Here is a 72,089-nt window from a genome sequence, read left to right as displayed (position 1 = left end):
ACCATATTTATTAAGCCTAAAAAATAATCATGAAATCACTTTAAGTCTAAATGCAACTCACACGTCCGTACAGTCCAGTTGATTCAAAAAGAGTATCATTTTCTGCATAGAGAAGCCCCTGAAGAGGATAAATACATGGCATCAGGGATCAAAAGCAACTCTAATTAAATTCTCAGTAAAATTAAGCTGAAATTATAACTACAAGTAAAATTTATTTCTAGAATTTAACCTGAGTGTAAGCCTTGGGGTCGTGGGGAAATTCATTGACCACTTTGACTTTGTAAACTTGATATGATGCTTCAGCTTCACTGAACCAGAATACGATAATGCTCAGAAGAATTACCAAGCTTACGACTAGAAACCTTGGATTTAGCAGAGACAACATATTTTTGGAAATGAAGCAGAAGAAGCCGTTAATGGCTTTTTGAGGTTTTAGCGATTAAAAATAGATATTCAGTTGACGTGAATCGTGATGATCGTTGACTGTATGGACTTCTTTCCGCCGTTCGATTGGATCAAATCGCGTTTCACCACCTACCCGGTGGTAGCTCCAGCTTATTTATTGCTTAAACTTAAATTCCACGTGCGTCTCGTTTTGCTAAGAACCGTCAAATGGAATATTTTAATAAAGCGGTGAAAATCATATCTCCTCCAGTAATTTTATAATGTATTTGTTTGCTCTATTATTATTAATATCCCCCATCTTTAATAATCTATTTTGCATCGTGGTATTTTCTTTCTTCTTTTGTTTTTATCTGTGTATTAATTTCGTTTATACTATTGTATACGGTCGAAATTGAGCTCGCATACGACTTGGTAGATTAGGCTTGGAACGTGGCAACCAAGGACTGAAGATCGATCCCGAGTCCCACCGAGCTAGAACCCGAGGTTGGAACGCCTGCCTTCGAGGAACAGTGAGTCCGGTGTCGATCTTAACCTCAAACGGGTTCGGAGAAACATTGTTGAGATAACTAACAGAAAATCGAAATATCTGTAACCGGTCGGATATAGCGGCGGGAATCTCGGTACGTATCAGTAAGGAACCGACAATCAGCGAATCAAGAGATTTTTACCTTTTATGGAAATATACCTAGAGTAGAACTCCTCTACTATAAAAAGGGGGTCTGATAATTCATTTCACACATTGTAACATGCATCCCAAAGCAATATATTATTATTCTCTTTAACTTCTTATTATTCTCTTGTTGTTCTGTTCGGATATCAAGCAAAGCACTTTTGGCTCGAGGGTGGCTAAACGTACAAGGCAAAGACTGTTCAACTTGTGTAGCTAACATTTACTTTTTCATTACTTATTTCAATTGCAATCTGATTTATCGTTTTGTATCAAGTTAGATCACGTATCCTTAAAACCACTTACAAATTCAATTGTTATTCGATTTTAAGGGTAAACAGTTTGGCGCCCATCGTGGGGCTAAGTATAATAGTGGTTGTTTGATACAAATCTCCGTAACACACACAACTTTACGCTTGCTCTTTGAAGTGTCTCTGATTTCAGGTTAAAACACAAAATGTCAAACTATCAATCAGCACCATTACATGTTGACAACGGGTCCAGTTACTACGGTGAAAATAACAACATAGTGGCTGAAAACGAGTTACCGCCCGCTGATCCCATCGAAATTTTGGTCACAGACCCAATTGACGCTAATTCACATGTGGCTATCGACACAAATCTTCCTACCGACCCCAAAAATAATGCCTGTGGTGGAGTCCGATCGGCGGCTTAAAACACGCAAAATGCTGGTGGAGACGGGATCAGTTTAAGGGTGATATTCGACATGTTTCAAGCTCAACAGGCAGCAATAGCACAGTTGCAGAACCAAAGCCGCGCTCTGAGCAGAGTTGAGCCCGATCCGCCCCTGGAAGTTATCCGCAGGGACGAACCAGTCGCAGAAAGATCGAATGGGAATGAATCGGGGACTAACCCCGAGATCATAAAAATGCTCAAGGAACTGACAAAACGAGTGGAATCAGGGGAGAAGAAAATCAAAGCTAATGACAAAAAAGTGAAAACCTACAATTCCAGGGTAGATCAAATCCCGAGAGTACCGCCGATATTGAAAGGCCTGGATTCCAAGAAGTTCGTGCAAAAACCTTTTTCTCCGAGCGCAGCTCTGAAGCTAATCCCTAAGAAATTCCGTATGCCCGAGATACCTAAGTATAACAGAACGACCGACCCAAATGAGCATGTAACCTTTTATACATGTGCCATTAAAAGGGAATGACTTAGAGGACGATGAGATTGAGTCTGTCCTGCGGAAGAAGTTCGGAGAGACCCTGCCAGAGGGAGCTATGATATGGTATCACAATTTACCTCCTAATTCTATTGATTCATTTGCTATGCTTGCGGATTCTTTTGTGAAAGCACACGCCGAGGTCATCAAGGTCGAAACCAGGAAATTGGACCTTTTAAAAGTAAAACAGAAGGATAACGAGATGCTCAGAGAGTTCGTGTCCCAGTTTCAAATGGAACGAATGAACCTGCCACCTGTCGCTGATGATTGGGTCGTTCAGACTTTCACCCAAGGGCTCAATGTTTGAAGCTCGGTGGCTTCACAGCAGTTGAAACAAACCTAATAGAATATCCAGTCGATACTTGGGCCGGCATGCATAGAAGATTAGAGTGGAAGATGATCAGCTCGGGGTCCCTTCGGGGTCTGTCTATCCCGTCAGAAACATCGACAGAATCAAGAGAGACGTCGATCGTGAATCGAGATCAAACATGGATCGGTACCAGCCGTATAATAAAGACCGAAGAAGTAGTGGGTCCGGGCGGAACTCTATGAGAAATGAAAGAAAAAGTGACCGAGGTCAGAGCAATCGGGGACTCATGAGCAAAAACAGTTTCGATAGGCCCATCAGGCCCAAAGAAGCACCAAAGTTATCGGAATACAACTTTAATGTCGATGCTGCCACCATTGTATCAGCTATCGGACGTATCAAAGATACCAAATGGCCTCGACCTCTACAATCTGATCCAACCCAAAGGGATCCTAACAAGATATGTAAGTATCACGACACTCACGACCACAGAACGAAGGATTGCCGACAGTTGAGAGAGGAAGTATCCCGATTATTCAACAGCGGACATCTTCGAGAATTCCTAAGTGACCGAACCAAGAATCATTTCTGGAATAGGGATTCTAACAAACAGACCGAACAAGAAGAACATCAACACGTCATTAACATGATCATTGGTAGGGTCGATATCCCTTAGGGGCCGATGTTGAAACACACCAAAGTATCTATCACGAGGGAGAAATGAACTCGAGATTACATACCAGAAGGAACCTTGTCCTTCAACGATGAGGACGCGGAAGGGATCGTGCAGCCCTACAATGATGCACTGGTAATATCTGTACTCGTAAATAAAATTCGAGTTAAACGTGTGTTAATTGATCCAGGTAGCTCAGCCAACATCATCTGATCGAGGGTCGTGGAGCAGTTCGGTCATCAAATCGTGCCTGCAGTCCAAGTTCTAAACGGATTCAACATGGCATGTGAAACCACTAAGGGTAAGATAACATTACCGGTGAACACTGCCGGGACCATCCAGGAAGCTAAGTTTTATGTAATCGAAGAAGACATGAGATACAACGCTTTGTTCGGAAGGCCATGGATCCACAACATGAGGGTAGTACCTTCAACTCTACACCAAATGTTAAAATTCCCAACACCATGCGGAATTAAAACAATCTACGGAGAACACCCAGCCACGAAGGAGATATTTGCGGTCGAAGAGGCGATTCTGGTATCTGCACTTGTAACGACAAAGGGGCCAAGTTCGGTCACAAAGCCAGAAACTAAATAGCAAATACCGACACCAGCTCCGACCCAACCGGAGATACAGGGGACTGATAAGGATGATGATTATGACTACAGGGTACCCAGGTCCTTTATAGCCCCGATGATTCCGATGCCACTAAATAGACGGTCAAGGAGCTGGAACATATCATATTGGTCGAGAACCTACCCGATCGAAAGGTATACCTGGGCACGGGGTTAAATCCTGAGCTCAGGAAAAAACTCATTTAGTTTCTTATAGCTAACATAGATTGTTTCGCTTGGTCCTACCTTGACATGACAAGGATCCCGCCGGATATAACCACTCATAAGCTAAGCTTGGACCCAAAATCCCATCCGGTGAAGCAGAAGAGGAGACCCCAATCCGAGATCAAATATGATTTCATCAAGGACGAGGTATCTAAACTCCTTAAACTAGGTTCCATTCGGGAGGTTAAATTCCCGGATTGGTTAGCGAACGTAGTGGTAGTCCCTAAAAAAGGGAATAAATTAAGAATGTGTGTAGACTATAAGGATGTGAATAAGGCATGTCCCAAGGACTCTTCCCCTTTGCCCAACATCAATCGCATGATCGATGCCACGGCCGACCACGAGATCCTCAGTTTTCTTGATGCCTATTCCGGGTACAACCAAATACGGATGGACCCGGATGACCAGGAAAAAACCTCCTTCATCACTAAATACAATACCTACTGCTATAAAGTGATGCCATTCGGGTTAAAAAATTTTGGTGCCACTTACTAAATGCCTAGTAAATCGGATGTTCGAGGAACAAATAGGGAAATCAATGGAGGTTTATATTAACGATATGTTGGTCAAGTCTCTGCGAGCAGAGGACCATTTAAAACATTTACAGGAAACCTTCAGCATATTGAAGAAATATAATATGAAGCTGAACCCGGAGAAATGTGCGTTTGGAGTTGGGTCAGGTAAATTCCTCGGATTCATGGTGTACAACCGGGGAATCCAGATCAACCCCGACAAGATCAAAGCCATCGAAGATATCACGGTTATGGACAACGTAAAGCCGTGCAAAGATTAACAGGGCGGATAGCCACCCTTGGGTGATTCATCTCGAGGTCCTCCAACAAGAGCCACTGGTTCTTCACACTATTGAAGAAGAAGAATAACTTCTCATGGACCTCGAAGTGCCAGCGGGCCTTGGAGGAACTCAAGCGGTATCTATCGAGCCCACCGCTACTCCATACGCCGAGGATAGAAGAACAACTATACTTATACTTGGAAGTATCGGAGATAGCGGTAAGTGGAGTCCTGGTCCGGGAAAAGCAAGGTACGCAATTTCCAATTTACTATGTTAGCGGGATCCTAGGTGAGGCCGAAACTAGGTATCTTCACCTAGAAAAGCTAGCGCTCGCTTTGCTAAGCGCCTCTAGAAAGCTAAAACCATACTTCTAGTATCACCCTATTTGTGTCGTGACTACTTACCCATCGAGAAATGTTATGCATAAGCCCGAGCTCTCAGGCCGGTTGGCCAAATGGGCCGTAGAAATCAGTGGGTACGATATTGAATATCGAACCCGAACTGCCATTAAGTCTCAAATTTTGGCAGACTTTATAGCCGACTTTACGCCGGCCCTAATACCCAAGGTTGAAAGAGAGTTATTAATCAACTTAGGGACCTCCTCGGGGATCTGGACCCTCTTTACGGGCGGTGCCTCGAATGCAAAAGGGTCCGGACTCGGCATCGTATTGAAGCCACCAACATGCAATGTAGTTAGACAATCTATTAGGACTGTGTAATTGACTAACAATGAGGCCGAATATGAGGCCATAATTGCAGGTCTCGAACTAGCCAAAAGCTTGGGGCCAGAGGTAATTGAATCTAAGTGCGACTCCCTCCTTGTAGTAAACTAAGTTAATGGTACGTTCGAGGTCAGAGAAGAACGAATGCAAAGGTACCTGGATAAATTGCAGGTAACATACATCGATTCAAAGAATGGACTTTGCAACACGCACCTTGTGATCAAAACTGTCACGACCTAAATTTTCCTCCGTAGGATGTCGTGATGGCACCTAGTCTTAGGGACTAGGTAAGCCTAACACTTACTGAATTAGTAGCAACTCAACCAAAAATTATTAAATATAAAATAGAAATTTCCTACCATCCCAAAAACGGTAGTACAAGTCACAAGCTCTACAACATTTACTAGAAAATCTCTAAATATAACTGTTCTAGAATAGAATCAAACAGTGCAAGAAAATATCAGAAGGTGACTCTGAGGCCTGCGAACGCGACAACAGGTATACCTTAAGTCTCCACAGCAATGTCCAATCATTTAGCAAGATTATCAACAACACTGAGGTACCTGGATCTGCACAAAAAGATGTGCAGAAACGTAGCATGAGTACACCACACCTGTACCCAGTAAATATCAAGTCTAACCTCAATAGAGTAGTGATGAGGAAAAAATATCAATGTAAGGCCAATAACAGTAGAATTTCCAATTCAAATCAACAATGAGAACAATGAGAACACGGATGGCAACGAGAAAACAATTAAGTAATTAAGCAGCAACATAATCAGAGTACAAATGACATATGAATGGGTTCAAGTAAGGAATCATATAACAAATCAATCAATTAAATTATTTATAATGCATGTATTTCAACATAAATTACGCGAGGTATCACTCCTCAAAATCTCAATTCATGATTCACAACTTCCAATTCTTACACATGTGGCATCTTGTGCCCACATCTTTTCGAATCACTTTTGCACGGCAAAATCATCGTGCTACCATGTATATAGTTTCCGTATCATTATCAACCAAGATGACCGATGAATAATTTAAATATAATTAAATATAATTCTTAAATTAAATACAGTGAAGCATCAAATAAGTCATTAAACCAATTCATGACTTAAATAAGGTAAAATAGTGGAGAGGTTGTGCAAATAGAATATCAATTGAGTTTAGTTTAGAAGTATATGAGATTCGATAAATATAGTATTTATACAAAATAAGATATTCAATCAAGTTTTAACGAGATAAATATGAGATTTATTAAAGTAAAATGAAATAACAATTTTTCACGCAAATTACATGACAATAAGACATTGAGAAGGTTGAGATATCAATTAGAGTAAAAATATAATCACCATTTAATTTAGTAAATCCCTGAATAAGATATGAGTTTTAGTTTTGAAAGATACACAAGTGGAACAGCTTAAAAATCCTTTCATTTACCTCTGCTCAATTCTCAACAACTTAACATATCACATAGGATGCATGACTCATACAAGAAGTCCATATTGTTCTATTTTTTTAATATATTGATGGTTAATTAATTATGTTCAAAATATAATGAAGTGATTTAAGGAACCACAATAAACGTCCTAACATGAAATGCATCATGAGAATCATAATCGGAATTAACCTTAATATCACAATAATTTCATATTTGTTGCAGCGTGCAACCCGATCCCAAGCCATAACAATCATATCTGTTGCGGCGTACAACTCGATCCCATACAATATCGATCATATTTGTTGCGGCGTACAACCCGATCCCATAAAATAATAATCATTTCTGTTGCGGCATGCAACCCGATTCCATACAATATCAATCATATCTGTTGCGGCGTGCAACCCGATCCTATAAAATAATAATCATTTTTGTTGCGGCGTGCAACCCGATCCCATACAATATCAATCATTCATCAAATTCGTTGCGGCGTACAACCCGCTCCTCAAATTAAACATTAAATACATCTGTTACGGCGTGCAACCCGCTCCTCAAATTAAATATTAAACACATCTGTTTCGGTGTGCAACCCGCTCCTCAAGCAACACAAATTAAATAACCAATTTATAACCAACTACGATGTATCACAAAATCAAAAGGAATAACGAGGCTACACAAAGAAGTCACGACTAATGAAAAGGATACACAATAGCTCACGAAATCAAATAGCAAGAAAAAGACAATCCATAAACCAAGGCACAATTTATGAGCATCAATTAACCATTAAGGCATGTAGCAGATAAAGCAGGAATTCATCAAGTGATTACAATCAACAATTAGCATATAAGGGTGGACTTTGACAACAAGGATGGAACATATACTAACAATTTCAAGTAAAGCACGTACAAATAATTCTAACAACAAAAGATATAATCATGTAACAATATTTACAATCAATTGTATAAAAGGAGCGTAACGGTCCAAACCGGTCAAATACCACATATAGGTCGTGTACCCACTCGTCACCTCGCGTACACGACCTTCACATAACACGAATGACACAATCATCTCAAATCCTAAGGGATAGTTTCCCCCACACGAAGTTAGACAAGACACTTACCTCCATGAAACTAAACCAATACTTTAAATGATCTTCGCGAGTGAAGCCATCTCCGGACGGCTCAAATCCCAATGATTCCCTTGAAAATCCCTCGAAAATAAGATCGCCACAAATCGAGCTTCCTTAATTCAGCTCTTTAGTGATATTAAAACCTTCCACTACTCTTACAACTTCAATCTACATCAACATAATTCAATTGGACCAATATTAGTAAACGAATTTCCAGATTTTTGGTCATTTAGGCATTTTATCAAATACTTAGATTACATAGTATTTTACTACCTCTAGTAATGGTGTTTCTTCATCCAAAAATCCCTCCTTCCCACCAACAAGAATACTAAACCATCCTTTGTCTACAAACAACTTTTTTAGCACCATTAAAATCATCAATGAACTCACATCCACCCAATTGTTGCTAATTAATTTATTAAAAAATCTCTACAACACCAATAATCTAGTTTAAGTATTTATGGATTCCAAGCACTAGCCAATGAGTGTTAATACTTATTTTCTGCTCACATACTCATAATAAATCCATGCATATATGTCTAAGGGCGTAGGATTACCTTTTGGAAGAAATCTTGCCAAAACTCTCTTTTGAGTTCTTGAAGGAATTTCTTGGTGATCTAAGGATTTCATTGTGGATTGAGTTAATTTTAGAGGGGAAATGATAGATTGAAATACCAAATTAGTAGGGATTACTCACCTTGGAGATGGGGGGAGTTGGAGGTCTTGATAGAGTCAAGGAAACCCCCAAGATTCGGCCAAGAGGAATGGGGGAAAATGAACCCCGAAATAAGTATATAACATTTTGAGCGCCACAGGTGGCGTGGGGCGCTACTTGTGGTCCAATTTCCAGAACCTCAAAAATCTCAGCGCCAGGGCTAGCCACCCATGCTACCCTGGGCACTGGCGAAGGAAATTCTTTTCTATTTCGCCCGAAAATGGGCATAACTCTCTCATACGATATTCGAATTCGACGATTCTTTTTGCTATGGCTCCATAATTTTAATACGGATCTAATAATTCAATCAAAACTAATTTTGGAGCTAATTTACTTAATGTGATACCACTTGTGCTTGAAGAAACGACGTTGAAATATTCTAGAAATATCCAAATTCTATAGTTTGCATCGAAACGTATCAAGTCAATCCGGAATGACTTCAAATTTTGCATACAAGTCATAAATGACATAATGGAGTTGTTCCAATTTCCGGAATTTAATTTCGACCCGAACATCATTAAAGTCAACTCCCGGTCAAATTTTCTATAAATCTTCCATTTTTCAATTTTTGCCAAAATGCGTCGAATTGACCTACGAACTTCCAAATCCAATTCCAGACATACGCCTAGGTCCGTAATCACCATACAAAGCTATTGACATCATCAAAGTTTCATTCCGGAGTCGTTTTCTCAAAAGTCAACTCGCCGGTCAACTCTTTCCTTTTAAGCTTCTTAAATAAGAATTGTTCTTTCAATTTGATCCCGAATCGTCTGAAAACCAAATTCGTCCGCACATGCAAGTCATAATATGCATTATGAAGCTGCTCGAGATCTTAAACCGCTAAATGGGATGTTAATTCTCAAAATGACAAGTCGGGTCGTTACATCCTCCACCTTTTAAATAAACGTTCATCCTCAAACTTGCTCAGAATTATTCTGAGGTTGTCAAATTTCTGATTTTACTCTTACACACAAATTTGCGGGTGATTCCACGTCACTGCAACCGGACATAGGTTCGACAACACCATCTCAATGGAGGTTAATTTTCCTATCCACACTTATAAACCTTAAAACCAATTTTTTTCTTACACTCTAGTCATTTTCAAAAGGGTCCAGTTGTCACATCAATACACAGTATTAGTCTCAGCCGGCTGTAGCAGCTTGTGCTTATGCACACATTATACATATTCCCATAACCACATCTATGGTCTTAATAGTTGTTCATAATCAATTACAGAATCGTCAATTAATTTCATGTTAACAAAAATCTCGTTTCAAACCTTCACAATACTACAACGAGATGCGAGGCATGAAGACCTCATAATTATTTACCCGAATTAACGAGTCACATTTAACGTCACCTGGGCACTCACCTCGTAGGCTAAAACTCAATAATTACAACACGAATATGGCTAATTACACACAGAGAAATATATATAAGAATTATCAAATAAGCCTATCATGCATGACTCCCTATTAGTACTATAGTACAAATTTAATTTCACAAGGGAGAATTTAAACACATAATTTTCATCACAAGGATCTCATCCTGATATAAATTCCACCGTGGCATGTAGCCTATTTTAAACATATCAAATCATATTAAAATGCAAGGATTCCGTCCTCAACTCTGAATCACAAGTAATATGCACATCGTGCCAATTGAAATCTTTCATTTTCTTCTTTAAAATAATTTTCGTTAAACAAAATCACAACATATAATGAACCCCATACCGGTAGGGCATATAATTCATAAAATTGTAATCAACTATTTCGAAATTACATCAAAACTCACTGTAGTGAGTAACAGAAAGTCACTTTTGGACTCATAGCCCTTAATAGTATACAAATCAAAAATGATAGACACGGGCTAACACCAGCAAATCTCGCTACAGGGATAAATACGGGAGTAGAGTACAAATTTACAAACTCACTATATAAGGAGCATGAAAGGAGATCTTACCTCGATATTCGGAATCGAATCAAAATAAGAATAGTTCTCCTCTATTATGAATTAAATCATACATGTAACAACACCATCTGGTGTAACGGCCTCAGCCAATTCATAGCAATTATATCAACGGGTCGGGCTGGGCATCCACCTCTAGGACGCCCTCTATCCGCATGTCCTCCACCCTTAACTGAATATGTAGGTAGAGTAGTAACTGAAATGGAGCATGTAGCTTGAGTGCTATAATGAAATATGTCTCTCCCAAGTCTGGGACGATCTCTCATGATGTGCCTAGTATCACAACACTCACAACAACCCCTCTGCGGGTTCGGCTGCTCATACTGAGTCTGGACTGGATAACTGGACTAACCATTATAGGAATCTCGTGTCGGTGGTGCATTAAAAGAACTTGCTGGTGCACCCCGAGTAATCTGATGTGTGGATGGAGCTGACCGACTGCTCGAGTCTCTGCCATAATGAGTTATAGCTGCAGAGTGGAATCCATTGAATCCTACAGAACCTCGAGACCCCTTGGTCTCCTTAGTTTCTTTTTTTTTACTCACTCTGAATACGTTCTAACATCTTGGCAACTTCCACTACTTGCTGAAATGAAGTATCAGCTTGTAGCTCCCGAGTCATATAAAATTTTACGATCATAATTGAGTCCTTTAATGAATCTGTGGACTCACTCTCTGGCTGTAGGAACCTGATGGCATATTCTGACACCGTTATGGTGTCCTGACGTAGCCGTTCAAACTCTGTGCGCCACGCATTCCGTAGAGTCTAGGGAACAAACTCCCTAAAAAATAATATCTCTGAAAATTGGGCCCAAGTAGGTGGCGTTGCATCGGCGGGTTTACTCTTTTCGTAAACTTGCCACAAACATCGGTGGAATATTAACTTTCATAAGGCCAATTTCTTCCTTTGCTATGCTGACCCGACACCGCCGAGCTGACCCATTTCTTCACATACTCCTCGATTCTTCCTTGGGTAACACTCCCCTATTTGTACCCAACGATCCTAAAAGTAAAGCTACATACAGACAAATCTTGGCACGAACCATGTAGACCATAAGCTCATCAACCACCGTACTTCATCTGAAGCACCCCATAATGCCGCAACTGAGACGCTCACGCTGAATAGACCTTCTATAAATTTGGAGTTGTTTCTCTAACTCCTTTGATTATGAAGTATATGATTATTAAGGACGCAGTCATACCGCAAGTTCCAACATTATCACCTACAAAATCTCAAGCCTTAAACCCGTGCAAATTTTGGAGAACCTTTCAGTACCACATATGTACATCTAAGGCCAGAACTGATATAACACATGACCCTGCAATATGTTTGTCTATAATGGACTCCCCCGCTTGGCGTGAAGTCATAGGATACAACATCCAATGTTCCACAATACTAACCTTGACAGCTTGTACTCATCAACCAGATGCCAGAATCTGTTGCACCCCCATCTAAATCACTGAGTAATACTTCAATACATCTGCATCTTCAGTCGGGACCATATGTTGAGATGATATTTGAGCATCCCTGGCTCCCTCGTAGTCTATCCACGACATCACCAACCGTCGGTGCACAGATGATACCGAGTGTGCAATGTCATACACGAGTGGATGCAAAGGAATGTGAGATATATGTTTCAAACTGAATCAATGTTGTACGATAAGGAATGAAAGAAGTGTAATTTCCTAATAGTTTCCGTAGCCTCTCGAAGATAAGTACAGACGTCTCCGTACCGATCCGCAAGACTCTACTAAACTTGCTTATGACTTGTAGCACCCATGAACCTAGAGCTCTGATACCACCTTGTCACGATCTAAATTTCCCTCCGTAGGATGCCGTGATGGCACCTAGTCTTAGAGACTAGGTAAGCCTAACACTTATTGAATTAGTAGCAACTCAACCAAAAATTATTAAATATGAAATAGAAATTTTCTACCGTCCCAAAATCGGTAGTACAAGTCACAAGCTCTACAGCATTTACTAGAAAATCTCTAAATATAACTGTTCTAGAATAGAATCAAACAGTGCAAGAAAATATCAGAAGGTGACTCTGAGGCCTGCGAACGCGACAACAGGTATACCTTAAGTCTCCACAGCAATGTCCAATCATTTAGCAAGATTATCAATAACACTGAGGTACCTGGATCTGCACAAAAAGATGTGCAGAAGCGTAGCATGAGTACACCACAGCTGTACCCAGTAAGTATCAAGTCTAACCTCAATAGAGTAGTGACGAGTCCAGGCCAAGACACCTACCGCACATATAAACCTGTACAAAATGTTACATAAGGCTAACAAGGAAAGAATATCAATGTAAGGCCAATAACAGTAGAATTTCCAATTCAAATCAATAATGAGAACAATGAGAACACGGATGACAACGAGAAAACAATCAAGTAATTAAGCAGCAACATAGTCAGAGTACAAATGACATATGAATAGGTTCAAGTCAGGAATCATATAACAAATCAATCAATTAAATTATTTATAATGCATGTATTTCAACATAAATTACGCGAGGTATCACTCCTCAAAATCTCAATTCATGATTCACAACTTCCAATTCTTACACATGTGGCATCTTGTGCCCACATCTTTTCGAATCACTTTTGCACGGCAAAATCATCGTGCTACCATGTGTATAGTTTCCGTATCATTATCAACCAAGATGACCGATGAATAATTTAAACATAATTAAATATAATTCTCAAATTAAATACAGTGAAGCATCAAATAAGTCATTAAACCAATTCATGATTTAAATAAGGTAAAATAGTGGAGAGGTTGTGCAAATAGAATATCAATTGAGTTTAGTTTAGAAGTATATGAGATTCGATAAATATAGTATTTATACAAAATAAGATATTCAATCAAGTTTTAATGAGATAAATATGAGATTTATTAAAGTGAAACGAAATAACAATTTTTCACGCAAATTACATGACAATAAGACATTGAGAAGGTTGAGATATCAATTAGAGTAAAAATATAATCACCATTTAATTTAGTAAATCCCTGAATAAGATATGAGTTTTATTTTTGAAAGACACACAAGTGTAACAGCTTAAAAATTCTTTCATTTACCTCTGCTCAATTCTCAGCAACTTAACATATCACATAGGATGCATGACTCACACAAGAAGTCCATATTGTTCTATTTTTAATATATTGACGGTTAATTAATTATGTTCAAAATATAATGAAGTGATTTAAGGAATCACAATAACCGTCCTAACATGGAATGCATCATGAGAATCATAATCGGAATTAACCTTAATATCACAATAATTTCATATTTGTTACGGCGTGTAACCCGATCCTAAGCCATAACAATCATATCTGTTGCGGCGTGCAACCCGATCCCATAAAATATCGATCATATCTATTGCGGCGTGCAAACCGATCCCATACAATATCAATCATATCTGTTGCGGCGTGCACCCTAATCCCATAAAATAATAATCATTTCTGTTGCGGCGTGCAACTCGATCCCATACAATATCAATCATTCAACAAATCCGTTGCGGCATGCAACCCACTCCTCAAATTAAATATTAAACACATCTGTTGCAGCGTGCAACCCGCTCCTCAAGCAACACAAATTAAACAACCAATTTACAACCAACTACGGTGTATCACAAAATCAAAAGGAATAACGAGGCTACGCAAAGAAGTCACGACTAATGAAAAGGATACACAATAGCTCACGAAACCAAATAGCAAGGAAAAGACAATCCATAAACCAAAGCACAATTTGTGAGCATCAATTAACCATTAAGGCATGTAGCAGATAAAGCAGGAATTCATCAAGTGATTATAATCAACAATTAGCATATAAGGGTGGACTTTCGCAACAAGGATGGAACATATACTAACAATTTCAAGTAAAGCACGTACAAATAATTCTAACAACAAAAGATATAATCATGTAACAATATTTACAATCAATTGTATAAAAGGAGCCTAACGGTCCAAACCGGTCAAATACCATATATAGGTCGTGTACCCACTCGTCACCTCGCGTACACGACCTTCACATAACACGAATGACACAATCATCTCAAATCCTAAGGGATCCCACACGAAGTTAGACAAGACACTTACCTCGACGAAACTAAACCAATACTTTAAATGATCTTCGCGAGTGAAGCCACCTCCAGACGGCTCAAATCCCGATGATTCCCTTGAAAATCCCTCGAAAATAAGATCGCCACAAATCGAGCTTCCTTAATTCAGCTCTTTAGTGATATTAAAACCTCCCACTACTCTTACAACTTAAATCTACATCAACATAATTCAATTGGACCAATATTAGTAAACGAATTTCCAGTTTTTTGGTCATTTAGGCATTTTATCAAACACCTAGAGTACATAGCATTTTACTACCTCTAGTAATGGTGTTTCTTCATCCAAAAATCCCTCCTTCCCACCAACAAGAAATACTAAACCATCCTTTGTCTACAAACAACCTTCTTTAGTACCATTAAAATCATCAATGAACTCACATCCACCCAATTGTTGCTAATTAATTCATTAAAAAATCTCTACTGCACCCAATAATCTAGTTTAAGTATTTATGGATTCCAAGCACTATCCAATAAGTGTTAATATTTATTTCTTGCTCACATACTCATAATAAATCCATGCATATATGTCTAATGGAGTAGGATTACCTTTTGGAAGAAATCTTGCCAAAACTCTCTTTTGAGTTCTTGAAGAAATTTTCTGAAGATCTAAGGATTTCATGGTGGATTGAGTTAATTTTAGAGGGGAAATGATATATTGAAATACCAAATTAGTATGGATTACTCACCTTGGAGATGGGGGGAGTTGGAGGTCTTGAGAGAGTCAAGGAAATCCCCAAGATTCGGCCAAGAGGAATGGGGGAAAATGAACCCCGAAATGAGTATATAATATTTTGAGCGCCACAGGTGGCGTGGGGCGCTACCTGTGGCCCAATTTCCAGAACCTCAAAAATCTCAACGCCAGGGCTAGCACCCCACTCTACCCTGGGCGCTGGCGATGGGAATTCTTTTCTATTTCGCCGGAAAATGGGCATAACTCTCTCATACGATGTCCGAATTCAATGATTCATTTTGCTATGGCTCCATAATTTCAATACGGATCTAATACTACAATCAAAACTGAATTTGGAGCTAATTTATTTAATATGATACCACTTATGCTTGAAGAAACAACGTCGAAACATTCTAGAAATATCCAAATTCTATAGTTTGCGCCGAAACATATCAAGTCAATCCGGAATGACTTCAAATTTTGCACACAATTCATAAATGACATAATGGAGTTGTTCCAATTTCCAAAATCGAATTTTGACCCCAACATCATTAAAGTCAACTCCCGGTCAAATTTTCTATAAATATTCCATTTTCCAATTTTTGCCAAAATGCGTCGAATTGACCTACGAACTTCCAAATCAAATTTCGGACATACGCCTAGGTCCAAAATCACCATACGAAACTATTAACATCATCAAAATTTTATTCTAGAGTCGTTTGCTCAAAAGTCAACTCTCCGGTCAACTCTTTCCTTTTAAGCTTCTTAAATAAGAATTGTTCTTCCAATTTGATCCTGAATCATCTGAAAACCAAACACGTCCGCACACGCAAGTCATAATACGCATTACGAAGCTGCTCGAGATCTTAAACCCGCTGAACGGGATGTTAATTCTCAAAATGACTAGTCAGGTCATTACAAAAACAGTGAGGCTGATGCCCTCGCTAACCTAGGGTCATCGGTCGAGGATGACGAGTTCAACTCGGGGGCAGTCATACAACTTATGAGATCGATAGTAGAAGAAGGTCATACTGAGATTAACTCAACGAGCCTAACTTGGGACTGGAGGAATAAATATATAGAATACCTGAAGACCGGAAAACGGTCGTCGGATCCAAAGAAATAGAGGGCCCCACGTACAAAGGTAGCTGATAAGTGGGGATTTTTGACTACTTATTAGTGCCTTTTATCTGTTGTTTTAGTCTAAAAGCATTGAATTGTGTTCCCAAAACTGATAAAATGTGCTAAATTGCAGGAAGGTTAGAAGATGGACTCCTGAGATGGACTCAAGGCAATAAAAGGCACAGAAGCTTCAAAGTGCAGACCGCAGAATTTCATCTGCAGTCGTAGATGATAAAGGAAAGCTCAACAGACTTTTGTGCAAAGCTGGGCTAGGAACAAAGTTTAGAGAATGTGCAAATTCCCAAGTTCCAAGTCCCTCAGAATTGCGGACCGCACAGGAATTATGCGGCCACAAAAGAAGTGCCTTGCGGCCGCAATAGTAAATTAGTGGACTGCAGAAGACCAAGTTGCGACCGCAATTTTAAATCTGCGGACCGCAGATAGATTGCCTCGCTGCCGCAGTTTAGAATTGTGCAGCCGCAGACCTCCAGTTCCCGACAAGTTGAAGAAACATGCGGACCACACATGGAATTGTGCGGCTGCAGAACCTCTCGAGGGGCATTTTTGTTCGAAATTGTCAGCTTTGTATAAATAGAAGAGTTTCACAAAATTAGGTCAACTTTTGACATCAACAACTATAATAGTCGTTTCCCTTTGCTTCTTTTAGTAGTTTTTCATATTTTGGGATATTTTAATATAGATTTTATCATTTTGATTTTACAATATGAGTTTAATTAGCATTTATTCTTCTATTTCTTCAATTTCAAGCATGCTAGATTTTTATTAGGGTTGCGACCCAACCCTAGTGTGTAAATCTTATGACTGTTTAATTTAATGCTTGTTTATGGTTGGGTATTTATTATTTAGCCTGGTTCATGCTTTAATTTATGGAATTAATGATTGCAAACATTAGTTCATGCATATTTGACTTAGTCTCTACTTGAGAAAGAGAAACTTAGTCTAGAAAAACTTGACTAACAAGAAATTAGGTCAATCAAGAGATTGATAATCCCAATAAAAGGGTTCATCCTAGAAATAGTAATAACCTGACTTGAGCTTTTATCAACCGTTTTGTGCAATACCCATTTGGACTTAAAATTTGGCAAAATCACTCTCTGACCGAGAGGTATTGAGTGGGTAATTGAGGGTTGATAGCTACAATACACCCCGATCAACAAAACAAGCATTAGGGTCTATATCCCATTAGGCAAACAGCTAGGTAATGGTCATAGCCCTAGGTTTTTTTTATTAAACTTGAAAAACAACAAAAATAATTTCTTAGTTTCATTTCTTAACTTTGCAATCTTAGTTTAAAATAAACATAGAAACAACCCCAATTTGTGGAAGTGTAAATTGAGGTAGTTCAAACTCACGTACTATAATATATACTCCTAACTACCATATATAGCTCCCTATGAAAATCGACCCCGACTCTTGTTGGGTACTATTAATGCAATCGACCATTTCATAACCTTGATTTGAGGTGTGAAATTGGACGAGATCAATATTTGGTGCCATTATCGGGGAGTTAAAAATGGTGTTAACTATATATTTAGGTGTGTTTTTGAAATATCTTCTTTTTCTTCCTTGTTACTAACGTGTTGAGAAATTGTAGGTGCAATCATGGCAAACAATGAGCTCGAAAACACAACTTTGGGGGATGTGGATGTTGAGGATGATCAAATGGATGAGGTCCCTCTAGAACCTCAATCCAATAGACGAGGCCGAGTGCCTCATGACAATGTGCCCGCTCCACCCCCACCTTCACCACGAGCGGCTCCACATCGGGTGTTGCCGAATGAAGGGTATGCAAGTGCTATAGTCTCTCCCCGTATTAGGGCGGCCAACTTTCAAATAACCAACGTGATGCTCATTTTGCTCGAGCAACGAGGGTTCTTCACCGGTGCACCGGGTCAAAATGCATACAAACACTTGAAGGGGTTTGTAGATACGTGTTGGGGAACAAACAAATGTCTCCGAGGATGCTTTGAGGCTAAGGCTTTTTCCCTTCTCTCTATGGGGGAAAGCTTTAGATTGGTTGGAACGTTTGCCAAATCATTCCATTCATACTTGGGATGACATGGCGGAGAAATTTATTTCTAATGACTTTTTTCCCGGGCACATGGCTATACTTCGGGATGAAATTCTAGCATTTAATCAAGAGCCCAATGAACCACTACACGAGATATGTGAACGATATAGAACAATGGTTAAAGAGTGTCCCAACAATGATATGACGAAAAACATGATTCAACAAACTTTCTATTGGGGGATCAATACAACCAACCAATGTGTAGTGAATCAACTTGCCGGTGGGAACTTCATGACTACGCCTTATGCGGAGGCGTGTGATATTTTGGATGAGATGGCGGATACTTCATCGGCGTGGCAATCCCGGGCTAATGTTCCACAAGGTGATCCTATTATGATTCACCTTCACAAAGAATTGCATTACTATGGGCAAGCCATAGCCGAATTGAACACCGCCATGAACCAATTGGCAAAGGATCAACTTCAACAAGTGAAAAAACTGATGCAAGTCAATACAATGGAGGGAGTAAACATGATCGTGAACAAACAGAGAACAAAAGGTCCGCAAGTGCAACAAAGAGTAGAAAATTTTGTGCAAGCAAATAGTGGGTTTGAGCAAGATGATTCCTACAATGACCAAGAAGAAGAGGTCCAATATGTGAACAACATTAAAGGGCAAAGAAACAAGGCCTAATCCAACAACAATGGAGACCTCAAAACAATCAAGGAAATTGGAATTCTCACAACCAAAGTAATTGGAGTGGTGGAAATAATCAAAGCAATTGGAATAACAACAACAATCAAGGAAGTTGGAGTGGAGGCAATAATCAAGGGAATTGGCATAACAACAATAACCAAGGCAATTGGGGAGGCAACAATCAAGGTGGTTGGAGTAACAATCAAGGAAATCAGGGATCGGGTTTTCAGAGGCCCTCGATGTATCAACAACCGGGCAAACTACCTCCTTATTCTTCCGATGGTCCTAGTTCTTTTAACAATGAAATGGGTCGTATTGAGTACATGTTTAAGCAAATGATGGAGAAGAATGCTGATTCCGATGCCCAACTTGCTTCACACAACACATCGATCCGCAACTTAGAAGTGCAAATATGGCAAATCTCTCAAGCTTTAAATTCTCGTCCTAAGGGGGCACTACCAAGTGATACGGTGGTGAACCCAAAGGGTGGGAACAACATGGGGTATGCCATGGCCATTACTATAAGAAGTGGAAGAGGTGGGAATGCACCCACCTCAAGTCAAAGGCAACTTGTGGATGATGAGCAAGTGGTAAAAGAAGAAGAGATCCCAAACAATATGGTGCAAGCAAATGATGAAGTGCGGATTGATATTGATGACAATGTGGGAGAGACTCAAGAGGAAGTGAACCCGTCTAGGGATCATGCTATTGATATACCGAAACCGATAGTGCAAAAGGCTAAGGCACCATTACCTAAGCCTCCTCCTCCATATCCTCAAAGGCTCGCCAAGAAACATGGCGAGAATTAATTCAAAAAGTTCATTGACATGATGAAGAGTCTCTCAATAAATGTTCCATTAGTTTAAGCCTTGGAGCAAATGCTCGATTATGCAGAGTTTATGAAGGATTTTGTGACAAAGAAGCGGTCGATGAATTTTGAAACTATCAAAGTCACGCATCAAGTTAGTGCAATTGTACATTCGATGGCTCCTAAATTAGTAGATACCGGTGCTTTCACAATCCCTTGTACCATTGGAAGTGCCGAGTTTACTAAAGCTCTTTGTGATCTTGGGGAGAGTATCAATCTGATGCCCTATTCGATTTTTAAGACTTTGAGAATTTGGCAACCAAGACCTACATCTATGAGATTACAAATGGCCTATCGTACCATGAAGAGACTGTTGGGAGTGATTGAAGATGTATTGGTTCGTGTTGATAAGTTCATTCTTCCGGCGGATTTTGTTATTCTTGATTGTGAAGTGGATTATGAGGTACCGATTATTCTTAGAAGACCTTTCCTTTCTATGGGGAAGGCTCTTGTTGATGTGGAAGCCGGAAAACTCACTTTCCGGGTGGGTGATGAAAAGTTGGTGTTCCACGTGTGCAAATCTATGCGGCAACCAAACAATAATGGAGTATGTTCTTTCGTGGATTTGGTGACCGGCGTGATTATTGATGATACAAGTGCCACAATTAATGTGGGTGATATGTTGTAGGCTGTCTTGCTCAGCTTTGATGACAACGAGATGGATGACTTCATGAAATGTGTGAATTTCTTGCAAGGAATGGGGTCGTACAACTATGCACCCCGAAAACTTTCCTTGGATCTTGAAAATAGGAAAAGTCCTCCTACAAAGCCTTTAATTGAAGAGCCTCCTACCTTGGAGTTGAAGCCATTGCCTCCACATCTTCGGTATGAATTTCTTGGTCCTTGTTCTACTTTACCAGTTATTCTTTCCTCTTGTTTGACTAACATGCAAGTTGACTCTATATTGGCGATGCTCTACAAAAGGAAGAAGGCTATTGGGTGGACTTTGGCGGATATTCGGGGAATAAGCCCCACATTTTGCATGCACAAGATTAACTTGGAGGAGGATTCCAAACCATCTATTGAACACCAAAGGAGACTCAATGAAGTTATGCAAGACGTGGTCAAAAAGGAGATTATCAAGTGGTTTGATGTCGGGGTTGTCTACCCCATTTCCAATAGTTCATGGACTTCTCCGGTGCAATGTGTCCCAAATAAGGGAGGTGAGACGGTGGTTACCAATGACAACAATGAGTTGATTCCTATAAGAACGGTGACCGGTTGGAGAGTGTGTATGGACTATCGCAAGCTAAACAAAGTCACGAGGAAGGATCATTTTTCACTTCCCTTCCTTGACCAAATGCTTGATAGGTTGGTCGGCCATGCTTTCTATTACTTTCTAGATGGATATTCGGGCTATAACCAAATCCTTATTACTCCGAAAGATCAAGAGAAAACAACTTTCACATGTCCCTATGGTAGTTTCGCTTTCAAGCGGATGTCATTTGGCTTATGTAATGCACCTGCGACTTTTCAAAGGTGTATGATGGCGATCTTCATGGATATGGTCGAGGACTACCTTGATGTCTTCATGGATGACTTCTCGGTAGTCGGGTATTCCTTTGATGATTGCTTGGCAAATTTGGATAAAGTATTGGCAAGGTGTGAAGAAACAAACTTGGTGCTAAATTGGGAGAAATGTCATTTCATGGTCGAGGAAGGCATTGTAATTGGCCACAAAATTTCAACGAATGGCATAGAGGTCGACAAGGCAAAGATTGAGGTGATTTATAAACTTCCACCTCCAACTTCGGTGAAAGGCGTGCAAAGTTTCTTAGGTCATGCGGGGTTCTACCGGAGTTTCATCAAGGATTTTTCTAAAGTGGTGAACCCGCTGTGCAAGCTCTTAGATAAAGATGCTAAGTTTCACTTTAATGATGATTGCATGAGAGCCTTTGAATTGCTAAAGTTCAAGTTGACAACCACTCACATTATCACCGCTCCTAATTGGAGTATCCCTTTTGAGCTCATGTGCAATGCTAGTGATGTAGCGGTTGGAGCAGTTTTGGGGCAATGCATCAACAGGATTTTTCATCCGGTCTACTATGTTAGTAAGATCATGAATGATGCCTAAGCCAACTATACCGTTAAGGAGAAAGAGCTCCTTGCCATTGTGTTTGCAATTGAGAAGTGTTACACCATGTGCGTCCCAAGGTGACGTAATGAATATGAAAATTGTTAATCATGATTTAAATAATTTTAAAGTCATAATATGGCTATATATGATGTTTGGATAGAAAATATGAAGTTTGGGAAAAGTCGAATTAAAGTTGCGGAAAAACCGACTAAGGATTTGTCCTGTAACAGAGCTTTTTGACAAATATATTTCGGATGCTATATGAGGTCTTTTTGGGACATATTATATACCAAATTGAAGGTCTTGGAATATAGTTTCCAACGCACTTAACCGTTTATTCATACAACATCCGGATAAAAAGTTATAAGCATCGGAAGATGGGCAAATGAGAGGGTGCCAAGCTTTTGTGTGTGTGTGTGTGTGTGTGTGTGTCTATATATATATATATATATATATATATATATATATATATATATATATATATATATATATTTATATATATATATATATATATATATATTCATTTATACATAGAACCTTACCAGAGAATACCATAAAACCTGTCCTTGAGCTCTCTAATAGTGCTTCAAATAATACTAACATCCCGGGTACGAAATCGAGAAGCGATAACATCAGAACGATCCCTACGACGTAAGTATCGCTATATCGCTTCTCTTTTTCTTTGTAGTTTGAGTTTTGGAATGTATTTAATATTTAATAAAATTCCTAATTTCTGTATTTAAGTACTTAAATATCAAGGAATGTTGATAAATTTGTTTTCTAATAGTTAGAACTCACGGGACGATGATTAGAAGTCGTGAGTTCGAGTTATTTGACCTGTAGTGGACTGTTTTGTGGGCTGTTTCGTGTTGCCTTTGGGCTGTCTATTTTTCTACTGTTTAATGGATTTTTGGAGGACAAATGGTTTGGAGAAACACCACATAATGACGGAATGGTGGGCTGATCGTTCGTCGTTACATTTTTTTAGGTTGTTTGACTCTACTTTGGTTGTCGTTTTATGTATGAAGTGATTAGGGTGTGTGGGCTATTTTGTGGTATATTGTGATGGAGATAAGGTTGAAAAATGATGCTTACATGTTGTTATTGTTGTGTTCTTATTGTTGTTGGTATATGGTATTGGAGGAGGGCCTAGTTACATGGGAGATACTGCCCAAATTTACGTAAACGAGCTACTAGTTTAAGTTGCGGACTTAGCCTTTACTCAACACTGATTTTAAATCTCCTTATGCTATGGTAGATTGAGTTGATTTGTTTGAAGAATTTCTTGGAAGGTATTAAGGACTCAATGGAGTTAAGGTATGTTAAGGCTATCCCTTCTTTCTTTTTGGCATGATCCAAATGATACAAACAAAACGAGCAAAATACGCAACTTTCATAAATGACTCTATTCATAAAAATACTAGGGGTGTCTATATTCTTGATTCTCCATGTGAATTATTATTATATTCTCTGTTCATGGATCTCAGAAAAATACGTATTTGATAAAGTTTGTCCGAAAGGCATATTAATTTTATGATATTCGAGATATCTTATTAACGTATTTCTTATGCATTTCATGCATTTATACATGTACATTGACCCATGACCAGAAGGCGTTATATACGCGTATATTATATGTATATGGGATATGGGAAAAGGTTACGGCGTTATATACGCACCACCTGATCAGCTGGTATACGTTGATGATTTGCCCACAGTGGCCGAGATGATATGATGGGATGCCCTCAGAGGCTTGATGATGTTATGAACACATATACCTAAGTATGGTATGATATTTATACACATATTCATGATATTGTAAATATTAATGATTCACAGAGTTGTTCAGATTTACATGTTGAGTCTTTTACTCCATGTTTCTCTCATGTCTATTATTTACTAATTTTTATTCCTTACATACTCGGTACATTATTTGTGCTCACGTCCCTTTTACCTGGGGACACTGCGTTTCATGCCCGCAGGTCCCGATAGACAGGTCGAGAGTCCTCCAAGTAGGCTATCAGCTCAGCGGAAGATGTTGGTGCGCTCCATTTGCTCCGGAGTTGCTTATTTGGTCAGTATGATTCGGACGTGTATTGTTTAGTATGACGAGGCCCTGCCCCGACCTTTATGATATTTATCTACTCTTAGAGGCTTGTAGACATATGCCATGTACGTAAATGATTGTATGGACTTGTCGGCCTATGTTTAGTGTACGAGTGATCATTTTGGTCTTATAGGCCCAAGTTAGTATTACATGTTTTATTCTAGTTATCCTACGACAGCCTTTCCATCTCATTTACCCATGACAGCATGATACAAAAAGATATGTTACGTTGGTACTCGATTGTGTAAGGTATCGGGTGCCCGTCGCGGCCCATCGTTTTAGGTCATGACAGAAGTGGTATCAGAGCAGTTCCGTCCTAAGGAGTCTACAAGCCGTGTCTAGTAGAGCCTTGTTTATGGGTGTGTTGTGCACCACACTTATAAGCAGGAGGATACAGGGCATTTAGGACTGTCACTCTTTCTTCTTACTCTATATCGTGTGTAAAGCTTAGTTGTAAGAAATTCAAATTCCTAAATTCTATTTTATTCGTTATACAATGACATCTACATCCAAAAAAGACAATTGTTAAGAGATTGAATGTGGCTATGGAAGAGTTGTGTTAGAGAAACTCGATTTTGTGGCATGCTTATGATGAGTAAATTTAAGGCCTTCAGTAGATATGTGTGTACTACGACATGTGAGCCTCTTGATAAGGAACCCTAAGGCATGAATATCTATCTACCCCTATGGTAAAAATCAACGAGAGAATCAGAAGGTAGATACAAGTTTCAACAAGTAAAAGAAGCTAGGTGAAGAAGGATACGAGGTACCCAGTTAGTGAAGATTATCTGTATTTACAATTCAGGCAGAGAAATATAAGCCTTTTGAGTTACTTTCAACAATAACAAAGATATATTCACTTGACAACGCCCATTTCAGTTATGCCCTGTGGGAGCTAAAAAATATACTTAAAAAGAATGATGGGATATCAGCATCCAACTGGGGTTAGAGTAACCCAAAATTATTGATGGATTGTTATCATTAGCTCACATTTACCAAGGATATTGCAAACGTGGTAATAGTTCTCCTTGTGAGACACCCAAATGATGCACTCTAGAATAGTACAATCGGATATGAATACTAGAATGTTCAGAAATTTCAGAAGATTGGCATTGGAATCCTAGAAGGATAAATATTTACCTTTATATGGCTCTCGTCCCTAGTAAAGAGAGAGTGTTAGGCGACCCGAAGAGCCAGTGAGTTGAATCAAGGGGGGCTAAAAGTGAAAGAATGTTTTGAAGAAGTTTTCATAATAAGGTGGTAGACAGAAATATTAGCAGGAGAATAAGAAGAAAGTAAATGAAGCATTATGAGTAAGATGTGATAAATGGATGATAACGGTAAATCAAAATATGATAGGACTATAGATTCTGTAGTCAAGTGAAGAAAAAGACAAGAAGTTACATGCCTTGAGACAATAAAAGAGTATAAGCCATAAAGTCATGTCCCCATTTCAAGAAATGAGTTGGTGACTCATACGTGATTACCACAAGGAAAAGTTAGACCTCCAGAGTAATAGAAATTAGTATGGGCTAGTGAATAAGATAAACTGAACATGAATTCGGGACCGAAGGATTTGATAATAGTTGACATCGTGAGAATTTCAGAGATCGCGTTCCGGGCGATAATTGAATGGACAACAGAAGAATAACTTTTAAAGGTCATTCAGGAAGACGTTTCCCTAAAACAAGCATTGTGAGCAGAGTTAAGCTTAAGGGACTAAGTGTGCCAGTTACACTAGGTGTCACCTTTGTGTGTAAGAAATTAAATTATCCCTGGTACAGAAGGATTACTGCAAAGCAAGTAAGAGTCCGTGAAGATATGAAAAGACACCAAATATAAAGAGGTGAAACATTTATAGGTAAATCCTCATAGCAATAAATGTTAGTACTCCCCTAAAGGGGGAAGATGGTGTGATATGGTATTAAGTCGGAGTTATGTGGTGCAGGTAACTATGGAATAGTAAGGGAAGAATGTGGTAGAAAGGTGAAAGGAATGACATTGCATTTATTTAGATCATACGGATATGATACGACTCCAGAACATTATGTAAGCATGACGACGGGGAGAGGCAGTAAGGGTTCCATCACTAGATGTTATTGATAAATAAGTGCAAATGAACACTGGATACATAAGGAGCCAGTATGCGGGATAAGTTAAGACAAAGGATATAACCCAAGAGAGATTACGCAGAATATAGATATGAGAATGGACTAACGTGTAGTTAGTAGTTGATTCAGGAAGAGCCTAGCCATGGCTAAACAAGAGGATACCAACAAATCAGCAGGTTGTGCAAGATAAACATAGTGAAACCCAACATAGGAAATTCAGTCTCGCAAATATGATGACATCGTAATCCTTGAGAAATATTCATATATGAGTTGGGGTTGTTAAAGGTACCGTATAAGTGTTACGAAAAATAAAAATGGTGCCACTAAGAAGACAGTCAAAAAATTCAATTCAGAATTAACCTAGCAGCTTTACAGGAGTCAAAAATTCTTTCGGGTATACAATATAATAAGCTCGCAGCTTTACAGGAGTCAAAAGGTCTCTCTTAAGTACTACAAAGAAAGACTAGCTGAGGGAATAAGTAAGAAGGCTTCAACTTAAGCATAGTGACATAAGAAAGAAATGGTCTTGTAACAACAGTCTTACAACAACATTGTATGCACTCCATAAGAAAGTGGCACCTATCGTGGCTAATGAACGGGAAGAAAAAAAAATCAAAAGATGATATTTGAGATCATATGAGTTATAGGAAATTCCAGTATTTGTGGGCAATGAGATAAGCCGTGTATTCATGCAACAAGTGGCAGAACGACCATGAAAAGTAATTGCTTATGTTTAGAGACAACTAAGAAAGAACGAGAAGAATTATCCGACCTACAATTTAGAGTTAGCCGCGGTGATTCATGCACTAAAAATGTGGAGGACTATTTGTATGGCATTCATGTTGATATCTATACGGACCATAAGAGCCTTCAGTATATATTCAAGAAAAAGGAATTGAATTTACGCCAGAGGTGATGGTTGGAGCTACTAAAAGACTATGATGTTGATATTTTATACCATCCAAGAAAGGCGAATGTAGTACCCGATGCCCTCAGCCGTAGATCTATGGGTAGCTTATCATATTTATAGCCAGAGAAGTGTGGGATAGCCCATGAGATTCATCAGCTAGCTAGTCTTGGAGTTCGATTACTGGACTCAAGTGATACCGGAGTTACTATTCAGGACACGACAACACCCTCTTTAGTAACTTAAGTGAAGGAACGCCAGTATGAGGATCATGTGCTAGCTCATTACAGAGATACATCCCCTCAAAAGGAGAATACACCATTCGAGATTACAGGAGATGGAGTCCTCAGATATCGAGGTCTATTATATGTTCTAATGTGGTAGGGTTGCGCCAGTAGGTTATGGGAGAAGCTCACTATTCTCGTTATTCTATTTATCCAGGAGCGACGAAGATGTATCATGATATTAGGGGAACATACTGGTGTGATGAAATAAAGAAGGATATAGCAGAGTTTGTTGCTCAGTGCCCTAATTGTCAACAGGTTAAGATTGAGCATCAGAAACCCTGTGGATTGTTATAGCTATAGAGATTCCGAAATGGAAATGGGAAGTGATTAATATATATTTCATCATAGGCTTACCTCGTACCCAGCGTAAGTTCGATTCTATATGGGTTATTATTGATAGACTTACAAAATCAGCCCATTTTCTGCATGTCAAGACTACGTATTCAGCAGAGGATTATGCAAGGATTTACATTAAGGAGATAGTACAACTTCATGGTGTCCCTATATCTATTATATCAGATAGAGGTGCTCAGTTTACAACTAATTTCTGGAGATCCTTCCAAAAAGGATTGGGGACTCAGGTAAGTTTTAGTATAACATTTCATCCCCAGACAGATGGTCAGGCTGAACGTACTATTCAGACACTGGAGGATATGCTACGGGCTTGTGTGATAGACTTCAGGGTTAACTGGGATGATCATCTTGCACTTATTGAGTTCGCATATAATAATAGTTATCATTCCAGCATTAAGATGGCTCCATAAGAAGCTCTTTACGGATGAAAGTGTAGGTCACCTATCAAATGGTTCGAGCTTGGGGAAACTAAGTTAGTAGGACCAGAGTTAGTACAACAGGCAGTTGAGAAGATTAAGCTTATACGGGAAAGGCTATTAGCATCTCAGAGTCATCAGTAGTCCTATGCAGATAATCGACGACGAGACTTGGAGTTTCAGGTAGATGACTAGGTATTCCTAAAGGTATCACCGATGAAAGGTGCTATGAGATTCGGCAAGAAAGGAAAGCTTAGCCCTCGGTGCATTGGACCTTATAAGATTATACGCAGAGTAGGCCAAGTAGCATATGAGTTAGACTTGCCTTCCAACTTGGAGTCAGTACATCCAGTTTTTCACGTGTCTATGCTCCACAAGTGTTGGATATCCTTCTAGAGTCGTTCCAGTTGACGATGTTCAGGTCACAGAGCAGCTATCATATGAGGAAGCTCCCATTGCTATACTAGATAAACAGGTTCGTAGATTGAGAACTAAAGACGTATCTTCGGTTAAAGTACTTTGGAGGAATAATAATGTGGAGGAGATGACTTGGGAAGCTGAAGAAGATATGAAGTCTAGGTATCCTCACTTGTTTCCGCTTCCGGAGAAGGATCGGACTGAGGCCATTGGTGTTATTGATGATTGTGGCCCTGTGTGGCTTTGTATTGTTAGGTTTGCTGTGTGACAGATTGGTAGTAGTACCATTATAGAGGAGATTCTGCCAAAATTTCTATAGATTTCTGGGAGTTTAACATTCGAGGATGAATGTTTCTAAGAGGGGAAGATTGTTACACTCTGTGCGTCCCAAGGTGACGTAATGCATATGAGACTTTTTAATCATGATTTTAAATTCATAATATGGCTATATATGATGTTTGGATAGAAAATATGAAGCTTGGGAAAAATCGGATTAAAGTTGTGGAACATATTATATACCAAATTGAAGGTCTTGGAATATAGTTTCCAATGCACTTAACCGTTTGTTCATACAACATCCGGATAAAAGGATATAAGCGTCGGAAGATGGGTGAACGAGAGGGTGCCAAGCTAGCACCTTTTGACTTTTCAAAAGTTGATATATATATGTCTTAACTCGTCTCTCTCTTCATTTATACATAGAACCTGACCAGAGAACACCATAAAACCTGTCCTTGAGCTCTCTAATAGTGCTTCAAATAATACTAACATCCCGGGTACGAAATTGAGAAGCGATAACATCAGAATGATCCCTATGACGTAAGTATCGCTATATCGCCTCTCTTTTTCTTTGTAGTTTGAGTTTTGGAATGTATTTCATAGTTAATAAAATTCCTAATTTCTTTATTTAAGTACTTAAATATCAAGTAAAGTTGATAAATTCATTTTCTAATTGTTAGAACTCACGGGACGGTGATCGGAAGTCGTGAGTTCGAGTTATTTGACTTGTAGTGGACTGTTTTGTGGGCTGTTTCGTGTTGCCTTTGGGCTGTCTATTTTTATACTGTTTAATGGAGTTTTGGATGACAAATGGTGTGGAGAAACACCACACAATGACAGAATGGTGGGTTGGTCATTCGTCGTTACATATTTTAGGTTGTTTGACACTACTTTGGTTGTCGTTTTATGTATGAAGTGATTAGGGTGTGTGGGCTATTTTGTGGTATATTGTGATGGAGATAAGGTTGGAAAATAATTCTTAGATGTTGTTATTGTTGTTTTCTTGTTGTTGTTGCTACATGGTATTGGAGGAGGGCCTAGTTACAGGGGAGATGCTGCCCAAATTTATTTAAACGGGCTACTAGTTTAAGTTGCGGACTTAGGCTTTACTCAACACTGATTTTAAATCTCCTTATGCTATGGTAGATTGAGTTGAGATGTTTGAAGAATTGCTTGTAAGGTATTAAGTACTCAATGTAGTTAAGGTATGTTAAGGCTATCCCTTCTTTCTTTTTGGTATGATCCAGATGATACAAACGAAACGAGCAAAATACGCAACTTTCATAAATGACTCTATTCATAGAAATACTAGAGGTGCCTATATTCTTGATTTTCCTTGTGAATTATTATTATATCCTCTGTTCATGGATCTCAGAAAAATACGTATTTGATAAAGTTTGTCCGAAAGACATATTGATTTTATAATATTCGAGAAATCTTATTAACGTATTTCTTATGCATTTCATACATTTATACATGTACATTGACCCATGACCAGAAAGCGTTATATACGCGTATATTATATGTATATGGGATATGGAAAAAGGTTACGACGTTATATACGCACCGCCACCTGATCAGCTAGTATACGTTGATGATTTGCCCACAGTGGCCGAGATAATATGAAGGGATGCCCTCAGAGGCTTGATGATGTTATGAATACATATACATAAGCATGGTATGATATTTATACGCATATGCATGACGTTGTAAATATTAATGATTCACAGAGTTTTTCAGATTTACATGTTGAGTCTTTTACTCCATGTTTCTCTCATGTCTATTATTTACTGATTTTCATTCCTTACATACTTGGTACATTATTTGTGCTGACGTCTCTTTTACCTGGGAACGCTGTGTTTCATGCCCGCAGGTCCCGATAGACAGGTCGAGAGTCCTCCAAGTAGGCTATCAGCTCAGCGAAAGATGTTGGTGCGCTCCATTTGCTCCGAAGTTGCTTATTTGGTCAGTATGATTCGGACGTGTATTGTTTAGTATGGCGGGGCCCTGTCCCGACCTTTATGATATTTATCTACTCTTAGAGGCGTGTAGACATGTGCCATGTACGTAAAAAATTATATGGCCTTGTCGGCCTATGTTTAGTGTACGAGTAATCATTTTGGTCTTATAGGCCAAGTTAGTATTACATGTTTTATTCTAGTTATCCTACGACAGCCTTTCCATCTCATTTACCCATGACAGCATGATACAAAAAGATATTTTACGTTGGTACTCGATTGTGTAAGGTACCGGGTGCCTGTCACGGCCCATCGGTTTGGGTCGTGACAAGAAGTTCCGCCCGTACTTGATGGGTGCAAAGGTTATTTTTCATATGGATCATGCGGAACTTCACTATCTTATGAGAAAGAAAGATTCCTAAGCTCGGTTTATGAGAAGGGTGCTATTGTTGCAAGAGTTTGATATTGACATCCAAGATTGAAAAGGGAGTTAAAATCAAGTGGCGGACCACTTGTCTCATTTGGAGGAGGAGAGGAAGCCGCATGATGGCCTTGAAATCAATGACTCTTTCCCCGATGAGCAACTCTTGGCTATTTCAATGAAGGAGGTGCTATGGTTCGTGGACCTAGAAAAATTCCTTGTGTGGAATCATCCCGAATGAGTTCTCTTCAAATCAAAGGAAGAAGCTCAAACAGGATTGTCAAGATTATTATTGGGACGAGCCATCCCTTTTTTGGATTTGCACGGATGAGGTAGTTAGAAGATGCATACCGGACGAAGAATAAAGTGATATTCTTGAGGCTTTCCATTCTTCGCCTTATGGTGGTCACCATGGCAGAGTAAGAACGGACGCCAAAGTACTAAGTTGCGATTTCTATTGGCCCACTCTTTACAAAGATGCAAGCGATGTGGTGAAAAGATGTGATGAATCTCAATGTGCCGGTAGAATCTCGAAGAAGAATGAAATGCCTCTCACTACCATTTTGAAGATTGATATCTTTGATGTGTGGGGTATTGACTTCATTGGTCATTTTGTGAGTTCTTGTGAAAACACCTACATTTTGGTCGCGGTTGATTATGTATCTAAATGCATTGAGGCCATTGATCTACCCGATAATGAAGCGAGAAGTGTGGTGGCGTTCTTGAAGAAGAATATTTGCACAAGATTTGGTACTCCGCGGGTTATCATAAGCGATGAGGTGTCATATTTTTGCAACAAGGCTTTTGAAAATTTGCTTAGCAAGTATGGTGTCACTCATAAAGTCACGACTCCCTATCATCCACAAGCTAGCAGTCAAGTGGAGGTCTCTAACCGGGAGATAAAGAATATCTTGTCCAAAACAGTGAATGCTAACCGGACGGATTGGTCAAAGAAGCTTGATGATGCAATATGGGATTACCATACTGCTTTCAAAACTCCTATCGAAATGTCTCCATACCGGTTGGTGTTCGGCAAAGCTTGTCATCTTCTGGAGGAACTTGAGCACAAAGCCATGTGGGCTTTGAAGAAATTGAATCTTGATTGGGATGTAACTGCTAACTTGCGGGTTACACATTTGAATGAGTTGGATGATTTACAGTACCATGCATACACAAGTTCGTCCTTATACAAAGAGAAGATAAAATATCTTCATGACAAGTACATTTGGAACAAAGAGTTCAAAAAGGGTGATCTTGTGTTGTTGTTCAATTCACGGTTAAGGATGTTTCCTAGGAAGTTAAAGTCTAAATGGAGTGACCCGTTTGAAGTCGTGGGGGTGTCCCCCTTTGGTGCATTGGACTTGAAGAACAGAAATGATGAGGTATTTCGAATCAATGGTCACCGGGTGAAGCACTATCTGGGAAAATTTGGTGATAGCCACGTTGTGGTGGTGATTCATTTCAAATGATGGTAATCTGCGTCGTGTCGCGATGTTAAATCAGGCGCTGCTTGGGAGGCAACCCATGTTTCTTTTTCTTTTCTTTTCTTCTTTTGTAGTTAGGTGTTATTTTTGTGCTAACTGGAATTAAAGTGTGTTGCAGAGTTGAGTGTGCTTTACAGGAAATATGTCTAGAAATTTGGCTAAGTGTGGAAAGAATTGTGGACCGCAATTGTATTGTGCGCACCACACACTTATGGTTGCGGCAACAAAAGATCCTCTGCGGCCGTACAATTACATTGCGGACCGCACAAATTGAAGGGGAAAAATGACAACTCTCCGAAGTTGGTTGTCAGAGAAATGGCCAAATTGCGGCCGCAAGACAAAATCTGCGGTCCGCAACAAATTATGCGTCCGCACAGCAAATTTTGCGGTCCGCAACATGAAAGGGCTTTTGAGCCCCACGTAACAGAGTGCGGACTGCAATGGGAATTCTACGGCGGCACTCAACTCTCTTTCCCTCAGTCAGAACCGTACAATATAAATAGAGGGCCTAGGGCTACTGTTAATTTTTTTCCCCTCTCTGAGCATTCACAAGTCTAAAACATTGAATTCATCTGGTAAATCATCTGCCACACACACTCAACATCTGTGATCACTCATTTTCACTACTTCATATCTGGTACGCCTCAATTATTTGTAGAATTTTTATATTTTTAGTTTAATTTACAACTTATTAATTAGTTTTAGGCCATTTGTCAGTAGAATTCAATTATACAACCATGTGGGGTTAAAACTGTAGTGGGTCAACTAGTACTTGCTCTATGGGGAATGGGTAAATGGATTTTCATGATTATACACTGCCACTACATCAAATTTGTGCAAAAATTGCAAACCCTAGAACTCTAATCGTAATTATTTTTGAAATATGCGACCGCACAAGAAATTGTACGGTCCGCAAAAGTTGAAATTAGGGTACTTTAGTCAAGCATGATTCTGCGGCCGCAATGAAAAATGTGCAGACCACAGAAATCCCATTGCGGCTGCAGAACAACTATTTATCTATTATTAGAGAGTTGTCAATTTGATGACTCACATGTGCGGCCACAATAGAAAATGTGCGGACCGCAGAAAACTGATTGCGGCAGCAAAACAACCTATACTCTGTTATCAGAGAGTTGGCATATTAGTGGTGTCTGAGTTACGGCCGCAATGGAAATTGTGCGGACCACAATCCAATTCTGCAGCCGCAATGATAAATTGTGCGGTCCGCAATGCCCATTCTGCTGCCGTAGTGACAATTCTGCGGATCGCACTCCCCTACCATGTAAGCATGTTTTATATTGTGTTGTTCATTGTATCTCTGGTGTGTTCTTGTATGTTTGCACTTGAATTACAACTGACACCTGCTTTTTTTTGGTACAGAAAATAGTTAGATCTCAAGGCAGAGGTGATACTTCAAAGGGGGGGATGACCCTTCCAAGTGTCGAGGCAAAAGTACTTTACCCCTCCCTCCTAAAGATAATCACAAAGAAGGATACAACCGGCCAAGGGATAAATGCAGAGCCCTCCGAATCCAGTTCTTATGTCCCATCTAGGGAAACATTGGAGGACAACTCGGTTCAAGAGCAGCCGGCTGTCCAATCAAAGCCACCAAAATGGTATCAACTCCGGGACTAGCCTTCCACATCTCAGAACACTTCTAAGGATTCGAAAAGTGCTAGTCAGGCTTCCGAGCCCTCCTCTACACATGTACCTGAGGAACCAGTGACTACAGTTGATAACATCCTCGATGATGGCAGAGGGGGAGATGCTACGGTTTCCAGCCTTGAGTGCTCGAAGAAGAAAGAGAAGTGAGAGGACAAATTCATCAGTTTGGCTCCCTTCTCTAGTTTCCGTGAGTGGTGGCCAGTGAGATCGCTCACTCTTGAGCGTCAGTTCCAATTAAAAGATCTTGAAAAGTACAATCCGGCAGTGGTGAGGCAGTTCCGAGAGCGGAAGGGGTGGATGTGGTTAACCCAAAGCATAGTAGACGCAAAGGAATACCTTGTCCAGGAGTTCTATGCCAATGTGGCGCATATCAAGAAAGGGACCAAGGTAACTAAAGTGAGGAACCTGAAGATGCGTTTTGACCAGCACACATTGAACACCTACTTGGAGTTTGATGATATTGAGCCCACCTAGTATTTGGAGAAGTTTGCAATGGGGGATTCAACTCGCTCGTAGCTAGCTGAGATTCTGGCAGCTCCTGGGCCACCACCACCATGGATCACAACAGGAGTGTCTATTCATAGAAACACCCTGAGTTTCGAGGCAAAGGGGTGGCAGATCTTTGTATGCAGTCGACTAGACCCGTGTCAGAATGAGACATACCTTCCTATCCCGCGGGCAGTTCTAGTCGCCTCCATTATGGCCGGGTACCCAATCAACGTGGGTGTCATGATATCGGCCAATATATATGTGGTTGCCAGGCAAGCTGATACCTCCTACCTGTATCCTAACACCATTACTGAGTATCTTACGGTTTCACGGGTGGAGCCGCGAGATTTTGATACGAAGGTGCGGGCAAAGAAGCCCTTCTCATGGTATTTGTTGATGGATGCACACAACCCTAAGAAAAAGGGCCAGCCGACTACCGCCATAGGCCAGTCTGATGAGCCATTGGTGGTAGCTGCAGAGAGAGTTGACATGCCATCCACTTCAGCAGAGCCTTCACCCAGTGCACCAGCTATGCCCTCACCTCCAGCCTCAGTGCCTCCAGCAGCCCCCATTACAGGTTCCACCTCGGCTTTGAAGCCGGTGCCGGTGCCGATGCCCACTGCTCCACTATCTGCGCTGCGAGTCTCCCAGACACTGGCGAGCCTCAACAACTAGATACAGACAGCTACTACAAAGATGTATAACATATCTAGTAATGTTGCAGCACAGTCCTCCATTCCGGCACCTCAGATTCCCCTCACAGTTGAAGAAACTCTGAAGAAGCTCTTGGAGAATGTGAACACAATCATGGCCACTTTGGTGCAGTAAGGGTAAGTGATAAAAGAGTTGGGCAAGGAAGTGAAGAAGATGCAGAAGTACCAGGCCTCCAAGAAGTCAGTGGACAAGCTTCGGAGACAGTTACCAAGCTTGCAGTAGCCAAAGACATTCCATTTGACATGCTGATTGACCCGCACCACCCAGGCCCAGATCCTACAGCACATACAGCACCAGCTGGCCAGTCTGAGGAGCCAGACCTTGCTGCTGACACTACCGAGATAGTACGTCAGATGTTCACCAACCCGGTTACACCCGGAGTTGATGATGATGAGATACAGTTAGATGAGACTGAGGTCGGTGATGCTATTGTGGACACAGAGATGGACAATGAGCCATAGGGAGTTTTCTTCACTCTTACCCTATCTTTACGCTTATTTTGCTAAGTATTGGGGACAATGCTTATTTTTATTTGGGGGAGGGGGGGGAGGGGTGTGGAGTTTATTTGATATATTTTTATGATTTTAAGACAATTGGTTTGTAATAACTGACAGTATTTTCTTCTTTTTCCTTATTCTATATATATTTTCTCATTTCCTCTCTCATTATGTATATATCTTCTTTCATTATGTATATTCGTTATTCTTTCAATAGTTTTTGCTTTGTAGCTTCTTTACATATATTTTCTTATTAGTTAGTGTTTAACTAAGCAGTTTCTTTTTGAATTAGTAGCTTTTTTTTTATTTAATAGCTTCTTTTTGTGTTTTAGTAAATAATAAGCCTTTGATTTTCTTAATGTCACGGTTCTTTCCAAAGGTAGTTTTTGTGTGAACCGGGTGACTCTTCTCAATGATGGATGGCATGACAACCTTCTTAAGGGACTGAGTCTATTTTGGTCTTTAGGTAATAATAGTAGTAGTAATGAATAAAAAGACCTAATTAAGCCATGCTTGAAGAGTCAAACATGCTTCACTTGGTATCAACACACTTAACTACATGCTTATGGTTAAAAACAAGTTTTTTGGAAAGAAATAGCTCTAGTCAGTGACTTTGTGACTCTTGTGTTGACTTAGGCAATCATCGAGTGGTCTAATTGAACCATAGCAATCTTTAATCTTGAATGTGGTCATTGTGGGCCCTCGATTCTATCCTCTTTAACAATCTAGTTGCGTGAGAGGTGAGATGTTTTTGTTACAAGTCCAAGTACCCGTATGAATGGTCTAGAACTTACCCCGAATGTGTTTCAAGGCGAAATCTTAAGTTTTGAGTGGCTTGAGAAGTAATTGTAGGCTTTCCTTGACCCGTTTGAATTTTTCCATTGCCCACCAATGTTGTTATCCATAGTCAACCCATTTGAGCCTTGAGCCTTTCTCATTTGATAACCATGTTACGAGCCTTTACCCGTTTTGTCGTGACCCTCTCTTGGCACCCGAGCTTTCCTTAACACTCTTGTGATATAATTGGATAAAAACATAAGTTTTGGGGAGAGACGGGGAGCTTGAAAGAGGTATCAAGGCACAAAAAGAAAAAATAAATGATGAGAAGGAAAGGCAAGAAAAGGAAAAAACAAAAAGAAAAATGCAAAAGAAAGTGAATAAGTGGAAGAGTTGAAGGGATGCACAGAAAAGTAATGATACAAAGCATGGAGAAATCAAGGAGGGAGAAAATGAATGTCATGATCAAGAAAGAGTGATGCTAAGTCTCTCTAGTTCCCCAAGGAAAAGAAAGTGCCTCAAAGAATTGGCAAAGCATGAGCTGAGAACAAAACAATGGAGTGCTTAAGGAAAGATGAACCCGCTCTACCATAGTATATTCAACCTTAGTCCAAAAGGCTTCATTAAAAGGAGTAATATAAACTCAAGGCAATAAAAGGCACAAAAGCTTACAAAGTGCGGACTGCAGAATTTCATCTGCGGCCGCAAATGATGAAGGAAATCCCAGCAGACTTTTGTGCAAATTGTGGACCGCACATGAATTGAACGGCCGCAAAAGCTGGGCTAGGAACAAAGTTTAGAGAATGTGCAAATTCTCAAGTTCCAAGTCCCTCTGAACTGCGGACCGCACAGGAATTATGCGGCCGCAAAAGAAGTGCCTTGCGACCGCAGTAGTAAAGTTGCGGACCGCAGAAGACCAAGTTGCGACCGCAGCTTTAAATTTGCGGACCACAGATAGACTGCCTCGCGGCTGCAGATTAGAATTGTGCGGCCGCAGACCTCCAGTTCCGGACAAGTTGAAGAAACCTGCGGACCGCACATGAAATTATGCGGCTGCAGAACCTCCCGAGGGGAATTTTTATCTGAAATTGTCAGCTTTGTATAAATAGAAGAGTTTCATGAAATTACGTCAACTTTTGAAATCAGCAACTACAATAGTTGTTTCTCTTTGCTTCTTTTAGTAGTTTTTCATATTTTGGGATATTTTATTATAGATTTTATCATTTATATTTTACAATATGAGTTTAATTAGCAATTTTTCTTCTATTTCTTCAATTTCAAGCATGAGTAGCTAGATTTTTACTAGGGATGCGACCCAACCCTAGTGTGTAAATCTTATGGGTGTTTAATTTAATGCTTATTTATGGTTGGGTATTTATTATTTATCCTGGTTCATGCTTTAATTTGTGGAATTAATAGTTGCAAACATTAGTTCATGCCTGTTTGACTTAGTCTCTACTTGAGAAAGAGAGACTTAGTCTAGGAAAACTTGGCTAATAAGAAATTGGGTCAATCGAGAGATTGATAATCCCAATTAAAGGGTTCAACCTAGAAATAGTAATAACCCGACTTGAGCTTTTATCAACCGTTTTATGCAATACCCATTTGGACTAGAGAGAGACAAATTGGGCAAAATCACTCTCTGACCGAGAGGTATTGAGTGGGTAATTGAGAGTTGATAGCTACAATACACCCCGATCAACAAAACAAGCATTAAGATCTATATCCCATTAGGAAAACAGCTAGGTGATGGTCATAACCCTAGGCTTTTTATAAAACTTGAAAAACAACAAAAACAATTTCTTAGTTTTATTTCTTAAATTTGCAATCTTAGTTTAAAATAGACATAGAAACAACCCCAATTTGTGAAAGTGTAAATTGAGGTAGTTCAAACTCACGTACTACAATATATACTCCTAACTCCCTGTGAAAATCGACCCCGACTCTTGTTGGGTACTATTATTGTAATCGACAGTTTCATAACCTTGATTTGAGGTGTGAAATTGGACGAGATCAATGTTTGGCGCCGTTGTCGGGGAGTTAAAACGGTGTTAACTATATATTTAGGTGTCTTTTTGGAATATCTGCTTTTCTTTCCTTGTTACTAATGTGTTGAGAAATTGTAGGTGCAATCATGGCAAACAATGAGCTCGGAAACATAGCTTTGGGGGATGTGGACGTTGAGGATGATCAAATGGATGAGGTCCCTCTTGAACCTCAAGCCAATAGACGAGGCCGAGTGCCTCATGACAATGTGCCCGCTCCACCCCCACCTCCACCACGAGCGGCTCCACACTGGGTGTTGCCGAATGAAGGGTATGAAAGTTCTATAGTCTCTCCCCATATTAGGGCGGGCAACTTTCAAATAACCAATGTGATACTCACTTTGCTCGAGGAACGAGGGTTCTTCACCGGTGCACCAGGTCAAAAATCCATACAAACACTTGAAGGGGTTCGTAGATACGTGTTGGGGAGTAAACAAACAAATGTCTCTGAGGATGCTTTGAAGCTAAGGCTTTTTCCCTTTTCTCTACGGGAGAAAGATTTAGATTGGTTGGAACGTTTGACAAATCATTCCATTCATACTTGGGATGAATTGGCGGAGAAATTTTTTTCTAAGTACTTCTCTCCCGGGCATTTGGTTATACTTCGAGATGAAATTGTAGCATTCAAGCAAGAGCCCAACGAACCACTACACGAGATATGGGAACGATATAGAACAATGGTGAAAGAGTGTCCCGACAACGATATGACGGAGAACATAATTCAACAAACTTTCTATTGGGGGATTAATATAACCAACCAATGTACACTGAATCAACTTGCCGGTGGGAACTTCATGACTACGCTTTATGCAGAGGCGTGTAATATTTTGGATGAGATGGCGGGTACTTCATCGGCGTGGCAATCCCGGGCTAATGTTCCACAAAGTGATCCCAATGTGATTCACCTTTACAAAGAATTGCATGACCATGGTCAAGCCATAGCCGAATTGAACGCCACCATGAACCAATTGGCAAAGGCTCAACTTTAACAAGTGCAAAACCCGAGGCAAGTCAATGCAATGGAGGCAGTAAACATGATCGTGAACAAACGGAGAACAAAGGGTCCGCAAGTACAACAAAGAGTAGAAAATTTTGTGCAAGAAGATAGTGGGTTTGAGAAAGATGATTCCTACAATGACCAAGAAGAAGAGGTCCAATATGTGAACAACTTTAAAGGGAAAAGAAACAACTTCCAAGGCCCAATCCAACAACAATGGGGACCTCAAAACAATCAAGGAAATTGGAATTCTCACAACCAAGGTAATTGGAGTGGTGGAAATAATCAAAGCAATTGGAATAATAACAACAATCAAGGAAATTGGAATGGAGGCAATAATCAAAGTAATTGGCATAACAACAATAACCAAGAAAATTGGGGAGGCAACAATCAAGGTGGTTGGAGTAACAATCAAGGAAATCGGGGGTCGGGTTTTCAGAGGCCCCCGATATATCAACAACCGAGCAACCCCGTAAGGCTTAATTTATATTTTTTATGACTGACTATTTTTCTAAGTGGGTGGAAGCCCAGGCATACGAAAAGGTTAGGGAGAAAGAAGTCATCGACTTCATTTGGGATCCTATCATATGCCGATTCGGAATGCCGGCCGAGATCGTGTGCGACAACGGGAAATAATTCATCGGCAGCAAGGTAAGCAAGTTTCTCGAAGATCATCAGATCAAAAGGATCCTATCAACACCTTACCACCCTAGTGGGAACGGGCAAGAAGAATCGACCAACAAAACCATACTCCAAAATCTCAGAAAGAGGTTATCTGACGCCAAAGGAAGATGGAAGAAAATCTTGCCTGAAGTTTTATGGGCATACCAAACGACCTCAAAGTCCAGTACCGGGGCCACCCAATTCTCACTAGTCTACGGCACCGAAGCTCTAATACCGGTTGAAGTTGGAGAGACAAATCTCAAGTTCTGATATGCAATCGAACAACGAGGCTATGAACACGAGCCTAGATTTATTGGATAAAAGGCGCAAATCAGCCCTTGTCCGGTTGGCCGCCCAAAAGCAGCGGATCGAGAGATAATACAATCAAAGAACCAACCTTCAACACTTCAATGTCAGGGACTTGGTACTAAGAAAGGTTACACTAAACACCTGAAACCCAAACGAAGGAAAGTTGGGGCCGAACTGGGAAGGCCCTTATCAAATTATCGAGATCACCGGTAAAGGATCGTACAAACTCGGAACGATGAACAGTGAGCAACTACCGAACAACTGGAACATAGCTCATTTAAATCGATACTATTGCTAAGGTACGATCCCATTCATTTCCTTTTATTTATTTATATTTCGAACTAACACTTGCAGGGAATCATCAAAGAGCGATACAACCTTTAGGCCCGAAAGCACGCATTGCACTCTTTTTTCCTTGAACCGATTTTGTCCCAAATGGGGTTTCCGGCAAGGTTTTTAACAAGGTAACAAGTAAATCGTGCTAACTTAAAATTGAAGGATGGTTACCAACCGGTATCGAAAACCACAACAGTATTCGAGGCCTCTCTTCGATCGGCCCCGAACACTGGGGGGCATCACCCTTGGATAACAACTTTAGCAAGGAAGGAAACATTATGATTCTATGGTCTCGGCTCGATTGGTAGAATTTACTGTAAGGGTCAAACGGTCAAATAAAACGTGCCCGCATAGACTGCTCAAGCCCTAACACAAAGCTTGTACACACGTGTAACTATTACGCACAAGAATAAAGTCTCTTCCTTGCGGATAAATATCTTGTCCCTTAAAAAAATTCTTTTCATGAAGGAACTTCCTACATACGATCCCCTAAAGGTATCGAGCCCAAGGGCCGCCTTATCTGGGTTCAAACGATTACCCCAATCGGGGACTGCCGTTCGACAACAAACTCGAACGGCTCGGGCTATCGGAGCCCGATGGCACAAGACCTATTAGGTGACGCCTGAACTAAAAAGGCTACGGCCATACTAAAAAGGCTACGGCCATACTAAAATGGCTCGGAGATGTCCGAGACCCGTAACAAAAACAAGGCCTTCAAAAATTTCATAACCAGTTCTAAAGGCTACCCGCGGCAAACTAATCTCTAAAATGTCATAAGTACTTTTGGGAAAAAAGTTCTCGATCATATCGAACCCTCATGATGCCTTAAACAAAATAATGTCGAAGGCAAGGCCTGTTCGAACCTCCGGACATGATCTAATTATTTTATGCTAAGGCATTTTGACCTTTGCAAACATAAAGAATAAAGCAAAAGAAAACAGAATATATAAACTGTTGATAGGGAAAACAAGCCTCATATATTGTATACAATCTTTACAAAGGCCAAATGGCCCTAACAAAAGTACACAAGTACAAAAAAAAGAAATATTTTTTACAAAGGCGTCTAAACAGCCTGGTCTTCTTCACCCCCGGTTCCCTCGGAACCCTAGGAGTCTTCTTCCTCTTCTTCTTCGGGGCAGGCCAACTTCTTGGCCTCGGCCTCGAGCCCCTTAGCAGTCTCGATCTTAGTCGATAGATCGAAACCCCGAGTATGGATCGCCTCGAGGGCCTCTCTTCGTGACTACCGTTTCTTGTATTCAACGATATCTTTTAAGCAGTCCTCGACCGTCTTGGCATAAGACTTATATTGGGCCACCATCTCGTCGGCATCGGCTTTGACCACCACCGCCACTGACTTGGCTGTTTCAAGTTCTTCGACCATAATTTTCCGCTCAAAGGCAGCCAAACTTAGCCGAGACTGAAGCTCTTCAACTTTTCTGGCCTGCACCTCGGCCTTTTCCTTTGCTGCTCGAAGTTGGACCTCAGTCGGAGTTAGTTGCGCCCGAGCAACCTCTTTTTCTGAGGCCAGACGATCCATCCTGCCCCGCTATTCATCGGTCTCTGCCTTCACAACATCCATCTCAGCTCGCAGTTGACCGATTCGATCGATTTTTTGTTGGACATGCGGATTCCGACCGTTATTCACCAAGTCTAACTCTTCATCACTAAGCTCAAATATTTTTACCTGCTTGACCAAGTTGGAATGCTCTTTTTGAGCCACCTCTAGCTCAGCTCGGAGGCTCTTAGCCTCCCTCTCACGATGCTCACTAAGATGTTTTTAGGAATATCTCTTCTCACTGAGCCCTCGGACCTCAGCCTCAAGCTGTTTCAACTCATCCCGGTATCGGAGAAAAGTCTCGTGGTGAAGCACCGAGGCTTACAAACACAAAGAGAAAATGTTAGGGTTATCTGCAAAATCGACTAAGTACAAATTGAGAACCATTGATGAATATATAAATTTACCAGGTTTAACGCCTATTGAGATTCGTTGAATAGAAAAGATGCATCTACCTCATTCATCTTGGCCTGATCATCCTCGATCACCAGACATCGAAGATAACTAGCCACCCTTACAGGGGCGGACAGGACCCGGCAGTCCCTCATTGGGACGTTCTTTCATAGTCTGAGCCTCATTGTACATGGACTCAGTGAATGAAGGTGACTCGGTGATCTCTATCGCACCGAGAGCTTCCTTCGGCGCACTACCCATGTCCCGGGAAGCTTCGGTCTCGGCCTCCTCCTCGACCTTCCTAGCTCGATGAAGATCGGCATCATCTCCCACTGGTTTGGATGCCCCTTGTCCTTCGAGTCATGTCGACACTCAGGTCACCAGATTGAAGGTTTCTTCCTCTTGTTCTTCTTCGGATTCATTCCTCAGCTGATAGAGAGAACCCGAAGGTAGTGCTAGAGCGTTGGTGCTTTCCTTGGACTTATGCACCAACCTTTTCTTTGGCTTTTTCTTCTCCAAGCTCGGAGAACTCAGGGCCCTTTTTCTTTTCTTCTCTTCACCCTGTTTCGGAGCAAGGGACTCAGTAGGGAGATCGTCACTATCGAATGGAGGTCTCATTTGGACATCCTTGGGTAAACCTGCAAAAAGAAATAAAACAAGTAAGGAATCAATCATGCAAAGAGGAAACCAAATATCACTTATGAAAGAGATCTCACCATGCGAACGGGCCTCCCATCGGCCCTTTGAAAGCTCGCGCCACGAGCGCTCGGAATACGGCCTTTGCGATACAATGCCCTCGACCCACTCCTTGAGCCGAGGAACCACGTTCGGGATTTGGGTAACAGCTGCACCGTCACAGAACACCGATAAGAAGGAAGGAAAATGACGATAAATAAAACCTTGAAAGCAAAATTATATACTTACATTTTATGTTCCACTTCTTAGGAAACAGCATGTGCTCGGCCGGGATCAAGTACGAGGTCCTCACTCGGACGAAACAACCTAGCCATCCTCGATCCCTATCTTCATCGATACTCGAGAACGCGACCTTACTAGCCTGACGGGCAATCTTGATCAATCCTTCCCAGAAGAGTCGGGGACTGTATAAACACATAAGGTGGTCGATCGTGAAAGGGCACCCCTCGATCTTGCTCACAAAGAAGCGGAGGAGGATTACGATCCTCCAGAAATAGGGGTGAACCTTACAGAGGGTTACCTCATATCTCTTGAAGAAGTCGATGATAACCGGGTCCAAGGGACCTAACGTGAAGGGATTAGTGTAAACACTTAAAAATCCCTTGACGTGTTAGTAATGGCTTCGTCAGGTTCGGGAACCACCACATGTTTGTCAGCCCAGTTGCAATCCTTTTTGACTTTAGAGAGAATGTCCTCGGTGATCGAGAAGATATACCTCGAGACCGCCTCACATCGGCCTGGTACGGAAGAAGGTTTTTCAAACTTGAAATCGGTATTGACCGGGCACCCCCCGGGAATAAACATTTTTAGAGGAGGCTCCGGAACTCTGCACAAGAAATGCAGAGTATAGTATCAGTACAACCACCCCCATGTACTGGTAAGTGCCGAGCCTAACCTCGATTAAGTAGTGACGAGGCTAAGGCAGGTCACATATATTAACCTGTACACAATAATAATAATAACAACAATAATAGAAATAAAACAGGTGTCTTTTTTCAACAGTTGAAGCCCACTCGGCAGTTATAATCAATTATTATTTCAATCAGTTTTCGTTGCGGCGTGCAACCCGATCCCACAATATATTCATTTCAATCAATTATATTGTGGCTTACAACCCGCTTCCCCAATATAAACTTTAAATAAATCTGTTGCGGCGTGCAACCCGATCCCCCATAAATAAATATGTTGCGTCGTGCAACCCGATCCCCCATATAAACTCTAAATAAATTTATTGCGTCGTGCAACCCGATCCCTCATATAAACTTTAACAACTCTTAAATGTATTAGAAATACTCCAATAAATACCACGTTCCCTAAATAGCAAAGAAGAGAAGAAAGTTCGCCGGAGATGGTGTTTTCTGGCCAAGCAAAATATTGTATACATTGTATTAAATCTAAAAATGGAAACGAACAAAAATCCAGCCCTCAATCTTCCCCAGCGTAGCCATGGTCAGATCTGAAATTTTTGGCGGCGATACACAACAGCAATATTTGGTTCTAGAGGTTGATTTGGAGGGACAATCAAATTGGTGTTTTTCAGCAGCTATGAGTTCTGCCCACAAATCAGTTGCATTTCAAAATCCACCATGTTAATACTACCCTAAGCATATGAACCGAGATGGAAAATTAATCGGAGGATGGAAGAGTTTTTACCCGCTCGAGAAGTCATGGTTTTGCTCGAGGATGGAAAATTAATTGACGTATTTCATGCCTCAATGATAGGTATAAATAAATACCTATTTCGCTATAAAATAGAAAATATAGCTAAGTAATAATATTTTGAAATTATTTTAATTTATAATAAATAGAGTGCAATAGTTTTTTAGGAAGTAAAATTTCCATTTTTTAACTATCAAATTTCTTGGGGAGTAGTAAGCATGTTCAGAAAAGAGGTAACTAACGTACAACACCCGGTAAAACTAAATTTGTAGTGCAAAATTTCTGTATAACGGTGTTAGTATGTATAGGTTAACTCCAAAAATTTTAAACACTAATCAATAATTGTTACCTAAGCCATAAGATTTTGTTGAAAAATGAAAACAAAATACTTTTATTTCAGGAGGGAGAGAATAGTATAATTTCCCGATTAAGGGTGTGTATGGTATGAAGAAAAATGTTTTCCATGGAAAATATATTTTCCTAGAAAATATTTTCTTAGTGTTTGGTTAGAGGGTAGAAAATATTTTTTAAGAAAATAATCTTTTATACTACTCTCCTGACCCCCTTCCCCCAAATCCTCATATTTCTTGTGCTCCCAAATTCACACAAACCTAAAAGAACTATTTTTCACGCAAAAATAACGTTGAAATTTGTGCTCCATAACTAAAAAGGAAATTACTCTTTCTACAACATGAAAATAAAGTACGCATTTTGTTGAAATGAAAGAAAATATTTTTTATACATCGCGAAAAGAAAATACTTAGTTTGTTGTAATAAAAAAAATATTTTTTCTACATCATGAAAAGAAAACACTCATTTTGTTGAAATGAAAGAAAAAATATTTTTTACTACATTATTTTTTTGAAATGAAAGAAAATATTTTCTACATCATGAAAAGAAATTATTTTTTTGTTGAAATGAAAGAAAATACTTTTTCTACGTCATGAAAAAAAAATACTCATTTTGTTGAAATGAAAAAAAAAATTACTCTATCTACAACACGAAAAGAAAGTACTCTTAATAATATTTCTATTTAGGGTGAGAGTGGGGTAAGGTGGGGGATGGGGTAGGTAGAGGAGGGTAGGGTGGTGTGGGCGGGGATAGGGGTGGGTGACGTAGGGGTGGGGTGGGATAGTAGGGGAAAAATTGAAAAATGTTTTCCTTCGTATCCTTCTGGAAATAGCAGCCACAATTAAAATGATAACCAGGTAATAATTGACTCAATTTGCCATCAAATGCAACAAAAAAACTAATGATATGCATTGATTACACATTCTTGAACGCCAATTAATAAATCTGACAATTATGTTGATGAACCAATTACAACTGCTTCAGCAACAGAAGATAAGACATTATCAAGTTTCATCAAATTGGCATGTGAGCAAGACTAACTATTTGACAGCAGCTGATCTTCGCTCACAGAACTGCGACGGGATGTCTGTTTCTTGATCACATGTCCCTGTATTAGCAAAAGTCATACAAATTATGAAAAAATGTACCATAAAATAATGTTTTAGGATCTTGTTTTCCAGAATGATATAGCTTGAATTAGTGTCTCGGACTTATTTTATATACACTAATGTAAAAGAATTCAGTGTAACTCAACCTATAATAACAGGTTAGCTGACTTGTTTCCTTGTTACCAATTACACATTATGATGAAGGAGAGGAATGACATTACATCGCTGAGAAGTAAATCGTGCGGCTCAAGCATGTGAATCACTTCTCCCATTTTAGGCCTGTTGCTAACATCTGGATCAACACATCTAAGAGCAATGAGCAGAATTCGTTTCAGTTCTTTCATACAAGGCATTTCTGGTAGCTTTGGATCCACTATTTGATCATATTGTTGGCTTTCCACCTTTGACTTTATCCAGTCAATTAAATATTCCTGCAAATTGATTATAACCCCATTTTAGACCACCCTTTTTCCTTGTTTTATCTGGGAAAATCAGAATAAATGAGTATGCCAAAAAAGAAAGAAAATGGAGACCTCTATTTCTGTGATAGTATACTCAATGGAAGTCTTTCCAGATACAATCTCCATGATAAGTATGCCAAAGCTGTAAACATCACACTTATCATCTAAAATTCCAGTGGATAAGTATTCTGGTGCAAGATAGCTGAAACAAGCCATAGAAAAGAAAGTTACAAATCAACCAAAAAATAATGGGGTTTGTAGTTTTTTTATAAGTTTAAGAAACTACGAGATATATACTGCCTTTCCTGGTTACTAAGACAATTACGTGTGACCTTTTAGGTGACCTGATAGTGTAAAATTATTTTATATTGTTAGCGTATAGAAGCTAAAATCTGTATCAAGAACTCACCCTGACATTCCAGTAGGGGGTGTAATTGGGTAACTCCATTCATCAGAACCTAAGAGCTTAGTGATACCAAAATCAGATATCTTTGGATTCCATTGCTTATCAAGCAATATGCTACTTGACTTTAGGTGTTGATGGATTATTGCTGGTTCAGTATCCTCGTGAAGGTAAGCCAAGCTGCATAAACCAAATTTGTGTCAAGTTTTAATTTGGTCTCTCCTTTTGAAATGTGAATTCAGAGTAGAAGAATTTAAGTAAAAACACACCCTTTTGCAATTCCTAGAACAATGTTCATCCGTATATTCCATGTTAAGGGGCTAACTTCAGTGATACAATCATGAAGCCACTGCCCTAAATTGCCATTGTCTACATACTCGTCCACGATTATCCTAATCCAATTATAAATAAAAAATGGTCATTCAATGTATTAATATGATCAATAAAATGGCTGTTTGATCGAGCAGAGAGAGGATTTGTAGTATTTGTAATATCCTTCAAAACAATAACCAAGCAATTTCACCAAGTGTCTATGTTTGAGACCCAATAAAGCTTCTACCTCCCTCGTAAAGTCCTTTGCTTTAGCCCTGCCATCCAGTGTTTGAAGCAAATAATAAGATAATTGATATTGTTTCTATTATTGATGTCGTATTTAATGAATCCGCTTGTACAAAATCCTGGGTCCACCACTAATTGACAGTATAATAATACAATCAGGTCCTTATAAGGTAATTACAGGTAAATTTCTATAATAAGTATCAGATTCGTAGTAACTTGTGCACGAACTAACCTGCTACTAAGCAACCGCTTTATTGTAACTCTAGTATTGCCAAACAAGATACCATAATAAACAATGGCATAATCTCCACAAACAACTAGATTTTCATCAGCAAAGTCATCTGTTGCTGCTTCAATCTCAGACAATGTAAACTGGTAACTAGGCCTAACATCAAAAGCAACAGGAGGATGAAGATATCTAGCCGCTGACTCTAAATCCATCGCACTACTCAGTGGTCCACTGGCTTGACTAGAGAATATCACTTGTTTTTCTGGGGTTCCAATGCCCATTTCAATCTCCCATCCGTTATGCGGCAATAGCCTTCTACTCATTGAATAACTATTGTGTAAATCTTTTGAAATCGTTGGCTTCAATGCATTACGTGCTTTACGACGTCGCCTAGTTGAGATAACATAAAGAGTGATGCCGAGAGCAAAGCAGAGGAAGAAAAGAATTATGCAAATGAGAATGGCAACCCATAATTCGACCCCAAAGAATGAAGTTGGCTTTGAGAGTTTTCGAGTGATGGATGAAACGTTAAAAAGCATTGTTAAGGAGATTACAGGATGACATTACAGCAGAAAGGGTTTAACTGAGAAGCGAGCTTAGAGAAAAAGTCGAGTAGATTTAGAGTGAGAAAGAGTTTGCGTTCAATTAAAACTCTGCTTTGTAATTCAAATGTTTGATAATTAAGGATTTAAGGTAACGAAACTGAGAGATCCTTAATACACCATCTCTTGAACAATTTGTTGCCATTTGTAATTGTATCATTTTTCCAAGTAAAGCTTGAAGCTGGCATTTCTTATGCTTATTTAAGTGCATCATTTGAAGTTTCTCTTATATTTGAGGGCAGTTAACCCGGCTACTGGGCTCAGTTGGCACAACTTTTTTTTCCTTCTTAGATATTTTCTAGGTCGAGACAGGCCCTGTGTTGGGGAATGCAAAGGAACAGTGAGAATCGAACCTTACATTTATTTATATGTGAAAATCAAACTTTGCATTAATAGGATATAAAATAAAAGGTAGCAGTTTTATCATAAATAATCAAAAGAAAAGATGAGCAGGAGAGTACGGCAATAAGGTCAACTTTCTCTTCTACATGAGCTGCATTTTACTCTAGCCCATATAATAATTGATTTGAGCAGGCAGCAGATAGTCAGCTACAAATTTGCTTCTGTTCACTTCTAGGCACGGGACAAGTTAATATACCAACAGCAAGTACATACACAAAATCTGCATGTAAACAAGTACATTCCAAAATCTTAATATGATTGTTTCTCCTCTGTGAAGAGGCCTTAAATTTGTTTAATAATTTTAGATATTTTTGTTTAATGTTTATTTATTTATTTTTTACTTTTTGAGATGCAATTTAATCTTGACGATATAACCAACCCATTTAATCTTTGTTGAAACATTACTAACTTTTGATAAGTTTTTATTAAATTTAATGTTGATTTTTTTTACTTGACCATCAATATAACTTGCTATATATCATTTCCTTCCAAAGTAATAATCATGCAGGAATTTGTATTTATAAAGATGATAAACAAATCGACTATAGTTTTTTACGATCTAATTAGCTTGAAGCATACCTACAGAAACCTTGAAAGAAAATATCTTACAAAGGAAAGTTCAAGTTGGAATTTGAAGAATTAGAAAGTAAGTGTAGATTTAATTGCCTTTCACTTTCATTAGATTTTTCTCAACCAACTACCACCAAAAAGAAAAAGACAACATAATAAGTACAATAAATATTTAAATTACATATAAGAAGAATAGCTTTTGGGGCCTCTAATTTTGTGAGGCCTAAAGGGACCGCTTTAGTGGCTCGGGGGTTAAGCCGCCTCTGGTCATGTACTAACACAATAATTCAGAATCTGCAGAAGAATATCCACAGTGGAGACTATGAAAAAGGAAATGCCGGGGGCATGCAGATCTGCTTAATGTCTCCGTTGAATGGTGTCTTCAACGGATGCAACTTAATCTCATAAAGCTTCGGCCACCATTTGCCTGTGACTGAATAAAGTAATAATTCGGCTTAATGATGTTTCCTTGTTATGGTACACTTGTTACTATAGAACAACAGAATTTATATGAAACTGATGAACATTTTTGGCACAATAACGGCAAAAAGTTGATCTGTCCAAACTTCACCATTATAATCGTGCTTGATTCATAATACATGTAAATACTTATAAAAACTATGACTTCATATTAATCTCATTGAATTTTTCTATCATTTACAGAAAAAATGTCGGAAGAAAATAGTGGCAGTAGGCAGGTCAGTCTACGAATACACGAGTGTTGCCATTCTTTCACATGTACATACTTTTCTCCATAGATATGCTTTACTGATGTGACAAGAATCTCATTTCCAATCTTTCCCCTAACCCGACCCTAACAAATTGAGAAACTAGGATTGCTGGGAATGGCACACGTCACATACATTAAATATCTATTGCTTGCTCTTAACGTGTGGAAACTTGATTCAACTACTATGGCTAATCAGGTATTTAACCAATTAAGTCACGGGAGGCATGCTCCGTAAATATGCATTTTTAACTGACTTTCAGGTATCCATCAAGTGAGAAATTTTCTCAAATATTTTGTGAATAATCATAACCAAACCCTAAGCACTAAAGGAAAAGCAACAAGATGATGGAGCTCACCAAAAAGACGGTCGCCATCCCTATCCCATGCTATGCCATTTAAGACATCAATTTGCTGCAGCAAAGGTAAGTATTGAAGATGTTCAAAAGGTCAAAGTAAACATTATACACAGAACCAAAAGCAGTTGCTAAAATACACTGACCTTCAAATTGTGTAGCAATCCTTCTCTGCATAAGAAACAGAAGACGCATCATTTCACTCTACCTCCAATTTTTTAGGAGTAATAATTTCCTAATACTGAAGTAATGCTACTAGGAAAGAGCCGTTAGAAGAACCTCAAATTGTGGAGGAGAATCCATCCAAGCACTGAGCCATCTTTATGTGATATTCTAGCTATACAGTCAGTCTGCAGAGATAGGCGGACATAAGTCAGAGTTAACCCTACGCCACACTTGAGTTGTAAACGAAACTATTCAAACGTTTGGGCTTCAGAATCAAACAGAAGCATTGTATACTTTACTAGAACTGGTATTGTTGTCAAAGGCAAAAAGCCAAAAAATCCAAAGTTTGCTAGGACTTGAGCAAAAAGCACAGTTACTGCACGTACTTTAGGTAAGAAAAGAATAAATGCAGAAATAACTATACAACAACAACATAAACCCAGTATAATCCCACTATTGGGGTCTGGGGAGGGTAGTTTGTACGCAGACCTTACCTCTACCCCGGGGTAGAGGGTAGAGAGGTCGTTTCCGATAGACCCTCCGCCCTCGGCTCCCTCCCTCCAAGAACTCCCCATCTTGCTCTTGGGGTGACTCGAACTCACAACCTCTTGGTTGGAAGTGGAGGGTGCTCACCACTAGAGCAACCCACTCTTGTCGTAGAAATAACTATATATACAAATATTAATTACACATATAAAGGAGTTGGAAGCAATTAAGTGAACTTATGAAATACAAAGCCATGTTAATCAAGCTCAAAAACCAATTTTTTAACTCAATCAATTCAAATACCATTTAAAATACCTGATACAGTTGCGACCATGCAGCTTTGAGTCTCCAATTCAAATTTACTGACTAGTTTTTCATAAACTAAGCTTCTATTTTTCTATTCCTAATCACTAAATATTTGCTATTAACAGGAAAGATATCATTTTTCCAACTAATGCTTAATGTCTTGTGCCATCTTCAAGAGAGAACCTATGGACACTGAGGCAAATGCTTAGGTGCCTTGGTGTCTAAACTGTAAGCGTCACCTAAGTGAGTTCAGTGCTACATTTTTCAAGACAGTTCAAGCCATGATCGATGAGGCTCACACATTAGCGCTTTGTTGCACAGACTGAAGCTCTGTTTAAGTGAAGAGCTTTACCTATAAGACACCTAACTTCAAAGGTTTAAGGATGTCTCAAGTGATTATTTTTAATAAGGATCTCAAGTGATTCTTTAAAAACACCGAGAACTGGTATACTCGGAAAATATCCTCCATCATTTTGGTTGCTCATGTAATGAGATAAAAGTTCTCCATCGGACTTGGAAATTGAGGAAGCCACTACATGGCAAATCAAAGAGAACCCATTGATCTGTACTTCAAGCTCAGTGATAACATACAACATCCAGAACTTCACATATTGGGTTCAGATAAAGCAGTTAATGTTATTTTTAAGTTTTAACAATGATGCCTGGTATCCTTGTTAGTATAACTACAAGGTACCAGAAAAGGACTTGCCCGCAAGCACTCACTAGCAGAACAAGTAAAACACAGTTTAAGTTTCAAGAAGAATCTCAAGATGCTGCCGTCTGTAGTTAGAGAAATAGCTTAGTAGCCACATTAGTAGCCCTTGGGATGATTTTAAGGGAAAATAATTGCGATGTGTAATAGAAAATCAATCTTTCTGAAGAGGGAGTTGGGGTGAGCAAGTCCATACCATCCAAACATTTGCCCAAACTTCATCATAAACATACTCTAGTTCATTCAATCTGTGCACTTCATCACCTTGATAGTTTACAAATTTTTTTTTAACTACTGCAAGAACGGGAAAAAAAAGCATAAGAACAAAACGAAACATTCTTATATGAAGAACAAAACAACTGAATCATAATTTGACCTTCAGATGACAAAACCTTTCATAGTTTGAGGGTCAATTTGATACAGGGTAGAAGATCCATCACTTCCAAAAAGGACTTTCCCATCAGTTGCCAATCCCCAACCATCGGGCATACCATGGCTGAACTTCTCAAACTGAAGAGGAATATCAACTGTAAGAATTACTGAGGTGGAAGGGGAAAGAAGCAATATAGAGGAGTGCATGTCACTATAAAAGCTTGCAACCACAAAAATACTAGCATTTCTCGCTCCACAATCCCAAATGAGAAAGGATTAATACACAGCATATTTCTGCATCGCAAATGGCAGTTTATGTTGTATATTAAACTTCGGACGAAAAACCGAGATTCACGTTCTGGAAATGGCAATCTTTCTGTTCAAGTAGTTGAATACAGAAGGCAACTGAAATCAAAATAAAACCAGCTTAAAGCTTCATCAAGCAGAGAAATTTAAGTTAGGTTAATGGAATTCTTTTTCCAGTTTGAAATATACACTTGAAGAATAGTCAATATCTTGAAGATAAAGATGTAGTTGTCTATTATCATGTCATTGTTAAGCATTTATCAGCAATATCAAAATAAATGTAGAACAACTGATTATAGATTAACTGTATATAGATGTTCATCAAAGAAACTGTATTGAGATGCTTAGCTAGTGACAACTCAGGAAAAGTCTCAACTGACAGGTAGACCTGTCGAACAATATATCCAGAGCAGCCAAAGATAGAAATTTTTCCGATTTCATACTATCAGCCAAAAAGTATAAGTTCCAGACACATACTATTATAGTTAATGCCATCATGACACTACTTTCTATGTTTTTTTCATCACTTTCCGCCATGACCTCAGCGTCAGAAAGTTGGGATTTGCAAACGAGATCAAAACAAAATGATCAGCACAGGGAAAATCTCTCTTTTCCAGCCAGAGAGTTCGCAGTAAACATCATAAAATTCTTTACTAGATTACATCCATGATCCAACAGGACTTCATCTGAGCAAGTCTAGCCACTATTAACATCAATAGCACAAAACTGCAAAAAAATACTGAACAAATATTAAAGCATAAACGACATACTTTGCTCAGATTATGCCGATCATATATGTAACCAGTACTCTGCCGCCAAGTTACTTGAATCAACCTATAAAATAAGTTAAGATTATTATATCAGATTTGAGGTCCATCTTTTTCATCATAAAAGGAAAAACAACAATCACTGTACAAGGAAATACAGAAATTGAGAATATACCATGCAGTCAAAACTCTTTTATTTAATTTTAAGTCAGAGAACTATTCGAAAGCACAGTGGGTACTTCCGCAATCAAGGGAGTTTTCAGAAGCCCTTCAAATTTTAGGAGCTATCAACTTATTTAGCAGAATAAGACATAATCATGCAGAAGTACCGAGAGGAGGATAGATAAACTCTTCCTTACAGAGAGGGAGAGAGAGAAAGGGAGAGAGAGAGAGAGAGAGAGAGGAACCACAAAAGCCTGGTTTCACTAGTCGGATTCCGGGTTCCATGAATCATGAGCGGATATTAAAAGATTTCCGATTAGAGGACTACTACGACTACAACATCGTTGACGCAAGCCTGTTTAGTTCCATCTCCTTGAGTTTCAACTGGAACACTAGGAGTTGGAGTCGGGTTCAGGCATCAAGTCATAAAAGATCATAGTAGTCAAAAACCTAAAAGGGACTATATCCATGTGGGCAACAAAAACATGTTTTCCTTTATTAGTCAAAAACAACATATTGATTAGCATCGTATTCTCCCAGAAAGTAAGTTCCCCAGAAGCATCATTATCACACTATATAGCTTATAACTAATGGGAAACAATATTTTCTTTTGGAAAAGAACGAGTTACTTATCACATGAATTTCTTCACTAGTTGAATCAAGAAGAGTAAAAACATTCTTTTTTTTAAGATAAAAAAGAAAACCTATCATCGGCTGAATGAAAAGCAAAACCATTCAGTTTAGATCACAAACCTATCACCAAGAAGAGTTAAGCCCTCCCCAAAGTCAGAGTACTGCATTTTCTGGATAGCCTTAACCTGTGAATGCCAGAAGGAAAAAGGTTCAATGATATATCAACTCGGCATCTCCAACTGAGCTTGAACGTAAATAACTATCTATTGCACTTGTCATTGGTCAATGTTAATATCATGGGAACACATTTTCTTTTTTTGATAATGTATATCATGGGAACAGCTGCTGCATAAAAAGAAACATCAGCACTTTACAAAGTTACCGTATGGCAGGATGTTTCCTTAATAGGGAATAAGCTTCCACATTCATTGCATCTTCTTGGGCAATTATGTTTCTCATCCTTTGTTTCCTGTTTTCTAACTTTCATAATTTTTACATCATTTTGTTTTTAAAATTCTCATTTTGAACATAATAACTGAAATGATAAAAGAACTTATCTAAACTATTTTATTTCACACCATCTTTCATTCAGCGCATCTAAGCCAATTACCTCGCCAGTCTGCAGAGTGACCTTCCGAACAGATGACTGTAGTCAAATATCATAAACACTATCAGTTACGAAAATATTCTGGTAAACCAAATCTTCCTAAGAAATAATCAGTTGAAGTCAACTTTAGAACCAGAGGGAAACTCACAGCCCCATTCATTCCAGTAGACTCAAATAGGGTATCATTTTCTGCATACAGCAGTCCCTGTAAAAAAAAAAAAAAGTGTTCACTGTTCAGTATTATTAGATGGAAAAAGTGCTATCTGATTACTTATCAAAAGAAAAAACCATATGATCAATAGTTTAATACTATAGCTGGCCCCTACTTTGGGACTTCTAAATAGAATTGAATAGGATAAATGTAGCCAACCCATAATATTTCAGGTTTATTACCAAGCAAAACATCTTAAAACTAAAAAGCAAGCAAAGAGAGGGGAGAACATCGATATCTAATAGCAACATCCATAGATTTCAATCATTTTACAACAATGGTTGAGATCTTACCATTTGTAAGCTGATAGTGCGAAGAAAAATGTATTTTGTCTTTGCTCATTTAGGTTTTGGCCCGGTAAATGTTAAGCATGTTTAAAGTAGTTAAATAGAACAGTTTCACCTAAGATTACATATAACTCCATCATCATAGTTGATCGAGGTGAATGGGGAACAGTCTCCGCATCTATTGACAGGAATGAGATTAAAGAGAATATTGGGCCGTTAGTCATTTCATTTACAAATGTTCAGGAAAGAGAACCATCAAAGGTGAATGACGCAAACTAAGCCATGGAGAAAGACTCCAGTACAGTCATCAAATAACGCCTTAAAGTTGATTCTTATTGTCGGTTTGCTGAAACTTTCTATCAATTGGTGATGTTTATTGTAAATGCAGTAAAGGAACTATAATTATTTCGATTAGATGTATGATCTGATATGAAGATACCAGATACTTGTACTAGCTCTAATTTCATACCTAAGAGAAATGAGAATTGAGAACTCAGCCTGTCCTGCAACATGTGTTTGATAAGGAATTAGGTCTCTCTTTTTTAGGTACATTACATGCCAGCAGCAAAGCCAACTAAACAATTCGAAAATATTTGAAAGAAAATTTGAAACACATAGTATAGAGTCCATTTTATCCTACTAGCTCAATAAGAAAATACTCTAATTAGACAAATTTTTTCATATGCGAACTGAATTTCTAATCCCTATTTCTGATGACACAAATTAAATGAAAGAGGCGCTAGAACTCAACATAAGTCTAGATGATCAACTAAAATTAAAAGAAATGAAAGAAAAAATGAACCTGAGTGAAAGCGCCAGGATCGTGAGGGAACTCATTGACCACTTCGACAGTGTAAAGCTGATTAGACGGGACATCGTATTGAAACCCGCCTTCCTTTGTCGATGAAGTATTTAAAAAAACTACTAAACAAACAACTAGGATTAAAAAGACAAGGACGGAGATCTTTCTGTAATGGAGAAGAAAAGGAGAGGAAGAAGCCATTGAAGGTTGTTGAGGTAGGGAGTTAATTCTTCTAGTATTAGATTTCTTTCTCATTCTTCCGCCTGGCATGTGGTTGACACCTCAGCAACGACGGTCATGGATTCCTCCGGGGTAAGGGCACGCCGGAGCGACGACGGGAATGGGCGAGGGGGTGGCAGATTTACGTGGGTAGTCTAGATGAAAGGCGTGGTCGTCGAATGCCAATTGCCAATTTTGACTTTCAATTCTTAACAGCATCAAATTTTCGACTGTAGCACATAAGTCCCTAATGGCTCGTTCGGTTACAATCACTAGAGATGACAATTTCGAAAAAAATAAAGATAATTTTTTTTATTAAATTCTAATTTAACCAATTCCAAAATTATTTATATCATATTAATTACATTATTTTATACCATATTAAATGTTGGATCAAAATTTTAAAAATTATTAATCTCGAGATAAATAATAAGATAATAAAGACGTTCTTCTCCAATACTCGTTCTCTCAAAGTCCTTTAAGAAAATTAAGGTCAAACAAAAATACATTATTCCAGTTTATTTAGTGTATAAAATTAAACACATATTTTATATTATACCTCGTATATTTATTTTTTTAGTCTAATATATCAAACATTTACTAATAAAAGTATATCAACAAAATACTTTATTTATTATTTAATTTTGGTATCATAATCTTTGAATTATAATTCCAGTATAACTTGTTGGCAAATCAAATGAACCCTAATTTTAACCATGGGAAATTTAAGAATACCCATGTACTACTATAAGGTTGATCGAACAATAACCATAAAATAGAACGAAAAAAGTAGTCTATCCTTTTGGAACGACAGGGGCGGCTCAATACTATTGGAGATCTAAAGCCAAACTCCAATTGGAGGCCTTAATTTTTTTCCAAAAAAGAAAAGAAAAAGAAAATAAGCTTTCATATATATATATATTTTATTTGAAGTCTATTTTCCTTGCCTTTTGAGATGCAAAGTTTTGAATAACTATTTTATAATCAATTTTTTCTAACAGTTCCTTTTCAACTGATAATATAGCTAATATATTCAACCTCTCTTGAGACATTGTTGATCTTAAATAAGATTTTATCAATTTTAATTTTTCAACCTCTCTTGAGACATTGTTGATCTTAAATAAGATTTTATCAATTTTAATTTTGAAAAACTTCTCTCCGCTGAGGCAACTGTAACATGAACTGTTAACACTATTCTGTAAGCAATATATGCATTTGAAAAAGAATCAAGTCTTTTTATCTGATTGAGGATATCTACTAGAGTATTATTATCTACCTGTACAATTTCTCGTAACACTTTCAACTCAGAAAATAAGTCTAAACCATCAATATCAGATTGATTATTATGTTTTAAAGAATATTCAAGGTTAAGGCAATATTTTTTTAAATTCTCATCATCGTGATCGTATTTACCACTAAATAGAAAACCCAAAATATTTTCATGGGCTTCGAATTGTTCAAATCTATTTTGGAAAGAAAAAAGAGCTTGGTCTATATGTATAAAAAGTAATCAACTATAAAGATTCTTCAAGAGACCTTATGATTTCGTTGTCAATATTCTCATCAAATTATTTCTTTCTATATATTACCCGTTTACTACGAAACTCAGGTTCTATATTCATCTCAGATGCAATTTTCTTAGAAGAAACCATAGCAGTACAAATCCTTTTTCTCTATATTTTTGAAAAAAGAAAATCAAACCTCTTAGTTGATCTATGGCAATATCAATATGTATATCTTTTGATTGTAAAGTTTTGCTAACTGAATTAACCTCAAATAATATATCATGCCAAATAGTCATACCCAATAAAAATTCAAAAATTTTAAGCTCATATGTTGCTAAACAACTAGCTTCACTTTTGATTTTCGGATCTTCACTAACTCCAAAGAATGAGTTAATGTGTCTATTTGTTTCACTAACTCCAAACAACTAGCTTCACTTTTGATCTTCTTCTACTATCTTTGAAATTTAAAAGATAGTGTGCCTGTTCGTTGAACCACTCCAAAGAACGATATAGCTTTTTTGTAAGAATTAGCCATGTCACAAAGTACTAAATTTAAATTATGACAACCACATAGCGTATAAAATAATTTAGAATTTATATCTAGAAGTCGTTTTTGCAATCCTTGGTGTTTTTCTTTCATATTGGATCCGTTATCATATCGTTGTACTCTTAGATTATCAATATCAAGTCCAGTATTTTTTATCTCATCTATAATAACTTCAAAAAGGCCTTTTCCACTTGTATCATCCATTTTTTAATTTTTTTAAAAAATATTCAGTAATTTTTATTTGAGTTGCTGAAATGTCCACACTTCGCAATATAAAAGACATTTGTTCTTGATGACTAGTATAAGGAGTGTAATCAAGTATGATTGAGAAATACTTTGTTTCTATAATTTTTAAAATAATTTTATTCTTACTTTTACTTGCCAACAAATTTATCAATTTATTTTATATATTATGTCCAAGATAATGATTATGAATTTCATCATGTTTAATTCGCCGAATATGCTCTTGCATAATCGGATCAAATTCTGCAATCATTTCAATTAGACTTAAAAAAATCTGTTGCTTTCTTGATAGATCTTCTTATTTCCCCCCCTAAATACCAAATTATTTTTTTCAAGAGTTTTTATCACTGCAATAATTCTTGACAATACATTTTTCCATTGCTCACTATCTCTATTGATTTGATCTTGAACATCTTTATCAATTGTTTTATTTTCCTGCAATCTTAATTCTAAATCAAGCCAAGCACCCTTATTAATGATATAGTCGTTTGATGTTTCATGAGCTTTAAGCTTAGCACTAAGGTTTTTCCAATCTCTACTACCTTCATTCGCTAGTTTACTATTACTAATACTAGAAGTTGTATTAAACAATTTGCGACAAAAATAAAATACTTTATCTAAGTCTTTAGAATAAACTAACCATCTCCTTTCATGTTTTTCAGCATTTGCCAATTTTTTAAAATAATGGGTATTAGAAAAACTAGTGTTATACCTGTAACGACCCGACCGGTCGTTTTGAGAGTTGTAACTCCGTTCCCCTATTTACTGCTCATTTTATACTTTATAGTTGTTATATGACTTGCCGGGGTAGTCAGTTCGGGTCCGGAGGAATTTCAGAATGAAATGAGGCACTTAGTCTCAAGGTTGAAAGCTTAAGTTGAAATAGTTGATTGGATGTTGATCTATGAGTAAACGCCTCCGGAATGGAGTTTTGATGGTTCCGTTAGCTCCATTGGGTGATTTTGGACTTAGGAGTGTGTCCGGATTTTAGTTTGGAGGTCCGTATTAGAATTAGGCTTGAAATGGCAAAAGTTAAATTTTTGGAAAGTTTGACAGGGAGTGGACTTTTTGATATCGGGGTCGAATTCCGATTCCGGAAGTTGAGTAGGTCTGTAATGTCATTGTGACTTGTGCGTAAAATTTGGGATCAATCGAACGTGATTTGATAGGTTTCGGCGTCATTTGTAGAAGTTGACTTTTCTTAGTTTTATTAGGCTTAGTTGGTGTGTATTTAAGGCGTAAATTGGGAGTTTGAGGCTAGGGATTCAGAGAGTTTGATTTGGGGATTTTGGGTGACGATTTGATGTCGGATTTTGATATATTTGGTATGGTTAGACTCGTGGATGAATGAGCTTTCGGGTTTTGTGACATTTATCGAATTTCAAGACATGGTCCCGGGGGCCGGCTTTTGAGTCAAGTTTTGACTTTTGATTTAAGTATTTTCTTATGGAGTTGATTCCTTTAGACCGTGTTGATTATATCGAATTATTTGTGGCTAGATTCGAGGCATTCAGAGGCCGTTTTGCGAGGCAAGGGTGTGTTGGAGTAGAGATTTGCTCGGATTGAGATAAGTAACAGTTTTAAATTTGGTTATGAGGGTATTAAACCCCGTATTTTGTGCCATGTGTTTGGTTTTGAGGTGACGCACATGCTAGGTGACGGGCGTGTGGGCGTGAACCGTAGGAATTGTGACTTGGTCAATTCCATGGAACTGGTTAGTTGAATAATCTGCTGTTATCCGTACATTTCCACGTATTAGAGGAATTGAACTGCAAATCATGTTAGAAATTATGTTTAGACCATGTGTTGACACTGTAGGGACCTGCAGAGGTCGTGTACATGTTGAATTATCTGCTAAATTGCTATTTTATACTCAGTCACAGTTTTACTTGCATATTACATCACACTCTGTATTGTTCATTATTGATGCATTATATCATTGTTGTTTGAGCTACTTATCATGATTTCTGAGAGCCTGAGAGACTGGGGAAGTTGATGACTGAGTGAGGCGGAGGGCCTGGTTGTGAGGATATCTATGGGATCGGGCTGCACACCGCAACATGTTTCATTGATATATGCCATGATTGGCTTGTTATAGCGCTTGGGCTGAAGGAGCCCCTCCGGAGTCTGTACACACCCCTAGTGAGCGCATGTGCCAACTAAGTGCGAGTGCCGGGTGCTAAGTGATTGAGAGGAATGAGTGACTGTGAGGAAAGAGTGATTGTGAGGTTGAAGTGAATGGGAGGACTGAGTGACTGTTGCTCTGAGAGGATGCATTGACTTCATTATTGTTGCACTTCCGCTGTCATATATCACCGTCTTCTGTTTCAGTGGAACTTGACATGAATTAACTGTTTTGGCCTTAATTGTCGAACTTAAAAGCATGCCTACTGTGATGACCCAATATGTCATCTTTAATATTAAATATTTATTTTTATATTCTGAGACCTCAAAAAGCACTATTCAGCATTCCTCGACTTGCGTGCGCAGTCCGTAAATTTTTCCGAAAAGTTTTTATATGAAAAATTGATTAAAATGTGAAATAGAGTTATAAAACTCAATTGAGTTGACATCGGTCAACGTTTTGAGCCAACAGACCCGGATCAGTATTTTGACAGTTCCAGTAGGTCCGTATCGTGATTCGGGACTTGGAAATATGTCCGGAATCGAAATTGGAGGTCCCTAGCTCAAATTATCGGCATTTTAACAGAAACTAGAAATTTAAAGGTTTAAGAATTCCTAAATCTTGTCATAATTGGGTTTTTGTTGATACCGGGTTCCGATTTAGATTCCGAGAGTTCGATCAGTTTCGTAACAATATTTATGACTTAAGTACAAAATTTGAAGTTATTCCGAGGTACGTAGGCACATTTTCTGTTAGTTTTTGAAAAAAATAAAAGGTTTGATTTTATAAAGTTTGAATTTCTAAAGTTTGACCTGAGATTTGACTTTTGAGCAAACGACCCCGGAATAGAATTTTGATGATTCCAATAGCTTCGTATGGTGATTTCGGACTTAGGCGCATGTTCGGATTTGGATTTGGAAGTCCGTAGGATAATTCGGCGCATTTTGGCGAAAGTTGAAAAATAGAAGATTTTTGGAAAGTTTGACCAGGAGTTGACTTTATTGATATCGGGGACGAAATTCAATTTTGGAAATTGAAACAGCTCCATTATATCATTTATGACTTGCATGCGAAATTTGAGTTCATTCCGAATTGATTTGGCATGTTTCGGCGCGAATTATAGAATTAAAAATTTCATAAACTCATAAATTCGAATCGACGCGCGATTTGTAGTTTCGTCGTTGTTATGTGTGATTTGAGACCTCGAGTAGGTCCATAATATGTTTTGAGACTTGTTGGTGTGTTCGGATGGGGTATCGAGGGGCTCGGGTGAGTTTCGGAGTAGTTTCGAACCATTTTTAGGTCATTTTTAACTGTTGGTTTTTTACAGCAGGGTGCGAAATTTATGATGCACAGAGCTGACTTTGGAAGCTTATATCTCACAATCTATAAGGAATTTGGAAATTATCAAAACATAAAAGTTGTAGCTCTTTGATTCTAGATTCCATAAAAATAAACCATTCATCATTTAGACATTTGTACAGAAAGTTGTGATTGATTAACTGAATACTAGTAATGCAGTTATTTTTTGCCTGGCAGTGTGCATCGCCAAAAATTTCTGATGCACATGGCTAATTTTGGAAGCTTATATCTCGCAATTTATAAGGAATCTAGAAATTATCAAAACATGAAAGTTGTAGCCCTTTGATTCTAGTTTCTAGAAAGATAAACCATTCATCATTTGGACATTTGTACAGAAAGTTATGATTGATTGACTGAAGGTTGGTACCGTAATTTTTGGCTTGAAAAGTTTGAGACAAGTCGCATCTCACAGATGTGACTTGCTTGGACAGAATATATATGTCCGGAGTCCGACATTTTTGTTCATTTTTAGAGTTTTAGACCTTGGTTTTGGGTGATTTCAGAGGCATTTTTCACGAGTTTGAGTTGGGCAAGTATTCTTTATCCGAAATTAATTATATTTCATGATTTCATACTCATTTACATCATGAATCTGTGAATTTATGGAAGAAAAATCATATTTTTATAAAATCTTCCATAAACGAAAATTTAAGATTTGAAAGCCAATCCGATATCGGAATTCGATAATTTTTGTATGGTTGAACTCGTATCGGCACGATTGTTCGGATTTCGTGAGTCTTTTGAGATTCGAGACGTGGGTCCCACTGTCGGTTTTTGAAATGCATTTCGGATTTTAATCCGAAAAATTAGTAATATCATATAAAATTAATTCCTACGATTCGTGTTGAGAATATTGAATTGTTTGTGACTAGATTTGAAACTTTCGGGCATCAATTCGTGAGGCAAAGGTTTATTGGAATCTTGAATTTGGTTACGAAGCGAGGTAAGTGTCGTAGTTAACCTTGACTTGAGGGAATAGAACCCTTGAATTATTGTTACGCGAATTTCATGTGTAATATGAAGTATAGGCGAGGTGACGAATGCCTATACGTTGTCAAATTGATTGTTTGCACATTTATCTGGAAATTATAAATTATTTTAAATCATGAATTAATTATTATATTAATTATTTTTCTCATATTCATTGCTCAATATTATGCCTTGAATCCATGCTATATTTGCTACATGCTTATTTGATTTATGTGACTTAATTATTACTTGACATTTAGCATACTAAATATTAAATTGCTTATTTCATCCTTAATTTTCACAATTAATTGCTACTTGTCATCACTTATTTCTAAATAAATCATAATTATTATATGCTTGTTGTCTTACAATTTCATATTAATTGTTGCATTTATTGGAATAATTTCTTTTATAAGAATTGATAAATTTTATTATTGAGGAGCGGGTTGCACGCCGCAACAGAAATAAAAGTGAATATATTGGAGGAGCAGGTTGCACGCCGTAACAGAATTGATTGAAAGTGAATATATTGGAGGAGCGGGTTGCACGCCACAACAGAATTGATTGAAAAGATATATTGAGGATCGGGTTTCACGCCGCAACGGAATTAAATAAAAATAAATATATTGTGGGATCGAGTTGCACGCAGCAACAGAATTGAATATGAATATATTGTGGGATCGGGTTGCACACCGCAACGAAAAGTGATTTAAGTAATAATTGGTTATGACTGCCGAGTTGGCTTGATTATTGATATGATTTACCGGTTTAATATATGTGATGACCTGATAGGTCATCTTATGTTTTAGAACCTAATTTTGCACTTTGAAGCCTTAAATATATTATTTTATCCTTTCTCGATTTATGTGTACAGTGCGGGTGTTTTTCCGGAAAGCTTTTATGTTAAAAATTGAGAAAATATGAAAATTTTGCCTTAAAATCTATTTGAATTGACTTCGATCAATGTTTTAAGAAAACAAACATGGATTCGCATTTTGACGGTCCCGGTGGGTCCGTATCGTGATTTTAGACTTGGGCATATACCCAAAATCGAATTCGGAAGTCCCTAGCACGAGTTATCGGACTTTGTTGAAATTTGAAAGTTGAAAGCTTAATGACTTTAAAAGTTTTACCAATGTTTGACTTTATTGATATCGGGTCCGTAATGTGATTTCGAAATCCGGTATAGGTCCAATACTATATTTATGACTTGTCTGTCAAATTTGGTTAGAAATGGAGTTGGTTTGACGTGATTCGGATGTCCGGTTGTGAAATTAGAAGTTCATGATTTTTCTTGAAAACTTTCTTTGATTTGATGCTAAATTTATAGTTCTAGTTGTTATTTTGGCGATTTGATCGTGCGAGCAAGTTCGTATGATGTTTTTTGACTTGTGTGCATATTTGGTTTAGAGTCCCGAGGGCTCGGGTGAGTTTCGGATAGGCTACGGAGTGGTTTAGACTTAGAACTCAGCTGGTGTTCTGCAATTTCTGGTACTGGTCTCTGATCTCGCAATTGCGAGATCAATGTTCGCATTTGCAAACATCCCAAATCCTACCAGGCTCGCATTTGCGAGCAATTTCTTCGCATTTGAGAAGAGTACGTGGGTCAGCATAAGTTCACATTTGCGATCAAGAGGTCGCAATTGTGAGGAGGCCAGAGTTCGCATTTGCGAACAATACTTCGCATTTGCGAACAATACTTCGCATTTGCGAAGTGGGGATGGGGCAGGCTTGGTCGCATTTGCTATCAATTTGGTCGCAAATGTGGAAGATCAATGTTTGCAATTGCGAACAAGTCATCGCATTTGCGATGAAAGCAGAGATGGGAAGGACTTCGCATTTGCGATGGCTTCTTCCCATTTGCGGGGTTCGCAAATAGGTTCATTCTCTCAAATTTTCAAAACAAGAAACCCTAGAGGCGATTTTTCAAAGAACCCTTCTTCTCCAAATCATTGGTAAGTGATTCTAAACTAATTTATTTCAAACTTTCACTATATTTCCTAAGATTTCAACCTAAAATCTTGTGTTTGCATGGTGAAAATTGGGGGGTTTGGGTAGAATTAGGGATTTTTGTAAAATGTGAATTTAGACCTCAAATTGAGATCAGATTCCAAAACAAATTACATAACCGGGCTTGTGAGTGAATAGGTGTTCATATTTTGTGACTTTTATCCGATTCCGAGAAGTGGGCCCGGGGAGGCGTTTTGGGGAGATTTTCTAATTTCTTGCTTTAGCTTTGATTTAATTAATTACATTAGTTTTTTATAGTTGTATTTATGGTATCTAATTGATTTTGGCTAGGCTTGGGCCATTCGGAGTCGGATATTCGTGAAAAAGGCATTGTTGCCGATTGATTGAGCTTGGTTCGAGATAAGTGGCTTGCCTAACCTTGTGGGGGGGAAATTCCCTTAGGAATTCGTACTGTTGTGATATGTGAGCACCGTGTACGTGAGGTGACGAGTACGTACACATGCTATATTGTTGTAAAACCCAATTTTTACTGAGTATCAATCTGTTTTCCTCTTAATTTGAGTTTTACCGTTTTAATGAGTATTAGTGTGTTTCCATTCTTACTTGAGCTATTCCAATATGTGTAGTTATCCTGTTTAGTCTAATATCGCATGTCTACATTCTTTAACTTCTTATTTGAACTCTGTGAAGCATGCCTAGTTGATTTCCGGTTTTCCTTGTTCTTTATCAGTATTAACTGTAGAAATCTTATTGTTAACTGTTGTATTTATCGGTTTGAGCTGTGTGTTTACTTTTGAGACTACGAGGCGGTTCCTTGGGAGTTCTCTCTCACATTTATTTTTGAGATTACGAGGCGGTACCTCGGGAGTTTTTCCTGCATGTTTACTTTTGGGACTACGAGGCGGTACCTCGGGAGATCCCCCTGCACATTTACTTTTGAGACTACGAAGCAGTTCCTCGAGAGATCTCCTCGCATATTTACTTTTGGGACTACGAGACGATATCTCGGAAGATCCCCTGTTGAGTATTTATTTATTTTTGACTACGAGATGGTATCTCGGGAGTGCCTCTGCTGTTATCACATTGTGATGTGTTATTGTTTCTCTGTGAATTCTTTCTGTTAAATTTCTCGTTTTACTTCATTTTTTATATCATCTATCTTATTATTATATCCCCAATAGGGCCCGGACCTGACCTCGTCACTACTCTACCGAGGTTAGGCTTGGCACTTACTGGGTACATGGGATTGGTTGCACTCATACTATACTCTGCACTTCTTGTGCAGATACCAGAGTTGGTCCTAGCGGCGTACAGTAGATTTTCTCGAATTCAGATATCCACAAGAGACTTGAGGTATAGTTGCACGGCGTTTGCAGCTCTGAAGTCCCCATCTACTTTATTTTAGCTGTGTATTTCTGTCAGACAACTTTATTTTCATTCAGACCCTTATTTGTATTATTCTAGTAACTCATGCACTTGTAACACCAGTTCTGGGATGGTATTTAGACATCACTATTATTATGGTTTACTCACTTTATTTCAGTTATTAGTTTCTTTATTATTAATTAAATTAAATTATTAAAAACAAATGGTTAAAATTATTCTAACGTTGGCTTGCTTAGCAAGTGAAATGTTAGGTGCCATCACGTGTCCGAAGGTGGAAATTTTGGGTTGTGACAAGTTGGTATCAGAGCACTAGGTTACATAGGTCTCACGAGTCACGAGCAAGCTTAGTAGAGTCTGAAGGATCAGTACAGAGACGTATGTACTTATCTTCGAGAGGCTATGGAGTTTAGGAACAATTTCACTTCTATTCTACTCTGTCGTGCGATTTTATTCTATCATTGACGATTGAACTCTTCTATTCTTGTCCTCTCGCAGATGGAGAGAACACGCACTGCGTCTACAGCCGGACATGAGCCAGAGCCCCCAGTGACAGCTACGACTAGGGGCAGAGGCCGAAGTAGAGGCAGAGGCAGAGCTCAATCTAGAGCTCGAGCAGCAACACCTGTTGTAGAACCTCAAGTGGATTTAGAAGCAGAGGTCCCAGGTTAGACGGTACCTGTTGGACCAGTTCAGGTTCCGAAAGGATTCATAGCTACTCCAGTACTTCAGGACGCTCTAGTCCGTTTGGTGAGTCTTATGGAGGGTGTGGCCCAAAATGGTACATTTTTAGTGGCACCAGCCATCTCATAGGCTGGGGGAGGAACACAAACTCCCACTACTCCCGCTCCAGGGCAGACAACTCCCCAGTATCAGGCTCCAGTAGCCATCCAGTTGGGGTAGTTCAACCAGCTGTTGCAACACAGGCCGGTGATATACCTGCTTTGTCCTCTAAGGCTTTGTTGAGGTTGGACAAGTTTACCAAGCTATTTCCAATCCATTTCAGTGGTACACCTTCTGAGGACCCATAGGATTTTCTTGACCGCTGCTATAAAGTATTGCAGAATATAGGGATAGTCGAAAGCAATGGGGTTGATTTTGCTGTGTTTCAGATGACTGGTTATGCCAAGAGGTGGTGGAAAGATTATGTATTTACTAGGCCAGTTGGTTCGCCTGCACTTACCTGGGACCAGTTCTCGCAGCTATTTCTGGAGAAGTTCCTTCCTATCACACTGAGGGAGAATTACCGCAAGTAGTTTAAGCGTCTCCAGCAGGGCAGTATATCAGTCACTCAGTATGAGACCCGTTTTGTGGATCTAGCCCGTCATGCTCTTCTTTTGCTTCCTACCGAGAGAGAGAGGGTGAGGAGGTTCATTGATGGACTCGTTCAACCTATCAAGCTACAGATGGCCAAGGAGACCGGGAGTGAGAATTCTTTTTAGACGGCTGCTAATGTCACCGGGCGGATCGAGATGGTTCTTTCACAGGAGAGAGTGACAGTGTCAGATAAGATGCCTCGTCATTTCGGTAATTTCAGAGGTGCCTCATCTGGAGGCAGGAGTACTTATGGTAGGGGTCATCATTCTAGGCCATTTTATTCAGCACTTCAGACTTCTCACGGTGCTTCAGGGAGTCAAGGTCCTTATCTTCCTTACCCTGGACAGCCATCATTCTTCACATTCAGATCCTATTAGTGCACTACCACTCCAGTGTAACTATGGAGGCTATCTAACTCGTTCGGGGTCAGCTTCAGTTCAGCAGCCACTACAGCAGGATGGGTGTTATGAGTGTGGGAACATTGGTCACATCAGGAGGCATTGCCCTAGGTTGTTGAGCAACAGATCTCAGTAGAATTCCCGTGCCATCATACCAGCACCGGTTACTTCACCGCCTGCCCGACCACCTAGGAGTAGGGGTCAGACTGTTAGACGTGGAGGTCAGACTGCTAGAGGTGGAGGTCAGATTGTTAGAGGTGGATGCCATTTAGCTATGGCCTATCCCAGAGATGTAGTTCAGACTGGTGGGGTCCAGCCCTGATTATATGCTTTCCTAGCTAGGCCTGAAGCCGAGTCATCCGACATTGTGATCACAAGTATTGTTCTAGTTTGCCATAGAGATACCTCAATTCTATTTGATCCAGAATCTACTTACTCATATGTGTCCTCCTACTTTGCTTCATATATGGTTGTGCCTCATGATTCTCTGAGTGCGTCTGTATATGTGTCCACGCTGGTAGAAGATTCTGTTGTGGTAGATCATGTCTATCATTCGTGCGTGGTTACTATTGGGAGGCTTGAGACTAGTGTGGATCTTCTACTTCTCGACATGGTAGATTTTGACGTCATACTGGGTATGGATTGGCTGTCACCTTATCATGCTATATTGGATTTTCATGCCAAAACGGTGACCTTAGACATGCCGGGGTCTCGATTAGAGTGGAAAGGAACTCTTGGTCATTCTACCAGCAGGGTTATTTCTTATATGAAGGCTCGGCGTATGGTCGAGAAGAGGTGTCTAGCCTATTTGGCTTATATTCGCGATCCCAGTACGAATGTTCCTTCTATGGACTCAGTACCAGCTGTTCGTGAATTTCTAGAAGTATTTCCTGCAGATTTGTCGGGGATGCCACCCGACAGAAATATTGACTTCTGTATTGATTTGGCTCCGGTCACTCAGCCCATTTCTATTCCACCATACCGTATGGCCCCGCCGGAGTTGAAAGAATTGAAGGAGAAGTTACAAGACTTGCTTGATTAGGGATTCATTAGACCTAGTGTCTTGCCCTGGGGTGCACCAGTGTTGTTTGTGAAGAAGAAAGATGGTTCAATGCGGATGTGTATAGATTATCGGCAGTTGAACAAGGCTACTATCAAGAACAAGTATCCATTTCCAAGAATTGATGGCTTATTCGATCATCTTCAGGGTGCCAAGCTATTTTCGAAGATTGACTTGAGGTATGGCTATCATCAGTTAAAGATTAGGGCATCTGATGTCCCTAAGACAGCTTTTCGGACTCGGTATGGGCATTATGAATTTCTAGTGATGTTATTTGGCCTGACAAATGCCCAAGCAACATTTATGTATTTGATGAACCGGGTGTTCAAACCTTAGCTGGATTCCTTTGTGGTTGTATTCATTGATGACATCTTGATTTACTCCAGCAGTCGAGAGGAGCATGAGGAATATCTTCGGATTGTGCTTCAGACTTTGAGGGATAATCAATTATATGCCAAATTTTCAAAATGCGAGTTTTGGTTTAGACTCAGTTGCCTTTTTTGTGCATGTTGTATCGCCAGAAGGCATAAAAGTGGACCCTAAGAAGATTGAGGCAGTTCAGAACTGGCCTAGACCTACTTCAGTTACAGAGATTCGGAGTTTTCTAGGTCTGGTAGGTTATTATCGCCGGTTCGTGAAAGGGTTTTCATCTATAGCAAACCCATTGACCAGACTGACCCAGAAGGGTGCTCCATTCAGATGGCCAGACGAGTGTGAGTTGAGCTTTCAGAAGCTCAAGACTGCTTTGACTACGGTGCTAGTGTTGGTGCTGCCCACAAGTTCAGGATCATACACGGTGTATTGTGATGCATCTCGTATCGGACTCGGTGCAGTATTGATGCAAGATGGCAGGATGATTGCATATGCGTCGCGACAGTTGAAAGTTCACAAGAAGAATTATCCTATTCATGACTTAGAATTGGCAGCCATTGTTCATGCGTTGAAGCTTTGGAGGCACAACCTTTACGGCGTGTCATGTGAAGTATTCACAGATCATCGTAGTCTACAGTATCTATTCAAACAAAAAAATCTCAATTTGAGGCAGAGAAGATAGTTGGAGCTGTTGAAAGACTATGATATCACCATTTTGTATCACTCGAGAAAGGCAAATATGGTGGCCGATACTTTGAGTAGAAAGTCTGTGAGTATGGGCTACCTTGCGTATATTCTAGTTAGTGAGAGTCCGCTAGCTGCAGATTTTCAGACTTTGGCCAATCAGTTTGTGAGCTTAGATGTTTCGGAACCCAGTCGGGTTCTAGCTTGCACAATCGCTCGGTCTCTTTTATATGAGCGCATCAGAGAGCGATAATATGATGATCCTCATTTGCTTGTCCTTAAGGACACGGTACGACACGGTGGTTCCAAGCAGGATGTTGTGGGTGATGATGGAGTTTTGCGGATGTAGGGTCGTATTTGTATTCCTAATGTGGATGG

General features: G+C 39.0%; 3 protein-coding genes across 4 annotated transcripts in view; all 3 read right to left on the bottom strand.

Annotated features, from left to right (window-relative positions):
- The window catches only part of LOC107789699 (glutaminyl-peptide cyclotransferase-like), a 4,506-nt gene extending 3,979 nt beyond the window's left edge, over positions 1–527 (bottom strand). For both annotated transcript variants that reach the window (XM_016611555.2, XM_075251954.1), the window contains exons 1-2: positions 230–527; positions 62–118 (exon numbers count right to left, since the gene is read on the bottom strand). In XM_016611555.2, the coding sequence (XP_016467041.1) occupies positions 62–118; positions 230–385 (213 nt within the window). In that variant the 5' untranslated portion in view covers positions 386–527. The remainder of the gene's footprint in view (positions 1–61; positions 119–229) is intronic.
- Positions 528–47,259: 46,732 nt separating this feature from the next.
- On the bottom strand, positions 47,260–50,141 carry LOC142180207 (putative serine/threonine-protein kinase At1g01540). The gene is made up of 7 exons (XM_075251156.1): positions 49,087–50,141; positions 48,785–48,883; positions 48,566–48,691; positions 48,303–48,476; positions 47,966–48,095; positions 47,654–47,863; positions 47,260–47,431 (listed from the first exon to the last, which is right to left on the bottom strand). Exons 1-7 carry the CDS (start codon positions 49,620–49,622, stop codon positions 47,360–47,362), a joined length of 1,347 nt encoding a protein of 448 aa, XP_075107257.1. The 5' UTR covers positions 49,623–50,141; the 3' UTR covers positions 47,260–47,359.
- Positions 50,142–50,726: 585 nt separating this feature from the next.
- On the bottom strand, positions 50,727–58,010 carry LOC107831202 (glutaminyl-peptide cyclotransferase). Its single transcript, XM_016658943.2, has 11 exons — positions 57,557–58,010; positions 56,405–56,461; positions 56,260–56,295; positions 55,770–55,834; positions 54,858–54,921; positions 53,802–53,919; positions 53,606–53,703; positions 52,020–52,090; positions 51,887–51,911; positions 51,744–51,798; positions 50,727–51,090 (listed from the first exon to the last, which is right to left on the bottom strand). Exons 1-11 carry the CDS (start codon positions 57,824–57,826, stop codon positions 50,978–50,980), a joined length of 972 nt encoding a protein of 323 aa, XP_016514429.1. The 5' UTR covers positions 57,827–58,010; the 3' UTR covers positions 50,727–50,977.
- Positions 58,011–72,089: the final 14,079 nt, after the last annotated feature.

Source organism: Nicotiana tabacum, chromosome 4, assembly GCF_000715075.1.
Source record: "Nicotiana tabacum cultivar K326 chromosome 4, ASM71507v2, whole genome shotgun sequence".
Taxonomy (NCBI): Eukaryota; Viridiplantae; Streptophyta; class Magnoliopsida; order Solanales; family Solanaceae; genus Nicotiana; species Nicotiana tabacum.
This window is presented reverse-complemented; position numbering and strand designations above follow the sequence as displayed.

Bases quoted from the DNA above. Each gene is read 5' to 3' on its own strand.
- LOC107831202 (XM_016658943.2), bottom strand. From the start codon at position 57,826: ATGCCAGGCGGAAGAATGAGAAAGAAATCTAATACTAGAAGAATTAAC. The intron at 53,704-53,801 runs GTTTTGTCATCT...CCGTTCTTGCAG, and splicing joins TGACCCTCAAACTATGAAAG to TAGTTAAAAAAAAATTTGTA. The intron at 52,091-53,605 runs GTATGGACTTGC...CTATCTCTGCAG, and splicing joins TTTGGGCAAATGTTTGGATG to ACTGACTGTATAGCTAGAAT.
- LOC142180207 (XM_075251156.1), bottom strand. From the start codon at position 49,622: ATGCTTTTTAACGTTTCATCCATCACTCGAAAACTCTCAAAGCCAACT. The intron at 48,477-48,565 runs GTGTGTTTTTAC...TGGTTTATGCAG, and splicing joins GTTCTAGGAATTGCAAAAGG to CTTGGCTTACCTTCACGAGG. The intron at 48,096-48,302 runs GTGAGTTCTTGA...GGCTTGTTTCAG, and splicing joins CCCCCTACTGGAATGTCAGG to CTATCTTGCACCAGAATACT.